The sequence below is a fragment of the Akebia trifoliata genome, chromosome 3 (assembly GCF_017979445.1).
Source record: "Akebia trifoliata isolate Shusen 1 chromosome 3, ASM1797944v1, whole genome shotgun sequence".
Classification (NCBI taxonomy): domain Eukaryota; kingdom Viridiplantae; phylum Streptophyta; class Magnoliopsida; order Ranunculales; family Lardizabalaceae; genus Akebia; species Akebia trifoliata.
The window spans coordinates 43,972,556-44,044,644 of NC_141377.1; the positions used below are offsets into that span (position 1 = coordinate 43,972,556).

General features: G+C 35.6%; 2 protein-coding genes across 4 annotated transcripts; both read left to right on the plus strand.

Annotated features, from left to right (window-relative positions):
* The first annotated feature begins 6,889 nt into the window (after positions 1-6,889).
* On the plus strand, positions 6,890-58,118 carry SAB (HYPERSENSITIVE TO PI STARVATION 4). Of its 3 annotated transcripts, XM_086435650.1 has the most exons (23): positions 6,893-7,320; positions 10,358-10,469; positions 13,910-14,170; positions 15,979-16,232; positions 17,322-17,541; positions 20,719-20,889; positions 21,005-21,082; positions 24,169-24,420; positions 33,556-35,664; positions 35,921-37,844; positions 38,113-38,213; positions 42,608-42,964; positions 43,176-43,294; positions 44,313-44,568; positions 46,121-46,345; positions 47,595-47,734; positions 50,586-50,658; positions 55,026-55,123; positions 55,215-55,407; positions 55,817-56,161; positions 56,725-56,892; positions 57,030-57,411; positions 57,574-58,118. In XM_086435650.1, exons 1-23 carry the CDS (start codon positions 7,250-7,252, stop codon positions 57,681-57,683), a joined length of 8,019 nt encoding a protein of 2,672 aa, XP_086291776.1. In that variant the 5' UTR covers positions 6,893-7,249; the 3' UTR covers positions 57,684-58,118. The 3 variants fall into 3 exon arrangements, 2 of the variants coding, with proteins under 2 accessions (XP_086291776.1, XP_086291777.1); XR_015176716.1 differs by lacking the exons at positions 56,725-56,892; positions 57,030-57,411; positions 57,574-58,118 and having other exon boundaries at positions 6,890-7,320; positions 55,026-55,131; positions 55,219-55,407; positions 55,817-55,958; XM_086435651.1 differs by lacking the exons at positions 6,893-7,320; positions 10,358-10,469; positions 13,910-14,170; positions 15,979-16,232 and having other exon boundaries at positions 17,401-17,541; positions 20,724-20,889.
* Positions 58,119-68,283: 10,165 nt separating this feature from the next.
* On the plus strand, positions 68,284-71,712 carry LOC147407210 (1-deoxy-D-xylulose-5-phosphate synthase 2, chloroplastic-like). The gene is given in 11 exon segments (XM_086435652.1): positions 68,284-68,441; positions 68,635-68,799; positions 68,954-69,118; positions 69,274-69,424; positions 69,593-69,864; positions 69,964-70,237; positions 70,336-70,643; positions 70,743-71,024; positions 71,106-71,250; positions 71,253-71,389; positions 71,482-71,712. Coding segments are annotated over 11 exon segments (2,136 nt in total). The 5' UTR covers positions 68,284-68,351; the 3' UTR covers positions 71,629-71,712.
* The last annotated feature ends 377 nt before the right edge of the window (positions 71,713-72,089 follow it).

The following is a 72,089-nucleotide window of genomic DNA, read 5'->3' on the forward strand; positions in this document are numbered from 1 at the left end:
TCAGCCTCTTTTTATATAGAGTATAGATATTCTTTACAATCATTTTAAGGCACGGACTATCTACACCCACTTTTTTTGCTCACTACACCCACTTACATGTTAAATGTCAATAATGTGTAAGTATGTAAATACCATTTTTAGTTTTAATACGTTTTGTTGCATACATCCACCTACCACTCACCGAACAAACACAACTTTTCCCTCTTATCGATTGCATATTAAACCTTACCGAAAACCCTATCAAAATTCAATCAAATCCACATAACCAAACAATTGTTCTTTAGAGATTCATAAAAAGGATAGCATTTTGATCCATTTGTCGGGGACATTATTCATTAAAATCTGATTTTTTACCATTCTCTGGTATAATTATGCATTTTTATGATGGAAGTGAGTTTTTATCATTTATTTTCATCATCTTTTACTCTTGGAATCATTTTTAATTGTTTTACAAATGAAACATGTTAAAAATCAATTTTGTATTTATCATTTGTATCAAAAAAATAACTCCAAAATTTCCAATATGATCGTAAGTTAGTATCAAACTCGTCAACATCATTTTGGTAGGTACTTACCAAACACATTTTTTCATATGGGATCCCCGTGTAAAGAACTGTTTAGTGCGTACCTATTGTATGATAGTGTATTTTTTTGTTATGTATTTACCGAAAATTATTGAAAGGTTCAGTAAGTTACTATTAAGTTTTAAATAAATCGGTGGGTGAAAGTGGTAGACAATTTTTTGTTGTATACACCCACAAGTCTAATGAGTGTATGCAATAAGTGGGTGTATCGAGCTAAAAAATGGGTGTACATAGTGCACACCTTATTCTAATTTTATATTATATTACTATGAGGAACAACTAACCTCCTTTTTTATATGTTTCCCTCTTTATTGCTAAAAGAAGAAGTCGTTCTATTATTATGTAAATACATACCTTCTATCAAATTCTATTGACAACATCAATGTAGTGATTGCCCGATAAAATACTACAAATAGCAAGATATTGCGTTGGGTGATTAACATATTGCACACTTACTTTTATCATTTAATATATTATAAAGGTCTTTTGTAATTTAAAATTTTAATTAAAGTAATTTTATACATAACATAATAAAAATGATATTTCTATACTTCTAGAAAATTAAAAATGAGTTATGTGAATCTAGGAGAAGAAGGATTTTTATTTTTTATTTTTTAATTTTTCCCACCCATAACCTCAGTAATAATAAGTCTAATGTAGGTGTATTTCTGAACTTCCAAATTTTGGTGTCCAATTACTCTACCATGCTTTCTCTCATTTCAATAGTAATGATTAATTGTATGAGCATAAATCTATATTCTAGGATGACCATCATATTGATCTCGAATCCTATCAACCTGATGGTCATCCTTATTAGCTTAGGAAGAAGTGCAAATGACCAGAAAAACGAGCCTCGAGATATAGATTTTGTACTAAAAATCGTAAAAATTCCAAAGCACGAGATAAGATCTCAAATATTATGAAAAATATCAATATTTGACTCGATCGGGAAACAATTCACCATGGAGTTCAATCAAGAAAACAAATCAAAGAAATGTGCCAAAAACATACAAGGATGTCTAAAGGTATGAATAGAGGTAAATATCTTAATTTTAAGCTTGATTGATTCTAATTGAAATTTCTTTGTAAATCTAACTTATGCACTGAACTTTTTTTGGCGTATACAACATTGGTACTTGGATCATAGTGATATGAATCTCGAGGCGTAGGTGTGTATGTATATATATGTGTGTGTACTTAAGAAACTATATATTTCCTTATTGTAAGTTGGATTAGTATATGCTTAATCAAGTGATCATTTTTTTATATAAAACAATTAGATCATATTTGTATAATATTTTTCGAGCTCATTGATCTTCGAGATTCATGTTTTAATTAATGTTTTACTCTGATCATCTTCTCCGATAACCTTTCTCAATGTTCGACCGTCTTCTCCATCGATCTCCACCTAAAAAGACAATGGTGTGGTGCTAGTAAAAAAGCTTCCAATGATCAAGTTAGTATTTGATAATAAAAAATGCAAATCTAAGAGAAAAGTTTAAGTAAAAAGCTTTTTTGTGTGTGGCTTGTGCCCTAGGGCTTGAGTGGGAGTAGTCTCCTATTTGTAAAACTACCTTATTAGTAAAAGACATTTAATTGAGTTGTAACCACCTCCACGTTGTCCAGCGTCTATTTCATTAAAGACCCACGATGTATTGATGTTCTTAAAAACTCACTTCTAGTGATTATTGTAACTTATGTGAGGAGTGACATTTATTTCGTAACTGTTTCAACTTTGTGACTAGTCAGTTCATTAGGTTGACTCGGTCAAGTTATGCATCCGTAACTCTTTCAGGTGTGATTTTTGTTTTACTTTGGCGACTAAATTCATTATTGTGATACGTGCTACTTGAGTAGCTTTATTTGGGATGAAAAGTAGTAGTATTTTATTATATTTCAACCTGGGTAACCTTGCATTTCTTTTCCTTAATATACTATTAATATGTGTGTTATAAATTTAATCGAAAGATAGGGAATGATGAGTAAGTTGAACCATATGAAATGATGCATAGGGGATCGGCTCCCAAGTGGTGGCCGAACCCTTAAGAACTTTTGGAAGAGGGTCGGTTGCTAAGAGGTAGCCGAACTACCTAAAGATTCATAGTGGTAAGGTTTCAGTTGCCACATAGGGCTAAACCACCTAAAGATTGGCAAGGGAAGGGGTTGACTTTCTCGTAAGGCCGAACCACCTAATAGAGGTGCAAGGGGGGGATATTAACTGCTTCATGGGGCTGAACAACATAAAGGAGGTGCAAGGGGAGGGGTCGACTGTCTCATAGAGCCAAACCCCTTGGATTTTATGCACTAAGGGTCGAGTCCTACGAGGGACCGAACCCTTTGGTTCGTTGCTCACTTCGGTGTCGACTCAAATGAATGGGTCGAACCTCCTTAAGTCCCTCTCGTCATATTGGATTGCATTAATTTACTTTCTTTTCTAATCCCAATGAGCACAATTTTGTTGTTATAATAATATCAATTATGATAAATTGCCCCACCAACTTTTGCTAACGCTTCCTCGAGATGTGTGCTATTCGTTGGTAATTTGCATTTGAATCGGGGGTGGTGTGGGTGTTTTTTCGGATCTCCCACTACTCGAGATACATGTTATAATAAATACAAATAATGATCAACTCTGGTCTTATTCTCCGGTGAAGTTCCTAAGTTTTGATTTCCTTTTTTGGTGAAGTTTCATTATTTTCTTCGACGATACTTCTAAGTTTTCGGTTGTAATCCTTTGTTGTCTTAACCTGAAAAGACATCGATGTGTTGTCGATTAATGAGTCTCCGACGATTAAGTTAGAACTTGGTAAATATTACAAAGGAAATAAAATATAGTGGAAGACAATTATTTCTATGTTCCTTAGGGTTTATAGGTCTCCATATTTACAGATTTGACTCATTAAATGAGCCAGTAATACTCAGTTGTAACCACTCTCCCATATTGTCTATCATTTATGGAAATTAATGCCCATAATGCATCGATGACAATGAAAACCTATAATTTATGACTCTTGATGGTTCTTGTTAACTTACATGAGGAGTAATTTTATATGTGTAATTGTCTTAACTTAGTAGCTACTCAGTTATTGAGTTGACTCAGTCAAGTTATGTAGTTGTGGTTCATTCAGGCACTATGTGCAATTTGTGTTATTTGAGTAGCTTGGCATAAGGTCGTCTTTTTTGTTACTGCGTGGATTTCTCTTTGGCCTAGTTGGTTGTTCCATTAAGTGTAAAGTAACACGTTGAGAATATGGGTCAACCTTGGTGATTGAACCTTCTAGTGTTTGAGGAACTGGTTAAAGGGATGGGTCAGCTTTGGTGGTCGAACCACTTTGTGCGAGGGAACTCGTTGGCTGAGCCACTTAGCACGAAGGAGCTTGTTGATGGGATAGGTTAACCTTGTTGGTCAAACCACCCTGGGACATGTTGGTTGAACCACTTAGTGTAAAAGGGGACATTAAGACGAGGGGTTGGCCTAGTTGGCTGAACCACCTATCATTGAGCTACAAATTAATTGGATTGGCTTAGAGGTTTTTCCATTAAATATTTGACCCGACTTGTAATGGTTCGGGTTGAATCAGATCCCAATACATACATTTGACAATTTTACTAATCCTACGGAGTGTGTTTTTTTGGTTCCTACATGCGACGTTAGCAAAAGTTGGTGTAGTAATAGAATAATTCTTAAAAATTTCATGTCAAAATCGGGGGGAGGGCTACGATGACTTGGACAAGTTTTTATTAAGTTGATCTATATTTGAAAAATATGTAATCTCAAATTTCAAAGGAATCCAGATGAGGGATGATTTGTGTTGACCATTTCACCCAATTGCTTCTAAGGACAAGTAATCTCAATCAACGAGTTTGAAAATCTATTGTTGGCAGGCATGTTAAATTAAATATATGATATATTTCTAGTTGTGGGATTTAAGTATTTTTGTGTGGTGAAATGGCCCGAGTAAAATGGAGAAGAATGATCTTATTAAATGATCAAAATTACTCAAATCCAATGACTATATTCTAGAAGTCACAGTTATGTGCTAAACACAAAGAGTTAGCGTACTTTGGTCTCACTAGCTTGGATCCAACTAGTCACTAATAGCTAACTGTGCCATCTTTTCTGATGTGGATGCGTTTAATTGGACGAATAGTAAAATGATGGTCCAATAATTTGGTTTTAGTTGAAGGCGTCGTGTAGTTTAATTGGTAAAGTCTATACATAATGACACAATGGACATGGGAGTTACTCTCTCATTGAAAATGGCCTTGTCAATAAAAAATATCTTAATTCAATTGCAAATCTTTTTAATTTGAGAACAACGACTTACAATTTTTTGGTTTTTCCCTAGCAAATTTCCACAATTTTGTGTAGGATGCTAAGATCCCGTTTGGATAGAAAGTTGAAAGTGGTTTCATTTTACTTTTTAAAGAGTAAGGATTTTTTTACTTTTTAAAAGTAGTTTTCTAAAATAAAACCAAATATATATTTTGACTTTCAAAAGTCAAAAAGTTATTATTTGTGTGTGTATCCAAATGGGCTCTAAGTTGTTCTCATTGCTGCATAACATCACCAAGTTTTATTTGCTCTCACAAATTCTTTCGAGAAATGATATGCACTTTCACAAAATTTATTCCAAAAAACCAAGATGTCTCGGGTTGAATTTCTCTGAGTCATGCTGGAGTGATCTCAAGCTGGAGTCTTATATCGTACTTCATGACGTGAAAGTAGATAGGAACCTTAAATGCTTTTCATCTTATACGATATTAGGTTCCAACTTGAGGTCACTTCAGCATTATTTTTTTATATCTTTACCATTATAAGGAGAGAAGGTGGAGTAGAAGTGATTCGACACAAACAATAGGAATTTCACAATTGCCCTCATCTTTATATTTATTTTTATAAAAAACCAATAAAATTGCAATCCCACACTCCCTACAATCACATTAGCTTATTTTTTTGAAAATTTCTAAAGTACATTCGTTAAATATTATCTTCATAATCCCTTTAATTAATATTTTAAATTACAATCTCTTATAGTACATGTACCTCTGCACATGCCACCTACTAGTATATTTTTGAGTTGTGATAAAATAATTTCCTCACGAGGCATACTCAATCGACTTCCTTAATGTGACACGCACTAGAATCATAGATTTGTACTCTTAAGGATACACAACTGCACATCCCTGTAAGTATGTATAATTGTGTATCCCAAGAAATATAGATCTACGATTCTAGCACATGCCACGTCAGGAGAATCAATCAAGTATGCCATGTTGTGGAGTCATTTAATCATTACTCCATTTTTATCGTAATTTATGAGTGAAAGTTTTGAAAAAATATTCATTGTCAAGAAATTTTCGTATAAATTTATTGCATGAAATGAGAAACAAAGTGATATCTAAGCAACATCGATCCTTTTTTAGGTACCCAAGGAGCTAGCACATTAACCGGGCCATTTGTTTCACTTTTGCATCAATGCGATAGAAATCAAAAAGCTTTTCGGTACCTTGCGCGCAGGTATGCCAACACGACGGACCCACGGACCCACATGTTTACAATCAGAGAGAAATTTATACTGGAAAAATTAGTATCCACCGTAGTTGGACAATATCTATCCAACGAACTGATGAGATGGGAAGAGATACTACAGGTAGTTCCAGGGCTATTAGTGGATCAGGTCTGGATCAATTCCGATCAATTTGGTAATAATCCAATAAGAATTAAATCATATCCAGACCTAATTAAACACGAATCAGATTGGAATTTTATTTGATATAAATATGGGAATCCAAACCCGATCCAACAACATTGGATTCAAGACAAACTCAGTTTACTATACGAAATCTAAATAAATTCTATATATTTAATAAGAGATATATAATAAAATTAGTATACTTTCTCACATTTATTAGATTAGGATCTAATTGATCTAGAACCAATCCAATAAGATATTGGATCAGATCTTTATTCAAATCCATATCCTCCATTTGGATCCAAAGTTATTGAACTAAAAGGATCACATTTCAGGTATGATCTGAGCCATGGTTCAGAACCAATCCAATAAGATATTGGATCGGATCTTTATCAAAATTCAAATCCATAGTTCAGACCCAAAATTATCGAATCGGAACGGATCGCATTTTAAGTATGATCCGATCCATTGACAGTCCTACTAGGTACTGAATGAGGACTGATCTCTGAAAAATCCGTATTTCTATTTTTATATCAGCCGTTGGAGCGAAAAAAAGTTCTGTTTAAAACGCGATCTCCCGACCCGGGAAATATTACTAAGACAGCGACTTATCATGCACGTTCTCCAAGACCGAAATACGAACGCGTAATACTTCTGTACTCCTACATGATGGAATCAAGAGAAACGATTGCTCTCCATGACTCCCATCTCACTGTGAGCAGATCAGATCACGGATCGAACTCAATTGCACATGAATAATACCTTCGATTTTTATATGTTTCTGCGACGGATTCCGGAGATTCGTCTGCAATTTGGTTCCAGAAACACCGAATTTGGAGAGCGTGAGAAGGAATTTAGGGTTTTTTGATGTGAAGTGATGTTGTGGAGGAATTGGACTTGATTTGATTTGTTTTTTGTTTCTTTGAATTCGGTTGAATCGATTGTAGAAGAAATTAGTATCTGGTGGAAATGGCGTCATCGCCCGTCAAGTTCCTGTTCGTTTTCTTGCTTCTTTCGATTATCGGATGGATCGTGTTTCTGTAAGGCCTTGATTTTCCTAAAATTTTAAAATTTATGTTTTTCTTTAACATCAATAAAAAAGTTTTGGTTTTTTGTACTAAAATCACTGTTTTTAACGCTTGAAATTATCTGTCTGTGATGCAGAATTGATTTAAATTTCTAATGATTTTATTATAATCTTTTATCTGTTCCCTCTTTTGTTTAAAGTGTAGATTAAGACACCTAATTGTATCGAGACCTTATAATTTCAGTCTAATTACTTGTAATGGATAGCTTGTCTTGGCTGTATTCAGTCTGAACTATAGAACTGGTTGATATGGTTTTGTCTAAAGCAAATGGAATCGAATTTTGCTAGAATGATGCCAATTGGGTTATCAGAACTTAGACTACAAAATGAGCTCTAAGTTTCATTTTAGCACCTTTTTTTTTAATATTCTGAACTGTAACAGATGGGGAATTATTCCACCTCGAATAGCGCAAAAAAAAAAAAAAATGCATATTTGTTGTTGTAGTGGTCATAAAAAATGGTTAGAGCAAAGTGAAGGGAATTTAGAATATTTTTGCTAGAAATTTGTATAAGAATTCAGCTTATAAAAAAACTGGAATTGAAGTACAGCTTGGATCAGTCCATGGAAGAAATATTTCGTGTGCATAAATCATTTAACCAGATTAATTGAGTGATATTATCATTTGACATTAATATCTAAATATGTCTCCCAACAGTTCATAATATCGCAAAAGACGAGTATTTGTTTACTTCTCAAAAAAGAAAAAAGAAAATATAAATGTTGGTTTCAGTTCTAAGTCTCAGAAATTCTGGATTAACTGCGAGAATATGCTACCCAAGTTGTTTAATTCTTATGCACTTGAATATAGAGTATTCTATGGCCATTGAATTTTCAACTTTTATTTCCCTTTAGGACAATAAAGAAAAATGGTCATTTAGATTTTATTAGATAAAAAAAATTCCAAAATCATTTTGATTCATGGTCCTTGCAATCATATTTTTCTTATGATCAACAATTGTTGATTTTCTTTATGACGTTTGGATTTCATAGTCAATTTCATAAAAGTGATTCCCCCCCCACCCAAAAAAAAAACTTCTGATTTTGTAAAATCTGTTAGATGGATCCTCTTAATACATGTTGTGCATAAGGGATTGGTGAGCTGCATCTAAACCACTTTTTCTTAGAAGCAAGATGTGTTCCTCCTTATCACTCTCTATGAGATTTCTGGAGAAAATTGGACACTGCACAATCTCATTATTCCTTATATTGAAACACCGATTAACTGTAATACCATCGGTAAGAGCTAGTTTGTAACGTCGAGGTCAAAATCGAAGATTCCCCACACTACTTACTTGAGCTTGCTAGGTTCATGCCTATCAATCTTCTCAAGCCAATGCTACCAAACTTTTTAGGTTTGCACATAGAATCTAATCGACAAATGGTATCGCTTTCTAGGCTATTTCCCATTCAACAGTAAATTTCTTTTCTCCAAGTGCTTGGCAATTGGTGTTGGCATCCTTAACAACAACATATAACGTACGGAACATTGGATATTATACTAAAATATTCTCGATCAATGTTATACTATCTCTCCCGAAATGTTAGGTAATTATTCTTCCAATCAACCAATCTTCTCTCCGTTCTTCATATCATAGGGTCCCCTATTATTTACTGTGTGGAGTAGTTCTCAATTGGAAACTCCATATTAAAAAGGATGTCCCGGGGGGTGAGAACAAATATTTTGGGTTTCTCGCCAGTGGATAGAGTAGAGACGATGGGAGATGAGTGCCTTTGCCCTGGCCTTTCACTGCTTGAAGCATTGGAATCGGGTACAGGCCCAGATGGAGCTACGAAGAGAGATGCTCCACCGGGCCTGCCGGTTATTCAATCAATGGAAACTATGAGGGATCACCTGCTTTTTATTCGTATCCGGGATCCAATATGGATCGAAAGGCTACGATGCACCCGACTTGTTTGCTCAGCTTTCCATACCTACAACCTATTTGGCACCTCAAAAGTCTCACCATTGTCATTGCCTACACCACTATGAATGTTCTTCTTTAAACTAATGGAAAGACCTGAAACTGCCTGGTAATATCTCAATGCCACTCTTAGGTTATCCGCTTTCTTCCTAGAAGCATCTATAAACACAATTGTGTCATGTGCAAATTCCTGGTGTGATGCAACCAATATTTATTTTTTTCTCTAAATACAATTATTACCCCCAATTTTCGCCACCTTTTATTAATATAACATTACTTATAAAAAATAAAATAAGAACTCTTGTTGCAAGCCATGCGGTGCACCCCTAGGGCGTTAGCTCAGTAGTAAAACTAGTGATAGGGGATTGATCACTCTGATTGTGTGATCGAAAATGGGTGGCCTCTGGATTTACCCTGTTGCATGTTGGAAAACTTCCATGGGCTTGGGGCATGCGACCATAGGGACCATTCCCATCCCAAAAGGGATGTGGGTTACGCTGCTTTATTAAAAAAAGAAAAAAAAGAAAGCCAGGCAGTGCTCATGTAGTCATGTGCATACACATTTCAACATATTTCACAAAGAACTCTTTGATTTATCCAATTTTTGTGTTATCAGTTATTGTTTATAGATTGTTTAAGTAATTTTAATACAAACCCATTTATCTAAATATATTCTTTTTGTACATTTAACATGAAGTAAAGTATTTAGAAATAAATAAATAAAAAATCTCCCAGCACATGGAGTAAACTGCGTGGACATTTCGAACTTTGAATTATTAGCATTGTGGGGACTTGTGTGTCCGACACTTATTATCATTGTTGGAAACTGACACTTGCATCTGCCTTGGTTACATAAGTTGGATTTGGTGTTAGTGTGTTACAAATTGTACTTTTGCCAAGTAAGTTCGGTTAAAGTACGTTCCTTATATTTCTAGGACGGTCTAAAATGATCACAATCTCTGAAAGTGGATCTGATTGTATCATGTGGGATGCTTGTCTCTTTTGGTTTGGAAATGACTGAATTCCATTTGATATCATTCCTCTTTTGATTATGCATCTTATTTCAGATTTGCTGCAAAATTGTTGGCTTGGTTTCTAAGCCGGATAATGGGAGCTTCTGTTGTGTTTCGGGTTGCTGGATGGAACTGTTTAAGGGATGTGGTTGTGAAATTCAAGAAGGTACCTGTTTTTCTTTAGTTATTGAGCTTTATTTTGTTACCTTGTTTGGGTTCATCAATGGCATGTATACTTCTCTAATGTGTTCCATTAATATAATTAGAAAAGAATTCATCCCGCACTTTGGTCGTCGATTCTCTGCATCAGCACTCACAGACTTTATCCAACTTGGCAAGCTTGTTACCTTTAAACATGTAATTGTGTTACCCATAATTTGCAATGCCAGATTTTTTTGGGTTAAGGCTTTGATGATGAGGATAATTTGTGGCAATCCTACTTCTTGATTCATATATCTTAGAAGTTGAATCCATGATTCAACTGTAAAATAGGAAAATAAATCTTAGTAAAAATTCTTTATTTATCAAAAAAGAAAAAAATGTAAAATTGGAAAAGAAATGATATAAAAGGTATTGGAGCATTGTGGGAACATATTTTATGGAGATGGTTTGAGATTTCCATATTAAAGATTTCCTTGATTATTGTCCAGATGGTACTTTTTTTGCTCTGATTTCTACAAAGCAGGGTGTCGAAGATATGTAAGATCCGAAGCCTATTAGTTTTTTGGGGAGTTATACAAGATTGTGGTTAGACTTTTTCTTTGAGATTAAAGACTTCTCCCTTCTATCATATCTCAGGAACAAAGAGTTTTCATCAAAGATTGCCTAGGCTTAAATGGTTTACTGATAACTAATGAAATTATCGATTTAAGATTTAGATTTGGTAGGCCTGGAGTGGTTTTAACAAAAGACGTGGCTCTGTATAGAGGGGAACGGAGGAACAAGATTCATTTAGCTAACTGCAGATCCTTCGGCTATGGCTTTGATGATTAGGCCTAGAGTTCTTTATAAGATTGATAAAGAAAAATATATGAATAAGATTTTTTTCGATTGTAATAGGGATAATGCATTTTGGGATCATGTGCAAAAGATGGATTCACAAATGTGTATTTCCATTACAAATGGATATTTTTACAAGTTCAAGGAGTTTTAAGGTAAGGAGGTCCCATCTCTCTCTCTTTATTTGTGTTTTTTGATCATTGTGGAAGCATCAGGAAAGATGGTATCTAAAAGCCTTATTTTTCATTTATCGGAGGGGTAATCTTTAGAAAGGGACAGTTTAATGATTATCATTTGCATAAGATAATGAAATTCAAAGCTTAGCTGACATTTTAGGAGGTTGGATGGGTATATGTCCTTCCATTTCTTTAGGTGCTAAAGCTAGATCCATCTTTGACGTAGTAGAAGCATGTGAATCAATAGATTTGAAAGGAATTGAGAGATTATTTTAAATGGAACACACAAAACCAATTTGAATCAATAGATTCAAGCTTGGAAAAGAAGGGAAAATTAGAAAAATAAATTGAAACAAGAGAAAAAGCTAATTTGAAATTTATTAAATGAAACATTATCTCAAAATTTGTATTTGGAGCTCCTTATATAGATAACTTCATTATAACGACTTAGAAACGTTCTAATACTAAAACATAACTTTCCTAATCTATTTATAACATAATAGGAACTTTCTAAACTTATTATAACTCAATTTGGACACTTTTAATTTGGCCTAAAGAATAAAAACGAATTTAAACAAAAATAAAAACTGGATAGACAAAATAGAAACTTCTTAAAGTAAATATGAAATAAAAATTCTACTAGAATTAGAAAATAGAAATCCTATTAGAACTAGAAAATGGAAATGTATCCTACTAAATTTAGAAATTGTTTAAGACTCTAACTAGAATTGTAGATGTTCTACAACAGGCCCCCGTTCTTGAAGAGAACTTGTCCCTGAGTTCGATGCAGATAAAGAAACTCCATCGTCAGTCAAAATAGTAAGGAAAAATGTGCATGTCTTTCAGTAAGTCCTCAACATAAGCATTATTGCTAATTTTTTTGAGGATGCATAGTGGACCTATCTTCATCAAATTAGTCTTATCATAGGTGCCTGCTGAAAAATGATCCTTGCTAAGGTAGACTATCACCAAATCTTCTTCATAGATTTAGAACGCCTATGCTTATAGTCAAAGACTCACTCTACAGTAAATAACCAATCAAAGAAATCCAAAATGGAGAATGCCATTGACTTGTGGGATGTCCACTTTAAGTCGGTATTCGACTTGATGGATTCAGGTGGGTGGTGTAGTAGAGTGGGATCCAATTCATCAAGATTATCAGTATAAGAGGTTGGTTAGGTTTGGGAAGGATTTTGATTTTGAGGGGCTAGGAGTGGTGCAATATGGTTAGAAGGTTGAGGGAGGGTGGTATGAGGTGTGGGGATTGGGGAGTGGTTTATTGCAAGGGTCTTGATGGGAAGGTGTTGTAGAGGGAATTGGAGGGTTGAGGGATGCATGAAATTAGTTTTGGAGTGGTGCGATTTGGGTAAAGCCAAAATTCTGGGTAGGTTTTGAAGAAATTCGGCCTATCTATACGGGTTTCTAGGGGCTGAATTATGAGGGGAGTTGAGGGAGGGATGGTGTGAATCCTTGCGGTCTTCATCTCCAAGGGTTTTCTTACCTTTCCCCTTCCCAACGGTATTGAGAACCATGCCTTTAACAAGGGAATCCAACTTAGCCATAATTTTGTTGACGATTTTTCTTTAAACTTCTCGAATTGGGCTTCCAATTCAATTTTAGTGATGAATTCTCTTTCACCAGCCATGAATGTGGATCGTAGCAAGAGTTCTGATACTACTTGACGTAGCGGAAGCTTGCGAATCAGTAGATTCGAAAGGAATTGAGAGATTGTGTTCAATGGAACACACAAAATCAATTTAAATCAATAGATTCAAGTTTGGAAAGGAAGGAAAATTTAAAAAATTAGAAATTAGATAAAATAGAAACTTCCTAAAGTAACTACTAAATAGAAATCCTACTAGAATTAGAAAATAGAAATCCTACTAGAATTAGAAAATAGAAACAAATCCTACTAGAATTAGAAACCATTTAAGACTCTAACTAGAATTGTAGATGTCCTACATCAATCTCTGTGGGACCCGGTGTTGGAAAGCTTCCATTGTAAGTTGTCTAGTTGGAAGGCCAGATACTTTTCAAAAGGAGGAAAATTGGTTCTGATCAAAAGAGTCCCCCTAAGATTCTATTAAATGGCTTGGATGTAATTCAATGCAAAGCATAGTTTGTGCATGTACAGCAATAGTGCCCACTGTATTTGTGGTTAGTCCCAAAATTGGTTGAATGAACATTTTTTTTCACCGTGTTTGAAGACAACAAGGACTTAAATTTATGAACTATATATTTTTTTGATCATACTTTTTGAACTATATTTAAAAAAATAAAAACATTTTATTTGTTGTGATGAGTATTTTGTTTGTCCTCAATGATCTATAAATAGTGATATAGGTTTAGTTGAATGCATTTTCTTTCTGATTTCAAATTTGTGCTTTAGCAGCATCCCTATCACATAGAGTTTAATTTTAGTATTTTTCAGGGTGCTGTTGAATCAATATCTGTTGGTGAAATCAAACTCAGCCTGCGGCAGTCTCTGGTCAAGCTTGGTGTTGGTTTTATATCAAGGGATCCAAAGCTGCAGTTGTTAATATGTGACCTGGAAGTTGTAATAAGGCCTTCGAACAAAACTGTGAAAAAAACTAATTCTCGGAAATCCCGTTCTTCTGGCAGAGGGAAGTGGATGATAGTGGCAAACATGGCCAGATATCTGTCAGTTTCCGTGACAGAATTAGTTATCAAGGTATGTAGTGTCTGACCAAGCAGTGTCTAGGTGAGTAAGCTGGAAGTAAATGTCAACCATATCCTTTATTTGTATATGTTGGATCACAAATACTGATTTTATTATCAACTCCTTAGCTTATGTATTACTTGATTTCTTTGTCCCTTTATTTCAAAAATACTGGATAGCTCTTTAATGTTTGTTCACATGACGTGCAATGCTACCTATGACTCATTTATCGTGTTAGAATCAAATTAGTGGATGCTTGGTGAGGTGCCTGGGCATAATTAGTTTATGTTAATTTTATTTTAATCGGAAAATAGCTATGCTTATTTGAAAGAGGGGAACTAAATTACATAAAAAAGAAGACACTCTAAAGAAAGGGGGAGACTCTAGAGAAAGAGTACAAAAATTAGGTGTCAAAATACATCCCTCAGTACTCATTATTGATGAACTTTCAGTCCTTGAAATCCTACTGAATGGAAGACCAGTAATGAACAAGAATTTGACTTTCATTGTAACATCTTCAGGTTGTTATTGAACGAACTTTAATGCTTATGCTTCTACAATGCCAACAAATCTCAAAATGAAATAGCTTCCAAGGGATCATTCCTTTGTTAGAGAACACATCTCCGAATTACCATTCAAATATTATTTAACTATTTTTGGGAGCAGCCAACAAATTTCATGATTGAAGAAGAAATTCTTCCACACAAAATGTGCCATATTGCAATGAAAAATTATCCTACTCAAGCATGGATTAAAATTGGAGCATCTGGAGATGATTTGGACTCTAGCTTCAAAGGTTGAAAAATCTGAATACCGTTTGCACTTAGTTGTATGTTCTGATGAGGTGTAAGAGTGTCTAAATCTCATGCACGTCACATTCGTGAGATCCTGTCGACGGATTTTGGCTGAATCTTTGGAAAGAATTCCTAGAATTGGTGTGAAAGAAATTCAAATGTTATTTGAATGCAGATTTAACAACCCAAATATTCCATATAAAAACATTTTCCAATAAACTTGATACTTCTGTGTCGATTTAGACTTCTGTGGTGAACTCCCAGGAAACAACTTTGTCCAAGTGTTGACTCCAAAATTGTTGTTTTCTTTCCCATACGCATCTTATAATCCCGGTCTCTTAAACCTATGCATCTCCTTATCTCCTCTCCATACTGATCTCCAAAGAAGAATCTGTGACCTTCAACAAGAGGACTTGGTATCTGTGCATGTGCAACCCTTACTTGATCTCTTTTATTTGGGGGGCTCTGGTAATGATACAAGGCCTTTGCTTTGGTTATAGTTCAAACTGGTAATCATGACTAGCAATGATGAAAGGGTGGATCGCAGATGTGATTAATTTGTAAAATAAAGTTAAAGAACCATTTTTTGTTGATTGGCTGTATGACCTCAAGCTTAAGCTACATATCACCTGCCAATTGAGCCGTGTGTTGACCCTATCTTTTAATAGCATGATCTACGTAATGACATGGTTGCATATCTTCTTATTGGTCAAGCACATTGTGTTGCATATCACCACTTTATACTTAGACTATTAGGATAGAGACCATATGATATGAGACTCATGGATATCTTATAGTGTCCAATCAGTCTGCTGCTATAATTGAACTGGTCTTAAAGCTGTTGTACTACAGTACCTATGGTCTTAAACTCTGAACTAAAGTTGGCATAATCCACGTTCTTAAAATTGTTTCTTTTTTGTCACTTGAAAACACTTATATCGTTCAGCTTTTGTTAGCTGTTTTATTTGTAGTCACCCTTAGTACATGATAAGGATTGATGATTGTTGGATTCTTTAAATGTTGCAGATGTCAAAAGCTACTATTGAAGTTAAAGATCTGAGAGTGGACATATCTAAAGATGGTGGATCGAAGCCTACTTTGTTTGTCAGGCTGCACCTTATACCTTTTCTTGTTCACATAGGTGAATCACGACTTAGTTACGATCAGTCATCCAGTCTTAACCAAGGAGACGACCGAGCATCTTTAACTATGATGGAAAGGGCTTCTGATCCTTTTATCTGCGAGGAATTATCACTCTTGTGTGAATTTGGTCATGATAGGTAAGATTTGTTTGTTTGAATTTTTTGAGATTCTTGTTTTTTAGGCACAATCCTGATGCAAACCCAACTTTGTTTGCTAACTATCAGGGGGGTGGTGATAATGCTGAATGCTTGAATAGAATAGAGTTTTAACTCCTTACGGTTGTGCAAATGGAACCATAAATTATTTTGGAGGAATCTTACTTCAATGACTGGTCTAGCCATTCTCATTAGGGATATCTTGAGCATTCCCATGCGTCCTTCAGATCAGGTTATTCAATTGTGGAAGAGTAGCTGGGACAGTTCCTTTTTAGTTATAGATCACTCTATCAGTCACTTGTCTAATCTTGTCTTTTCGGTATTTTGGTCTCCGTTATTTGGGGAATTGGAGTTCCCTCCAATTTTTTTTTTTCCTTTTGGTTTGCCCATCCACTCTTGATAAAATCTTGACTGTTGATTACTTAATCAACCATAGCATCATCTTAATTGTTTTTGTTCTTTATGCAAAGCTAGTGGCAAATTTGTTAGTCACATTCTCATTCTTTGTGTTTTTGCTAAATCTGTATGGTCCTATTTTTTCAATTTCTTTGGCAGTAATTGGATCCTACCTTGTTCTGTTTATTTTTATTCCAAAGTTGGCAGTCATTGCCTTTCTAATCTAAAGGGAGAATCATCTGGAACTTGATTCCTCTCGCCGTCTATTGGGGCCTCTAGGAAGAAAGGAACAAAAGTATTTTCATGGGGAGGAGCACTTTTCTCGTGGTGTCATTATAAGCTCGAAGGCTTTCCTTTCTTTTTGTTTAAAGCATCCAATTAATTTAGTGGGTTTTTTGTGAGTTCTTATTTTTATTTTTTAAGCTAGGAGCAAGTAATTCTTTGTGGTTACTATATTTTTGTGTTGCTTTTCCATTTGTGCGTTTCTTCTTTGTTTTTCTTATTTTCCTTTCTAGGTATGTTTTTCTTGATCTGCTTCTGTACCTTTTTGTTGAGTTTTAAATATAGTTTTTATACTTAACAAAAAAAAAAAAAAAAAACTACTTTGATTCTGACAGACTGACACAGTGTTTGTTTATGAACTGATTGTGCTGTAATTAATTCTTTTGGCCGCAGGGAAGCAGGTGTTGTTATCAGAAATGTGGATGTTACAAGTGGAGTAGTCACTTGTAACCTCAATGAGGATCTGTTTCTCAAAAACATGACTGAATCAGAAAACTTTATTCAAGCACACACAGTCGGAGGCATTGCTTTGGACTCCGGAGAGGCAAGATCGCAAAAGAAACAAAATGCACTTCTGTCTATAAAAAATTACTCTTCTTTGTTTCCGGAAAAGGTAAGCTTTAATATGGAATTAAGATGGCATAATATGCATTATTTCTCGTCTCAGTATTTTTACTCAAGTTGAAATATTCCTTTTCTTGAGTTGTTTCTCAATAATTATACCTTGCTTTGTTACACGTCGTGATGCTAGAAGTTATCATGCATGCCTCATTTATGGAAAATTTACTAGTAGAACTACTGCTTTTTTACATGTTTTCCACCTGTACAACTTGATCTTCTCACTCTGGCAAAGGCTTAATGTATGTGGACATGGAGATCAACGGGAAAAGGACGTAGGCAATGGTGGACACCGGAGCTACACATAGCTTCATTGCCCCCACAGAGGCAAAGCGCCTCAATCTAAGGCTCGAGAGAGATTCTAGCCGTATGAAGGCCGTTAACTCACAGGCCACTCCTATTCAAGGGTCGGCCAAGGCAGTGCCTATTAAGGTAGGTACATGGAGGGGTAAGATTGACTTGCTCGCAGTTCCCCTCGATGAATTCAAGGTCATCATCGGTATGGACTAAGGTTTTCTTATAGATTAAATGTCACGCCCCAAAAACTCAACCCGAAACCCCATGATACCCAAGTTGGATCCAGAGGTAAGATATTTAACCCATAACATGATAATCATATATAAGACATAAATGATACTTAAATATCATTATAAAAATCATGCCTGATTATTGTTCAACAAAACACAGAAGTATTCTCAAACCTCGACCCACTTAGACATATTTACATATCAGAGTAATGACACGTATTGTGTCATAGATACAAGAGAAAATAACATCGGAAGACTTTTAAACCCAACGCTAGTTCAATAACTCAATAATAATACCCATAATCCTCCCCCAGAAGTTTGGACTAATCATCTATGTAGCTCTAGACCTGAGCTTTTTCTAAAGATCATATAAATCAGGTGTGTCTGAAATTTGTGTTGTCATAGGGGTGAGTAACAGGGAAGTTACCCAATAGGTGAATCTTATAATTCTAAATAATAACATCCTACATGCAATTTAAACATTCTAGAAATTCGTAAATTATGCATGTTTGATATTCAACACATAATTGAAATTATTTTTTTTTGATCGATAAAGATAATTTGTTGAAAGAAAAGAGAAGGGGGTCGAGATGACCAACCCAAAAAACAGGACAAGACTAACAGGAAAAGAACAACAAAAACTAAAAAGAAAGAAAGGCCTCCAAACTAGTCTCACTGAAGCGCACACACCCTGTCCCACCGCACGACAAAGTCTTCAAAGAAAATCCCATTGAACTCTTTATAAAGTTTGCTCCAAGAAAACAAGAGTTCCAAAACAGAAATAACTAATCTTTCTATCGTTGAAACTTTTCCTTCAAAGATGCAAAGATTCCGATGGTTCCATATACCCCAAGAGATAGCAAAAGGCACCAAAAACCAAAGAATCCTTTTCGAAGACGAGAAAGAAACTCCCCACGCCAACCAACAGTCATAATTGAAAATAATTGAGCACCGATATCATAAAACCTAGTACGAAATTGAAACACAATTAAAAATATGAAAAAACAACTATTCATAATATAACATCAAATAATAAAGTATTATAATAGAGAGTTGAGGGTCATGACTAATATGAACATCTCAGTCAAGATACGATTATTCCAATACTTCACCAGTGTGGAACCTCACCGTTAGTTCCTGATTCTATGACCAGCTTTTGCCACATTTGGATAACTATTTTCTGACTCAAGTTGGCAATTGACCAAGGCTTTAAGCAATGGGCCAAATCAAGTAAGTCATTCTTTCTTGACTACTTTAGACTATTAATGATCATTAACTAGTTATCTTCATCTATGCCAATCTGGCGTGCATGTGATCAATTATACAACTACCTATATCTTGTTCTTTATTAAATATAGAAAGGAAATTCACGCTACTGTTATCCTAAAATAACGCATCGTTCTGGAAATGTCACAACACGTTATTCTTTATAGGTTTTCACAATCTTTTTAATAAATCACTAAAATACTACATATAGGCACTTGTTTTCTTTTCAAAATGTATTGAAAGTAAGACATACACTTGTCTTAAACACCTAGTCTATTCTTAAATGTAAAATCTTATCTCTCTTTTCCTTTTTTTTTTTTTTTCTTTCTTTCGTGTCTTACACGACCACCAACCGAAATATCTCTCCTTCGTGCCTTATACGACATACGCCGAAGCATCTCTCATCGTGACTTATACAGTCTATGACTGAAGAATCTCCCATCTTCGTGTCTTACACGACAATTAGTCAAAGCATCTCACCAACTGGGTATTTGAAAAACACGACAATCAATTGACAACTCGTTCTCATATTTTATTTTAAATAAAATACTTTTCTTCTTCCCATAAACACCAAAATCGAAATTTAATGCCTTGATGATGCCTTTGCATGCATTACTTGATACATTCTTAATTGATTTAGGGCATATTCTTTTAGTACAGTTTTGTGGAAAATTGAAACTTCTACGACTTTTTTGGTATTTCTATATTAAGAAGTATTCCTTTTCCTGCTTGACTAAAATAGACACCGAAATCGAAATTTGATACCTTGATGATGGCTTCACGTGCATCCCTTCACACATTCCTAACTGATTTTGGGTATTCTTTTAGTTCAATTTTGTGGACAACTGCAACTTCTTTGACATTTTTGGTATCTCTATATTAAGAGGTACCATTGATGATGGAGTTGGAGAATGTGCCCATGTCTTTTGGTCAGCCAGTTTAAATTCTGTAGGAGTTTTGTGTTCTTACCATTTTGTTTTTAAAATGCATAAGAGACATATTTCAATCACCTTGCTGGATTATTGGTGCTAACAGTGAGGTACATGCTTTTTTTTTTTTTTCTTTTTCTTGCGTGTGGATAACATAGGGTATCCCACATCCCTTTTTCAGGATGTGGACTAGTCCCTACGGCTGCACGTCCCGACCCCATATAGATTTCCCAACATACAACAGGGTAAATGATAAGGTCACCCAGTTTCGAACACATGACCAGTGGGAGTAAATCCCCGTTGCTAGTCGTACATCCTTTATTTCATCTTTCATCAATGCATTAGCCTGGGGTTCCTTGCTTTTAGGCTTGTAGCCGCTCTATTCCATGCTGTTTCTAGGCTTTTACTGGTCTAATATCAATTAACAAAAGTTCAATTTTTCTCTGGAAGGTTAGCTTCAGTTTACCAAAATTGGATGTGAGGTTTGTTCACCTGGGGCAAGATCTTATTGTTGAGAATAACGTGATGGGTATTCATCTTAGAAGCAACAAATCACAGTCCAATGACGACATGGGGGAGAGTACTCGCTTCGATATTCAATTGGATTTCAGTGAAATTCATGTAAGCAGTTGGTTATCTTTAAAAGTTCTTATCGTTACTAGTGAGCACTGATTTACTGTTAATCTTTTCTTTTTGGTGATTTTGATGGTTTCTTCATTCGTTTTTTTCCCCCCAGTTTTTTAGTGGAAGTGGCACTTCTGTTTTGGAAATACTGAAACTTGCCGTAATTTTGTCGGTTTACATTCCAGTACAAGTAAGTCTTATATATCGTGCCTATTACAGTATCATGGTTTATGCTGTGGAGCATATTTATTTATCAAATCAAATTGGTAGCAGTATAGTATGCACTGATTCTTATCATATGCACATATTTTTGTGTGGCAATGGTAAATACTTTCACATATGCTGGATATTTTGTTTATTCTCTGTACCAATTTTCAACTCATATATTTTATGCTCGGTTCATTTTAGCAGCTGGTCTATGTTATATACGAATTAAGTGAACATAATGCTGTTATCTTATAACTGATTTCCTGTCAACACATCACTATTTTTTCAGCGTCATGATAGGAGGCTTTCACATGCACACACAAATTATGATGGGAGACATGGTGGGCAAAGTGTAAAGATTCAAGAGGGAAAATTCACGAATTTCTTTTGATCAATATACTAATATTCCTATTGATTGATCAGGGAAATTGTTCACCCATTGAATGCTTGAAAATTGCCATTGAATTTTGCATTCCTTCACAACTACCACTCATCTATAGTATGAATGTTAGATAAGAAGATAAGCATAGGATAATGACATGGCATTGCTGTACTGAGAAGCTAGGATTAAGTTCCAAGTTCTCTCAAAAATGTGTTCCGGTTGAATATATTATAAATCAGATATAGCGAGCCAAATGGACTGGTTCAAGTAGTTTAAACTTGGACAAATTGTTTGAATCAGCCAAGTTAGACGTAAATTGACCTGGTCAAGTATCGTCAAAGTCATCAATGCTGGTTACTTTGGTTGGTGCTTGGTAAGACCGTGTTATGAGAAAAGCCTGATAAGATTTTTGAGGAGGAGGGCGAGAAGGAGTTCTAATTGGAAGTGTACCTTTAAAGATGTTCATGTGTGGCCCGAGTTGGAGGATGCCAGAGTTTGGAAAGGGAGCCACGAAGGTTTATTCTTGGTAAGATCGTATTATCTTTCTTTGGTGCGGGTGTCCCCCCAACTCTTTCCTGTTGTGGTTATCTGGGGCTGGGGCCCAAAGGTGCCCTGCGAGGTTGTATTCTTCATTTGGGAAGCGGCGCTTGGAAGGATTCTCTCTATGGATTTGGTCATTTGGAGAGGTTTCAGGCCCCCGAATTGGTGTCTATTGTGTATGGCTGAAGGTGAATCAACAAACCATACCCTTGCTCATTTTGCACGGAAAGTTTGGGACCACTTCTTGGATCTGTTTGGTATTGTTGGTTGTATGTCATCCTCTGTGGAGTCGTTAGTTTCCTCTTTACTCTTCTGGTGTTTTGCGTTTGGAGATCCCAAAAGATTGCTGTGTAGAGTGATGCCTTTTGTTGTGTGCTGGAGGATTTGGAAGGAGAGCAATCATCAGGTGTTTGATGGCTTGAGTGAGTCAGTTCAGGAGGTCATTATCTCAATTCTGAGCCTTTTGTTTTTCTGGTGCAAAGTTTTTAGGGAGTTTTGAAGGGTTTTTTTTATTATAAAGATTTCTTGGTAATATGGGATAGGGTGTCTGACATGTTGGCCAGCATTTTTGGACACATGTTGAATTTTACTACCTAAGTGTGACAAAAGTGGTGATGCTAATGTTTATGCTTGTTGATTTCCTTTGAAATATTCTAAAATAGAGGTTGATCGGTGGAGACACTTGGATGATTTGCTTTTTTGATTGATTTCCTTTCCTCTGTTGTTCTCTAGTTATCTATTTCTCTCTTTCAATTGTTCTTCAAGTTAATAAAACTACAGTTTTACTTGTTTTTTCTTCATCTTGATAGCTTTGCTTTCTAACCATCCTATTGAATCTAATTCATCAATAAATTGGTAATGCACGGATGTGACTGCTTAGAATTTGCAATTGCACACACACACACACACACACACACATATAGATATAGATATATTGGTCAGGGTCGGCAGCCAAATGTTAGGGAGCCAACATTGGGAGACAAAATATGTCCTATATGGGGTAAAAGTTTGAATTGGGCTGATTTTTGTGAGGATGATCACCATGGCGAGGAGATCATCCTCACAAAGACCACTTCTAACCCCATCAAAAGTGGTTTACAAATTAACGGTCCACAATTCTTCAACTTGTAAACCACTTTTGAAGGGGTTAGAAGTTTCAGATTGGGCTGATTTTTTGTGAGGATGATCATCCTTACAACAACAATAACAACAAAAGCCCAATCCAAAACTTTTAACCCATGTGGGACAAATTTTGGCTCCCTAACATTGGCTGCCGAATGGGACCCCCCCCCCCCCCCCCCCCACACACACACAGATATATATATATATCTGCACTTTAATGTGATAACATGATGTGGCCTCTTTTACACTAGCCCATGTTATTCCCAAATGCAGAAGCAATTTGGTTATCTGCTGTATTATGTTGTTTTTAAGTAAGTAAAGATGAGGATGAGTGGTATAACTAAGAAAGAGAAAACCAGAAATGAGTGATGAGTGCATTAAAGGGAATCTCCTAGGAAATAAGATGAAGGAAAGCCGATTGAGATGATTTGGGCATGTAAAACAAAAGCGAGTATTGGATGCAAGATGGAAGTTCTAAAGGGTGAGAGGAAGGCCAAAATTGACATATATGATTGATATAGGTGATACGTTCCATAATGGCCCATGTTATTCCTCAATTCAGAAGAAATCTAGTACCATGTTATCTTAAATTCCTTGTTTTTAGTGAATAATTAATAATTAAAGATAAGGATGCAAAGATTTATGAGTGGTACAAATAGGCAAGAGAAAATCAGAAATGAGTACAATTTCAGATAAAGGAAAGCCAATTGATATGATTTTTGCATGTCCACATGTACCATGAAATGGCACTTTGATGCAAGTCGAAGGCTCTGAAAGGGTGAGGGGAAGGCCAGACATTAATGGATGTAGTAAGAAATGATATAATGAGATGTATAATTTGTTACATTTTACTGCTTCTCATATTTGTCTACCATATTTTCTCATGTTATGTTCCCCTCTTATTTATTTTATACACTGTCTTATGTTTTTTTAATTTATTTTAAAGATGTTACACTCTGGTTATGTCAGAAGTATATATATCAAGTTAGCATGCCTCTCTTTATTTACAACGCCTTCTATTTCAGTTGGCAGTACCTATTAGGGCCGATATTGATGTCAAGCTTGGTGGTACTCAGTTCAATATCATCATGAGCAAATTAAAGCCATGGATGCACCTTTACTTGTCAAAGAAGAAGAGAATGGTACTTCGTGCTGAAAACTCTAACACTGAAAGATCACAGACAACTGATGTTATACCTGTCATGTGGACATGTACAGTATCAGCCCCCGAGATGACTGTTGTGCTCTATAGTCTCAGTGGTTCACCACTATACCATGTAAGTTCATACTTGTGTATCTATTGTTCTTATTGTTGTCTGCTAGCTTACAAGGAAAAGACGCTTTTGTGGGGGACTGCAATTGTATATATTACAATTTTTCGACATGTAGTCAGCATATGCTTTTCTCCACCTTTGGATGTTCTTTAGTTTCTGTAATCTCTCTCTCTATAATGGGGCATGCATGGATGATTTCTCATTTTTCATCAATTCTCTTTTGCGTTAGATGAGAACAACCTTAATCAATCGCTAACTGCTTCTTAATCTGTAATGAATACAAGGCATGGGATTTCATTGGTTGATTTGGTTCTGAAGTTCGCATTTCATATGCTTTGGCCTTTTCTTTTCTCTGGGCCTGGTTTTAGTTTGCACTAGCATAGGAACTGCACGTTGCTTGAAAGTTCATGTAAATCATGCAGTCATTTAAGCTACTCTTAAACTTACAAGAAATTTTTTAGTTTGTCAATTTTTTTTTTTGACAAGTAATAGAACAGGGTGATTACGTGGTAAAGTTTTTATGTTTTGCATGTGCTTGTAGCCTTGTATCCTTTTTATGTTTACCTTAGCTATCAATAGTGAGACAATTTGTCATGTATTGGATCAGTTGAATAAGACTGATTGTCCAAATTCTTGCCAATAAAATTACTCTGTGAAATCTGTCTGTGATCACGCTAGAATTTTTTTTTTTCGCAGTGTTGACTCAGAAACTAAAAAAATGAAAATATAACACCTTTTTTTGTGATGTTTCAGTGCCAGTATGGTCTAACCTTATAATGTGAAGATCAATGAAGACAATTTAGATCGATAATTGGACGTTTTTCAGTGGACTAAAAAATAGTTTATCAGTGACAAATATGAATAAGCTATATGCTGTGAAATATTTCTGGGATGAAATAAAAATTCTGGAGTAAAAAAATAGATAAAATTCTAATCTAGAAAACTCCTGAAAATACAGACTGGGGTTGGTAACCAGAATTGTTGGGTATCCCTCCTCATTATGAGGTGGCTCCCACAATTGTTGAGAAGAGAGAATGTCTGTTTCTCCATCTCCCCAATGTCTCTCTACTTGTAGTGGTGTCAAGTAAGAGTCTCTTTATAGTGGAAGTTTAGGGTCTATTTTTTATAGAAGTCAGCTCCAGTTGCAGAAGGTGGTCTCTAGAAGAAGCAGAAGCTTAGAGCCTGGAAAGCCACATCCATCAGAAGCTTGTTCGTTACAGAAGCACATAAGCCAGAAATTGATGTTCGTTTAACAGCTTTTTATTGCTGGATTCTGGTAAAATGATTAGAATACCCTTAATGTTGATAATGCACCTAGAATGCACCAAAAATGAGCAGAATACCTTAATAAATATATAATTACTCTAAATATATATATAAAATAAATTTATATTAAAAAATTATGAAAATAATTATTTTCAATTTGAATAAATTTATAAATTTTATAATTCTATCGAAATTTCCGTAGCACCTCTTCTTAAAAATGAACATATGATAAAGAAAATACCTGCATAATACACAATTCAACATCCACATAAAGATGAAGGGTGTTTTGATAATAAAGTAGTGATGATGAATTGCTTTTGGTCTTAGTAGTAAAGATGAAGGGTATTTTGATAATTCATTTTTATTTTTTAAGGTTAAGTTTGATTGAAAATTTGATTAAAGACGAAGGGTATTTTGGTAATTTTTATTTTTTAAAGTTAAGTTTGGTTGAAAATTTGATTAAAGATGAAGGGTATTTTGGTAATTCTCTTTTATTTTTTAAGGTTAAGTTTGGTTGGAAATTTGATTAAGGATGAAGGGTATTTTAGTAATTTTTTTTATTTTTTAAGGTTAAGTTTGGTTGAAAATTTGATTAAAGATGAAGGGTATTTTGATAAAAATGAAGGGTATTTTGGAAGATGAAGGGTATTTTGGTAAAGATGAAGGGTATTTTGGTAATTCACTTTTGTTTTAAGGTTAAGTTTGGTCGGAAATTTGATTAAAGATGAAGGGTATTTTGGTAATTCCTTTTTGTTTTTTTAAGGTTAAGTTTGGTTGAAAATTTGATTAAAGATAAATGGTATTTTAGTAAAGATGAAGGGTATTTTTGTAATTGGTAAAGATGAAGGTATTTTGGTAATTCCCTTTTGTTTTTTAAGGTTAAGTTTGATTGAAAATTTGATTAAAGATGAAGGGTATTTTGGTACACTTGAACTGTTTTACATTTTTGGCTTTCTACAAAAGCCATTTGAAGAAGTCCCTCTTGGGCAACTTCTTTTAGGAGCTACTTTCGGACCTCAATTGAAATCTACGGGAGTCAAAAAAGCCCAAACGAAAATCATTTATCTGGCTTTTTTGGCATAAAAGCTAAAAAAGCTGGCTTTTGAAGCTCAAAAGAATAGGGCCTTAATGTCTGGACTAGGTCCCGTGGGTTTTCCCTTCTATTTGAATGGTTTTCTACGTCAAAATTTTGCTTTTGTGTGGTTTATTGTGTTACTCAAGGTTCCAATTTGTTTAATTCTGCTTTTTTTGTTTGTTATGTGGGTAAATTTCCATTGGTTTGTACATAGAGGGGAAGCTGATTAGTTTCCCAACATAAGCATGGCTAGTCTGATCTTTGAGCCATGGATTGATTTTAAATTAAAATCTCAGACTCATGTGTTGACTTGTGAAACATGATATCTTAAGGGTGTTTATGGCAGGGCTGCCTGACTGCCATTCATGGTGGTTAAGGTTTGATATATAAGGAAGGAGATGTGATTGGTTTAGACAGATTTTCACTGAATTATAAAGGTCGAAGACAGGGATGGAGCCAGGGGGACTAGAGGGGGCGATTGTCCCTCCTCAATTTTTTTTAGTAGCACTCCACAGCTTGTTCAATGTTAGATATACCCCTTATTTTTTCTGATGCCCCCAATTTTTTTTAGAGTACCCCCTCCATGGTTTGAACAATATTAGACATAGCCCTTGTTTTCCCCTCCTCACTTTTTCTCATTTTTTTGGGATATCCCTCCTCGATTTGCTCAATATTAGAGATGCATGTGTTTCCAAATGATGATGTGCCTCCCCTTTTCCCTCACCTAGGTTTTGTACAAGTTGCTAACATAAATGACTAAATGCCCTCATCTTCAATGTTTTGCCAAAATCCCATGATTTTCCTCCCAAAAAATCTTTCATCTTCAAACTGTTAATTTCTAGTGTAAACTATTTCTAACTGATTCAATTTCTTCCTCAATCCATCATATGCAATGTCTCGTAGAGAACTTTTGGTTTTTCTGTCCAAAACTCCATCATTCTACTTCCCCAAAAATCCTTTAGTGGATTTGAAAGTTGAAGGAGATAAAATCTTAAGATTGAAGATAAGTTTCTTCAAGAAACCTGTCATCTTCAAGTCGCCAACCACCAAGGTAAATTGTTTCTAATACTGAAAAGAAAAGTGTGTTAAAGAAATTATTGGCACTATTAATTGACTATAGTTTGCCCCCATATGAGAAAATCCTGATTCTGCCCCTGGTCGAAGAAAAAACACCAATTGCCCCAAGTGGGCTTGTCTCTGGTGACATACAAATCTTTGTCACATTAAACTCCGACCACATCCAACCTCTCTTTACTACAATCATGGTATTAAGCCCTTTTAAAAAAAAAGTTATGACCCTACGAAATGAATTGGTAACATTCGATTTCCTACTACTCCTATATGAAACTTTGAAGTAGATGAGAATTCTTTGAAAACATTTCTATCCCCACGTTTTCCACACTAGCTATGTTTTAGGAGGTTGGCCAGTTGAAAATAATCACTAACATATCAGAAAAAAGGATCACATTATTAGGAGTTTTTGACTCCATAACAACTTATAGGGCTTGAAGTCAATATTAATCTTTCTTCATATTGCGTATTGTCAAGTTCTTGGTAAGAGGTCAAATTTTTCTTTAACATCAGTTTTTGAAACTTTATGCTACATTAATATCACAAGTATTACTAAGCAACTCGTGTTTGAAATCAATGACGTGTTTACGAAATTGCAAGCTTTTTGATTTTAGGAGACAACTAAAATTTGGGGAAACCTTACCTTCATTTCTTTTCCCCCCTTTCCAAGCACGTTCATGGTTATTGGTCAATTTTATGATGAAAAATTAATGACACAAATTTATGATACATTTACACAAGATTTTCTTGTTATCTTTTGGTTTTTTGTGATAAGAATACCATTTTTTTTTTTTTTGATGTCGTCCTGAACGTTATTGACCAATTTTGGTATAAAAAAACGTCGGCACTATCTTTTACAATAAAATGTAAATTTTTCCTCAGATTTCAACATTTAAAAGCTATTCTTTGTTTTATTGTTTAATGTAGCATTATTTTCTTCTTGACATTTGGGCAATAAATCTCCACAATTTTCCAAACAGGAAATTTTTTTTTTTGATCGTTAAAGATGATTTTATTGAGAAGAAAACAAGGGGGTCGAGAAGACCCACCCAATACAAAGAAAAGAAAAGAAATGAAGAAAGCAAGGCAAGAAAACAAACAGGAAATTTATAACAAAAATTTTCCATGTTGAATCAAACCTTCTTTTGTTAATATTGAATTTTAACAGAGGTTAGTTTGGAGAGAATTTGAAGTTTAACCTTGCATGCAGTTTCGTGTTGGGGTTCATTATGTACGTCATCCAATTTTGGATTTCGGTTGTTGATCTTTATTTTGTACTCTGTTAAGGTTTAATATTTCATTTCTTTTCTTGTGAGATAAAAACACATCTTGACTTTGAATTTTTGTACCTTGGGTACTTCAAAGCCTTTTTAAGTCTGGACTAGGTGACCCTTTGTCCCCACTATTTATTGTGGTTTTGGAGGCTCTCAATTGGTCGACTAAAGGTAGAGGGAGGAGGGGCCTTGGAATGGTCTGAGTTGGGACATTAGTCATCTCTTACCCCTATTTTTTTTTTTTTTGTTGATAAATATCTATATCCCCTAATTTGTGGACTGGCAGTTTTCTTCACCAAGGCATCACATGGACAGCTGAGGCATTTGCTTGTGGCATGTGTTGGATTTTATGAGGTGGCATTGGCATCTATTTTGTTATTGATCAATCAAAATGTGAGGTGTTTGGAATGAGGGATATGGTAAACTCAAGATATAGCTGGGCGCTTGGGGTGCAAAGTGGGATGTGTCTAGATTCTTTTTTTTTTTTTTGTGATAAATATGTGTCTAGATTCTTCATACCTTGGTCTTCGTCTTGGGGCAAGTTAAAGTCCATCTGGTATATGGTCAATAGCAGATTCGAAAGAAGATGTGCCTCATTAAAGAAACATGTTTCCTAAAGTGGCAACTAGCAAGGCTACACTTATGGAACAACCCTTTTTTTCCCCCCGTTTTCCCATTTTGCCTGTTTCTCCTTTGAGTATGCCTATGGTAGTCACAAAGTCGGAGTACAGGTTTATATCGGCGAGGGAAAACTTTGAAAAAATGGGGAAAACGGGAAAAAAAGCGATGAAACATAAAAATAAAAAAAAATATATATAATTTTTAATAAAAAAAAATGACATTATTTTTTAAAAATTTATTTTATGTTTTCAATATAACATGTGCTCAAGTATAATTATATATGTTATGATGCTAAAAAAAAGTTTACTCATCAACATATTTTTTTAATCAAAATAACACACTATTGAAAAAAATTAAAAACTTTAGTTTTTGAAAAAAAAATGTGTTTAAAACATAAAAAAAAAAGACTTTATATATAAAAAAATGTGACTTTTTTTTAATCATTTTAATTGCCAGAGGTATAAGACGTGTTTTAAACGCATTTTTTTCCTGAAAAAAATGACGTTTTTTGTTACTATGAATGGTAGGAAGCTTTATAAGCCTTTCTAGTATATTCCTTTGTGTTACTCAGTATATCTATTGTCCTTTAAACAACAACTTGCGTCTCCTTGTTTTATGAAATCTTGGTTTCTCAAAAATATGGGTTACAATTGGTATCTTCTTTCATCCAACTATAGTGACCAACTTTATTGCTTTCCTTCTCTACCCCTTGAACTTTATTGTCTTTACTCTCCTCCTCCCTAACACCCTTCCCTTTTTCAATAATGCCCCTCTTAACTTTACCATCTTTCTTCTTTTACTCTGTCATCTTCAAAGATTTTTTTTTAATAATACCCCTCTAATATTATTATTTTTCCTCTTTTATTGTTTAGAACCTTAACCCTAGAGAGGATGCACGTGTCATAGTGTCACGGCCGTATTCTTTCAAAGTGAGGTTGTGTGGCGTAAGGGGTGCTAATTCATAAGCAAGCGTATAAAAATAATATCCATACACACAATACGTAGCTAGCAAGCAAGAGAACGGGGGCAACACGAGGCAAAATCGAGAGGCAACTTTGTTGATATATATGCAAATTACACGGTGTAACATGTTACAAAAGCAAATAGGTGTGTTACAAGCAACTGATGATCTATGACATGCGGGACTCCACGTAGCTTGGCGCCAGGGCTTGAAGTCAATATGGGTGTAGGCCGGGGATTGGGACAAGGCACCCTTCCTACAAAGAGTATGCTAAGTTTTTACTCGGTTTCCAGAAGGAAACATCAATAGTAGAGGCCAGTCATACTCCCTTATTACATAAATGCCACTAAGCTAACAGATATGCCCTAGCACGGGGTTGATATGGCTTCATATGTGAGCCTTACATAGATTACATGGGTGCTCCCGGGTAACTCTGGGGTAAGCTACACCTAACTATAGGTGTCAAAGTACATGGCCTTCACATGTAGGCACTACGAACTCTAGTATATATATATTTCATATGGAATGATAACATTGTTGTTCTTGCTAAGATGGTAGTATGTAGGTTTTGATACCATGACCTGGGTTCAAAACCAGCCTTCACCTAGTAATTCTTAAACTCTGATCTGTTTGTTTATTTATTTTTATTTTTTATTTAAAAAAAAAAAAGGAAAAGAAAAGAAAATGTTAGGTCACGTTTGTATTGGCACAAGATTCGATGTTGATACATTGGAATATCTTCTTTTAGTGAGCCAAAACCCACCCTTTTCTTGAAGAATGGAAGAAAAAGTCCCTTTGTTAGGAATTTGAAAAGTTCTGTTATGAAAATGCTATCAAAACAAAAAGGGCTAGAATCAACACTATTTGATTCTTTTTTTTTTTTCCACAATGTTTTTTGCTATATGCATTTTTTTTTTCTTTTTCTATTCGGTTGGTGATGGGGTATTGGTAGAGAAAATACATCCCTATTAAAATAGTGTTGGCAATATTTTGGAATTATTGTGGTTATACACAAAATTGAGGCACAAGGTGGGCATTGTTCAAGAACATGGAATTGAAATAGAGTTGATGCAGGTACTAGGGATGGGAAGTTCACGGTTAAGTCTTTGTACGAGGGTATTACCCCAACTAGTGGTACAAATTTCCCTCATTCTTTTGTATGGGGTGGTAAGACACCTCCTAAGATATCTTTTTTCCTATGGTTGGCGGCATTAGGGAGACTTGCAATGTTGGATCAGTTAATCAAAAAAGGTTTTATTTCCCCGAATCAGTGTTGTATGTGTGGTTCTCAGGCGGAAACAATGGATCATCTCTTCATTCATTATCGGGTGGCTCACCACATTTTGTCACACTTCTTATCCTTATTCGGTATAATGGGGTGTTTTCTTCGCTCTGTCAAATCAGTCTTGAAAGCTTGGTTGTTGTGGGGAGGTTCATTCTCGTATTCTAAGCGGATTCTTTGGTTCTTGGCGCCTTTTGCAATCTGTTGGGGTATTTGGAAAGAGCGCAACCGGTGCATCTTTGAAGGGAAAGTCTCGACGTTGGAAGGACTTGTTCTTTCTATTTTGGAGTTCATGTTCTCTTGGAGCAAACTTTACGAGGAATTCTAGGGGGTCTTCTTTGAAGACTTTGTTGTGCGTTGGGATAGGGTGTGCTCTTTGTCGTGAGAGTTTATTGTTGTTTGTGCTTAGTTTGGTTGCTTTGTCTTGTTGTGTTTTTATTCTTTCTCTTTGTTTTGGGTGGGTCCTCTCGACCCCCCTTTGTTTTTCTTCTTCCAATAAAATTATCTTTAGCTATAAAAAAAAATAAAAAAATAGAGTTGATGCAGATTCTAAAGTTACACCATCTATTTTTTGGGCATCCTTTCAAATGGACCCTATTAGTTTTGATCTAACAGTAACTTACCTTGATGCTTGCTAGGGGTGACTGGCTCATTATTGAACCTTGGTGGATTCCCTGCCGTTACAAATGTTTGATGGGAACACCTTTGCGAATATGCACTAGTTATTTCATTATAAATTGTGGTTTTTCTCCTTAGTAATATGATAGAACTAGCAAGTTAACGAGTGGTAACGGTTTGGCGGAGAAGCATCTCGTCAAAGGTTCTGGTCTTTATGTGGTTTGCTACGTTTGGAAGGTTGACGACCATTGACATCTTGAGAAGGAAAGGGTTTTACTTAACAAATTTTTGTTGTCTTTGTGAATCAAATGGAGAATCAACAAATCATTTGCTATTGCATTGCTCCTTAACTTGGAAGGTTTGGAACCATTTCCTTCAATTATTTGGGTTGGTGGGGTGTTTGCCAAATTCGGTAAAAGACTTAGTGGAGAGTTGGCTATAGTGGGGGAGGCATTTCACCAAGTCAAAGTGGACCTTTTGGGATCTAGTTCCTTTTGCAGTGTGTTGGACGATTTGGAAGGAAAGAAATCATCGAGTGTTCGAGAATATAGGAAATGATGTACATCATGTGATTTTGGAGGTCTTAGCTTTGTTATTTTTTGGTTTAACATGTTTAAAGAGTTTAGGAGTATTTTTTTCAAAGACTTTTATTTCTTTTTTGGCGGCTTGCTTGCCTTTGGTAGGTTTGTATTTCTTTCTTTCGGTTGGTCCACTCGACCACCGGTTCTGATTAATGAAATTATCTTTACCCATCAAAAAAATATATTTGAAGATGTTCATATGTAAGTTCAAAATGGAGTTACTATTGGAAACAAATGCAACTGCATGTATGGCCTTGTGGAGAGTATTTTAAGAAAATGAAATCACTAATACTTTTCCTTGTTGATTGGCCTTTTTTTATTCGATTTACTTGTTGACTGTTATATCACATTTATTTTCTTTTTAATTTAGTAACTCCTTGATGTTGTAGGGATGCTCACAATCTTCACGTGTATTTGCACATAATATCGCGAGTACAGGAATTATGGTGCACATGGAACTTGGTGAACTACATTTACACATGGCTGATGAATATCAAGAATGTTTGAAGGAAGGCCTGTTCGGCATGGAGGCAAATTCAGGTTCCTTAATGCATATTGCAAAAGTGAGTTTAGATTGGGGGAAGAAAGAAAAATCACTTGAGGAAAATGGTTCTAGTAGGTGTAAATTGGTTCTCTCTGTTGATGTGACTGGTATGAGCTTATACTTTAGCTTCCAGCGCATTGAATCAATTATATCGACTGCATTATCATTTCAAGCACTCTTAACAAGTCTATCTGCTTCCAGAAAAAGAACTACGCAAAATAGGAGTGTGCATTCACCAAAACCGTCTGGACAAGGGACCCGGTTCTTGAAATTAAATCTTGAACGGTGTTCTATGAATTTCTGTGGTGATGTGGGCGTGGAAGATGCAGTTGTTGCAGACCCCAAACGTGTGAATTATGGATCACAGGGTGGTCATGTTGTAGTCAGTGCTCTTGCAGACGGTACAACACGCAGAGCGAACATAACATCTACTATTTCTAATGGACGCAAACATCTGAATTACTCTGTATCACTTGACATATTCCATTTCAGTCTTTCCTTTAACAAGGATAAACAGTCTACAAAGATGGTGCTTGAGAGAGCTAGATCCATCTACCAGGAATATATGGAGGATCATAGGCCTGAAACGAAGGTGATTTTATTTGACATGCAGAATGCGAAGTTTGTACGGCGTTCCGGTGGTGTTAATGAGATTGCTGTTTGCTCTCTTTTCAGTGCAACTAATATTTCGGTCAGGTGGGAGCCCGATGTCCATTTATCACTATTTGAGCTCATGCTGCGCTTGAAGTTACTGGTACATAATCTAAGACTTCAGGGCCTTGATAATGAAATTAAGAAAGAAGTTTCTAGTGGGATAAATGTAGAACAAGATAAAGAATTTACTTCAGATACAATACGCTCTGATAAGCAACACAAAAAACGAGAATCTATTTTTGCTATTGATGTGGAAATATTGACTATATCTGCTGAGGTTGGAGATGGTGTAGATGCTATGGTTCAGGTTCAGTCAATTTTTTCTGAAAATGCCCAGATAGGAGTACTACTTGAAGGACTTATGCTTAGTTTTAACGAAGCCAGAGTTTTCAAAAGTAGCAGGATGCAAATTTCCCGTATTCCTAATGATTCTAGTTCAAATAGTTCATTGGGTGTAAAAGGGATTGCATGGGATTGGGTTATTCAAGGCCTCGATGTTCATATTTGCATGCCATACAGGTTGCAGTTGCGTGCCATTGAGGATGCCATCGAGGATATGCTGCGAAGTTTGAAGCTTATCACTACTGCTAAAACCAGTCTTATATTTCCGAAAAAAGAAAGCTTGAAACCAAAAACTCCTAGTTCTACAAAATTGGGGTGTGTCAAGTTCTGCATACGTAAGCTCACAGCTGATATTGAGGAAGAGCCGTTGCAGGGTTGGCTTGATGAACATTATCAACTGATGAAGAATGAAGCCTGTGAATTAGCAGTTAGGTTGAGGTTTCTTGATGACTTTGTTTCTGAAGCCTGTCGGTGTTCTGGAGATGCTGAACCAAACGAACCTTGTTCTCGAAAAAAGTTTTACCATAATGGACTTGAGATTGATATGCATGATACTTCAGCTGTTCAAAAGGTGGTAGAAGAAATTCATAAACAGTCATTTCACTCCTATTACAAGGCATGTCAGAATCTGATGTCTTCAGAGGGGTCGGGTGCCTGCAAGAATGGTTTCCAGGCTGGTTTTAAGCCCAGTACTGCAAGAACTTCTCTTCTCTCCATTTGTGCTACAGAGTTGGATGTAACTTTGACAAAAATTGAAGGCGGTGATACTGGGACGATAGAAATTATAAGGAAGCTTGACTTTGTCTGTCTAGAAAATGAAATACCATTTTCACGACTGTTTGGTAGAAATATTGTTTTGCATACAGGCTCATTTGTGGTACAGTTAAGAAATTACACATTCCCAATTTTCTGTGGAACTGCTGGTAAATGTGAAGGTCGTGTTATTCTAGCACAACAGGTCAGGTTCAGTGCTTTTATTTTTTGTTTTGCATACCATTTTTTGTTTTTTTCATTCTTCAATATTTTATGATTATCTTTCTTGACGATTTGTATACTGCATTCAAGTAACATTAATATTTTATCTGAGTACATGGATCTGTTTAATAATGTTTTCTTTGACTTTCATGACTTCCGTTGCTTTGTATTGCATAAAATTACAACTTCTGGTTGTCTGTTCTTTTCTGCCATTCTGACTAGCCCTCTCATGACCGCAGGCAACATGTTTCCAACCGCAAATTCAACAAGATGTCTTCATTGGTAGGTGGAGGAAGGTGCAGATGATGCGTTCAATGAGTGGTACAACCCCACCACTGAAAACATACTCGGATTTGCCAATTCATTTTCGGAAAGCGGAGATTTGCTTTGGAGTGGGTTTCGAACCAGCTTTTGCCGACGTAAGCTATGCTTTTACAGTGGCTCTTCGCAGGGCTAATCTTAGTGTTAGGAATGGAGTTTCCAATCTCAAGAATCCTAATGCTTCAGATTCTTCACAAATTGGTAACCTCAATCTTCCAGAAATGCTGCTGCCTAAAAAGGAGCGCAGCTTACCTTGGTGGGATGAAATGAGGAACTACATACACGGAAAGATTACCTTATATTTTGGTGAGTCCAGATGGAATGTTCTTGGGACTGCTGACCCTTATGAAAGACGTGACAAACTTCAAATTATTTCTGCTTACATGGAGATCCAGCAATCGGATGGTCGTGTTTTTGTTTCTGCTAAAGATTTCAAGATTTTGTTAAGCAGTTTGGAGAGCTTAGTAAATAATTGCAGTTTAAAACTTCCTACTGGTGTGTCTCGTGCTTTCATTGAAGCCCCTGCATTCAGTCTTGAAGTTACCATGGGCTGGGATTGTGATTCTGGCAATCCCCTTAACCATTATTTATATGCACTTCCCAGTGAAGGGAAACCTCGTAAAAAAGTTTATGATCCCTTCAGGTCAACTTCCCTTTCCCTTCGATGGAACTTTTGCCTTAGACCCTTTCTTCCTCCATCTGTGGAAGAATTCCCATCCTCCATAATGGCAGAGAAAGCAGTCTTGGATGGAAATGTCTATGGTTCTCTATACCAACCAGAGTATGCTTCAAATGATTCCCCCACCATGAATGTTGGTGCTCATGATTTAGCTTGGGTAATGAAGTTTTGGTACATGAACTATAATCCTCCTCATAAATTGCGTTCCTTTTCTCGGTGGCCCCGGTTTGGAGTCCCAAGAGTTGCCAGATCAGGAAACTTGTCTCTTGACAAGGTGATGACGGAATTCATGCTCCGCCTCGATGCAATGCCAACTTGTATTAAACATATGCCTTTACAGGATGACGATCCTGCCAGGGGATTGACATTTATCATGACAAGGTTGAAATATGAACTCTGCTATAGCCGTGGTAGGCAAAAATATACTTTTGATTGCAAGCGTGATCCTCTGGATCTTGTTTACCAGGGTCTTGACCTTTACATGCTAAAAGCATATTTAATTAAAGATGATTGCACATGTGTTGCAAAAGAAGTTCAGATGACAAGGAAAAGTTCACAATCCACATCAATCGATAGAGTTGACCCTAAAAAATGTACCTGTATGGGTAATTGCACAGAGAAGCATCGTGATGATGGATTTCTTTTATCTTCTGACTATTTTACTATCAGAAGGCAAGCTCCGAAGGCAGATCCCACAAGATTATTAGCATGGCAAGAAGCTGGAAGAAGAAATCTTGAGATGACATATGTTCGGTCTGAGTTCGAAAATGGGAGTGAGAGTGACGATCATACACGATCTGACCCAAGTGATGACGATGGATTTAATGTAGTAATAGCTGACAATTGTCAGCGTGTGTTTGTTTATGGACTTAAGCTTTTGTGGACCATTGAGAATAGAGATGCTGTTTGGTCTTGGGTTGGTGGGATATCCAAAGCATTTGAGCCTCCAAAGCCTTCTCCTTCTCGGCAGTATGCACAAAGGAAATTGCATGAGGATAACCAGATGCATGATGGAGGTGAAATTGTCCAAGATGATGCTTCCAAGTCTTCACCTTCTATTACCCAAGATACAAGTTCCCCTTCTCATCATGTGGATACTATAGGGTTGCTGTCTTCTCCATCGCATCCGGCTAAAGCAGAAAGTTCATCCTCTGGTGCAGTTGGTAAGTGTTAATCATACCTTAGATTTTTGTTTAGGTAATGTTAATTTCGAGATTTATATTGATTTATGGAACTTGCAATGCTCCATAAATATTACCTCATCTAATGGTCCGTTACATGTGTATTAGTGCTGCTATAGAGTTCACGTGCCCATCTATGGACAAATATCTCTTTTAGTTGTGTAACATTCATCCTCAGTCCTGATAAACATGATTAGGTTTTTATTACCCTGAATTTTAGCTAAGAAGCATTTGTTTTGATTTTAACCAGCAAAGAATGGAAACATGGACGACTTAGAGGAAGAGGGTAAACGCCATTTTATGGTGAATGTCATTCAACCTCAATTCAATCTACATTCAGAAGAAGCTAATGTGAGTCCGCTGGGTCTATTTGTACCTTCTGCATTGGAACTTTGAATTTTTCCCTTGATATCTATCTTTAATTTGATTAAAAAAACCTTTCTATCGTTATGATTCTTTTGGTGGTTTATTATCACATAAATTTATGACTATCTAGACCTCTTATTGGTCAAAATTCTGATTGTGAGTGAAGTTGAATAATATTCTTCCTTCTTCCGTTCTGCGCAGCAGTTTTTCTGCTAACTAAAATATAAGTGCATTTAAGGGGCAAATTTTCCACTGTACAAAGAGGAGAATACAATCTACCACTGAGTTAAAAACTCATTAGTAAAAATAGCTACACATTTCAAATCCAGAAATTTAAGCAATCTATGGAAGCATAGCTGTGTCCAACATAAAACGGAAATCTTTGGCCTCAATTCTGTGGAATTCTTTGAGGATAGTCGACTAATGGAATAAAACAACACCTTGATCTTCTCCACCACAGACGTAAGTGCCACATTTATTCTCGCAGGGTGTGTATGGAAGTCTACACTGGATGCAACCCCTTTTATTAAGCTTTCTAACCGATAACCCCTGAAGAAACTCTATCATATTCGTGGCTATCATCCTGTTCATTCTGTAAATCAGAAAATATTTATACCACACTCCACAAGAGAAGCTACAAAGGGATGAGCAAGTGATCCATTGCCATCTCCACTTGCTTTTCAAAAGAAGCACATGTTTTAAGTGAACTTGGACCTACCTCCATTAATCAAATAATCCACTCTTAAGTTTTGTTCAAAGACGCTATCTGGAGAAGAATGCTACTTTAGGTGTAGGGCTTGTCCACAAAAATATTTCTGGATAAGATGCAGGCACAAAATGAGTTAACTCTGAAATTAATGATGTTACTGGAAGTTCACCGTTATGGTCCCATCACTGTAAATGCATTTCAGCAATAACCCAATGCTTGCAAAAGCTGGCAATTTCATCCTAGGAAAGGGAAATGTACCTGAACCATTTTATACGAAGTTATGCTCAATTTGTTATTTGCTAGCACAATATTGAATTTTGACATGTTTCAATGGAATATACCAAAATATTTCCATTTCCGCAAGGTTTGACAGGAAATTTAACCAACTGAAGTAAATATTAGCAAAATATTTTGGTGAACAGTAAATTTTGACTGAAGTAATCAAATTTCGGCTAAACAATTCAAGATTCCAAGAATTGTTTTGATAATGCTAAAATTCAACAATATTTTTTTTAAATCATTCTAAAATATTGGTAAAATTTATAAAAACAAGAAGAATATATATACTTGTAGACAAGGCTTGTAAAATTCATAAACTACTCATTCATTAGTAGAATGAATTATGATTAGTTGGTTATTTTATACTCAATGATATATTTATTTTGATATATTCTAAGCGTATTAACGTGTTTATGACTCGAGGATTCTGTGGAGCCTGACCCCTTTTTTTGAGGGATTTGGTAAGAGAGGAATAGGCATGTCTTTGATGGAAAGGAACAATTTGTGCAGGATATCATAATTTTAATTTGGGTTTTGGGTTTCTTTGGTGCCAACTCTTTAAGGAGTTTAAGGGGCTGTTCTTTGAGGATTTCTTAGGTGATGGGAGTGGGTTGCTGTATTTGTAGTGTGCGATGGGTATGTTTTGGTTGTTGTAATTCCCACTGGTCATCTCGACCGACCTTTTAATATAAATTTTACTCAAAAAAATATTTGCACGCTCATACAATCCTCCATTATCTAATATATCAACACTCTGTTCAGATATGTATATTAAAATTAAAAATATGATAGTTTTTTTTATTTAATTAACTCTTTTACATAAGGTATCAATAGTTAATCTAGCATTATTATTCTTATTTCTGTGTAGAATGTTGTTGTTTTCAGCTATCAGACTCTTAGATAATTGCATCAACACATAGCGGAACACTACCAATCTTCATTTTCCCACTTCATATGATTGTTTATTGTAGTTTGATGCTTTCTGAGTTGTTTTCGTGTTTGTTTTATCATATCACCATCATTATCATCGATGCCTTGTCCTTAAGATTTGGGTCAACTAAATGAATCCTGTTCCTTCATTCAATTTAGTCTAGAGCCATGTCTACCTGCTTTCACTATCTCAAACCACGTTCTTTTTTGTTTGTGTTCCTCCCTCTCTTTCTCTTTCTTTTAAATCTTTCGACTTGCATATTCCTTCTAACTTGGGCTGCATTCAGTCTTCTTTGAATGTGCCCAAACCATCTCAATTGGCTTTCATTTAATCTATCACCTCTACATTTTCTTGAATGTATTCTTTACTAATTTTAGTATTTGTGTTTTTCCATTCATCCATCTCAACATCCTCATCTCTGCCACGTTCAATTTATTAATGTGATACTTTTTGACCATCCATCAATTAGCTCCATGAAGCATAACCTGTCTTACTGTCATTTCAGAAAGTTTTACTTTTAATTTGATTGTTCTGCGTCAATCACATAACATTCCAGAAGCGCACCTCCACTTTAATCATCCGGCTCTAATTCTATGGGCAATGTCTTCCTCAATCTCTCCATCCTTGTGATAGACCTGAAGTGACAACAATGGTCGTTTTGGGATATTCCATCAATTTTTACTGGACATTCCTCTTCATGGATGTTAGTTCTAAATTTACACTCCACATATGCTGTCTTGGTTCTACTTATTCCGAATCTCTTGAACATTGACACTACTTTGTTTTTTATCGATAAAGATAAATTTATTGAGAAGATAAAACGAGGGGGGTCGAGGAAACCCACCCAATACAAAGAGAAAAAACAAAACAAAAAGGCACGACACGACAAAAAACAATGACGCACGACCAAGAAGATGTTCTCACAACAAAGAACACACCTTATCCCATCGCACGACAAAATCTTCAAAGAAAATCCCCTTGAATTCCTTATTAAGTTTGTACCAAGAGAACATAAACTCCAAAATAGAAAGAACTAATCCTTCCACCGTGGAAACTTTCCCTTCAAAAATGCACCGGTTACGTTCTTTCCAAATACCCCAACAGATTGCAAATAGAGCCAAGAACCAAAGAATCCGCTTCGATAACGAAAATGAACCTCCCCAAGACATCCAAGCTTCCAAAATCGAACGTTGACACTACTCTCCATAATTCTAGTTTTGCGTTAGCTCTATTTCTATTCTTATCAACTAATACTACATTATTTGCAAATACCATGCAGTATGATATATGCTCTTTAATATGAGCGATTACTTCATCTATAACTAGAACAAACAAATACATATATCGCAACATTTACACAATATTAAATCTAGTTTGATATTTAATATGGAGTATGATACATGCTCTTTAATATAGTTTTTCCTCAACATTTCCATCATTTCACAATATTTCCCTGAAAATTTGTAGTAAGCTCAAGTTATCCCATTTATAATAACAAGAACTTGGGTATATGAACAACCAAAGAGAAAAGATAAATGGATTCATATGAAATAACAATTGTATACATTGAAATATTTTAAAGCATTTCCCAAGGTAACTAAAGAACTAGGGCTGAACTTCTTCCTCAATTTAAAGAAAGAGTTCTAAAGCTTACAAGATTTTCATTGCATGATTGATGCCAAGCCATATACCGTCCCTTTTACTTTTATAGGCAAAGCTACATAAAAGGGACACTCTCCCAACACAAAAGTGCACAAACCGATACATAATTTTCCGAAGTAATGACATGCTACCTAAAAACTACTCCCAGTGCATGGAGACTCAATCTTAATGAAAGATGAGCTTTTCTAGTGTAACTAACTCACCTAGGAAGAGTACCAATGCAATTAATCTACCGACAGAAAGTACGATGCACCTAACCCACCTAGGAAAAGTTGCACTAAAGACTTAAATTGACTCCAAAATTCAAAGTAAATTTCCATGTCTCTCTTCCCAGGAAAACTAGCATTCCTTACTTTTCCCTTTTATGATCTTTTCTGTTTTGCCCACACTTAGTTGTAACTTGCTGAAATAACTTCCTCTTTTTTGCAAAGTTGTCGTTCATCCACATCTTCTTGTATGCATGCTGCTACGACAATATTGTATTAATTTCCACTCTAATAGAAATATTTCTTTTTTCAGGCTGACTGAAACAGAAACAGATTCCAAAATTTATACCTTGCTTGTTAGTAGCTAAAGACAAGTAATAAAATAACCATTTTAACAGAGTATCCTTAGTTAAACTGTTAAACCATTGAGTTTTTCACATGTTTTGGTCTTTTAAGTGAACTACAGGAAGAGGTCAGATTGCAACGTTTAGGGGACAGACCATTTGACAATTTTGTACACTTATTTGTCTACTTTGATTACTCGCCAAGAAGCTGAACTCATTATTTAATCAACTGTTTCTTTCTCAAACAGGGAAGATTTCTGCTTGCTGCAGCCAGCGGCCGTGTCTTAGCTCGCTCATTTCATTCGGTTGTTCATGTTGGTTATGAGATGATCAAACAGGCACTTGGCACTGGGAGTGTACATATTCCTGAGTCTGAACCTGAAATGACATGGAAACGTGTGGAGTTCTCTGTGATGCTGGAGGATGTGCAAGCTCATGTTGCACCAACTGATGTTGATCCAGGGGCAGGACTGCAGTGGTTGCCAAAAATCCTTAGGAGTTCTCCTAAAGTAAAGCGTACAGGTGCTTTACTTGAAAGAGTGTTTATGCCTTGTACAATGTACTTCCGATACACCAGGCACAAAGGTGGAACTGCAGATTTGAAGGTTGGATATGGCTAGTCTAATTTTTTTGGTTAAAATTATGTCACAAATAATTCTAAGTCATAGATACCTGTACTTAGTAAATTCATTGTGCACAATCTACTTTAACTTCCAATGTTTATATTCTGTTTAGTAATTTGAGAAGTGATTTAATACAAGAGCTCGTGATTTTCCATGAAACCTTTACTGGTTATTTTTGCTTTCATTGCTGCAGGTGAAGCCATTAAAGGAGCTAACTTTCAATTCTCCTAATATAACTGCAACGATGACATCACGCCAGTTTCAGGTTATGCTGGATGTATTGAGCAATCTTCTCTTTGCACGGCTTCCCAAGTGAGTATATGAATTGTTTAATTTTTTTCTCCTAGTAACTATCGTTGTGTTTTTGGAATCTTTTCTCTTCAGTTTTAGTATGATATTTTTTGATAATGTGTATTAGCATTATTATTTTGCATCACCATATTACTCATCAAATATCATTCAGGGATGTTCTTTATGAAGTGATAGGTTGTGGTTTGTTTTTGTTTTTGATTAGTTAAATTCTTGGTGTTGCCACCGAGTAAGCCTGTTTTTTAAGGAATAGTTACATGGTGATGGCAGGAATTGAAACGAGGTTTATGGTACATCACCATAGACTTCACCAACTCAGCTAGCTGGCACCTTCTTTTTCCCTAATGAAAGATAGATTTTATAATAATAGTCTTCAAGATATCAGGATGCCATTTTCCTAGGATGTTATGTACAAGCAATTATTAAATTGTACAATTTCTTTTAGATATTGCAAAAGCCGTGTGGTGACCACTACAAATTTATGGGCATTTAAGCACACAATCATATTGGGCTTAAAGGTTGTTATGAACAATACGAAACCATGTTAAAGAAAAGTGTCAACTGTTTCTGTTAGGCTGCATATAATAACTTAGGTTTGAAGGGTAAAAGAGCTAAAGCTTTTTTGCAATAGTTTTTTTTTCCCTAGCATCATTGAAGAAGAAACATGTATACATTTTCTATTAGGTTCAGAAGGAACATGTAACAATTCCCATTAAAAGTATGGAGATGCAACCTATTCACCTGCTTTTTCTTTCAAATATGCTAGGCCACTGCACCCATAAGGTTTTAGCCATGTTTTAGGGTTTCAAATAAGTCTTCCTATATAGTTATGGTTCTGTTTTAGTCCTTAACACTTCATTACATCTTTTTCGTCTTTGTTTCATTTTTTTATCTTGCATCTTTTGCTATAATCCTTTTTAATTGTCAATCAAGTAACAAAATGATATTAGCTTTGTCCGAAATTTCATTCTTCAGGATCCAATCATTTGCTTACTCTTGATATTTTTGAATTGTTGTTCAGGCCCCGAAAAAGTAGTCTTTCATACCCTGCCGTAGATGATGAAGATGTTGAAGAAGAGGCGGATGAGGTGGTTCCTGATGGTGTTGAGGAGGTAGAACTTGCAAGAATCAAACTTGAAGAGACAGAACGAGAGCGAAAGTTGCTTCTCGATGACATTAGGAACCTGTCCATTTGTAGTGATAGTTCGAGAGACCCGTGCCTATCTCCCGAAAAGGATGTTGAATTGTGGATGATAACTGGTGGAAGATCAACACTGGTGAGTGATCAATTCTATTATGTGGTATTAGGAAATGCAAAGGGCTATATATTTTTAGTGTAAAAAGGTGAAAAATGTTTTGTTGAATTGTGTTATGTTGGGTCCCCATGGAAACAGAAATATTTGTGTGTAGATCTTGTGCGAATATGTTGAAATTTAGTTCCGTGTCATAATGTGTTTCCTTAAAATCTATTCTATTGAAAAGGCCATGTTATTATTATTATTATTATTTTAAATATAAATTAGCCAAAGACTAATAGGTAAAATTTGGGTTTTCTTAATAGACTTTCTGGGGAAAGAAGTTTTGAAATTGAAATATGTTGATTCCTAAATTTCTGAAACAAGAAGCTTTGCCTTTCATCAATTTCAACTAAGTTTTAACTGATAAGGTGATGCTATTCATACTTTTTTGTATTTTTATTTTTACAATAATCAAATGACTAATGTCAAGATGCAGAAACTTCATTGGAGAAACATTTTTTTGAAAAAAAAACAGTAATGTAGTACATTTCATATGTACCAACATGCATCATGAAACATGCAGATTATGTATTGATATAACATGAAACATATTGAAACTTACTGATACATTCCAGATTTCGAAATATAATGTAATGTCCCACTTGAGTCAGGAGAGAAATGGGCGCACGTTTGATGGGAAAGAAAGCTCATTGCATGAACTTACTTTCAATATTCTCAGTTTGTTGTTTGTTTGGCATAAGCAGTTTAGAGGGTTCTTTTTGAAGATTTCTTGTTTAGGTGGGATATTGTTAGTGGCGAAAGATAATTGTTTGTACTTTTTTCCGAGGACTTCTTGTCCTCGCAACAATACAATTTAACTTATCAATTTTTTTGTTTTGGAATCCTGCTTTCAAGGAACTGTATCACAGGATATGGTTAATATGATAGCCTAAGCATCGTGTCAAACATCTTATGGACCCTAGACTTTTCCGAATGCCTTTACCATTGATCCTATTCTTTGTTGTAGCACAATGCCCTGGAGAACCCTTGTTTTCAAGTTTTTAGGATCTGTTTGGTTTCCTCTTGTTTCATGAATTACTTGTTCTAATCATTGTGCAAGACAGATTATGGACCTAGACTTGACTTTTATTAGGAGTTTGTTACTATCTATCCCATCCTTTCAAGGTTTTTTTTTTTTTTTTTTTCGTTTTTTGAATAATGTCCCAAAGAAAGCCTTTCTGGTTTCCAGTTGTTGGATGCATTACTTAAAGCGTCGGGCCGGTCTGACTAACATAGTCAGCTTAGAATTTTTTTGATTACTTAAATTTACAACAGGAATTATAGCCAGAATAATTATTTGAACGTCTTATCGAAAGGAGAAAAATAGTCTTGAGGAATGTATGCATTTGGATCAGTATGTTTGTTGATCTCTTTGTTGTCATATTTTGTTATTTATGATTATTATAAAACATCTGGTCAAATATTTATCAAGTAAATTGACCCTCTCCAGTACCTTATCTTCTTGAATTATGCCCGAGCTAGTGCTGTTACCTGTAGTTGTAGATTCACAGCCTTACGAAATCCTTTTCAGGTGCAAGGACTGAAGAAAGAATTGGCAAACACACAAAAATCTAGAAAGGCTGCATCTGTATCGTTAAGGGTGGCTCTGCAGAAAGCTGCACAACTACGGCTTATGGAGAAGGAGAAGAACAAAAGCCCTTCCTATGCTATGCGTATTTCTATGAGAATTGACAAAGTAGTATGGAGCATGCTTGCAGATGGTAATTCTTTTGCTGAAGCTGAGATTAATAACATGGTGAGTATCTAGAGGTGAACAAAAAATAGCTCATTGCATTTTCTTTGTTCTCTATATAGTAGGCTTATTAATAGTGTCATGCTAGGGGAAGTAGTATTTAATATTCAATTAGGTTACTAGTTTATTTCTTATGCCGCATTATTTAATAGTCATAGATAAATGTTGTATGTCTAGGAATCTGGTCCTAGTTCTTATCACAACGTGTTTGCATATTAAAGGTTACCTATTTATTGATGTCCGAAATCCTTGTAGCTTTTATGATCTCAATGATTTGTACAGGGATTTCAGCTCTTCAGACATGCATATGTTTGCTCTTTATGTACCTAGCACTTTTTTCGGTGTTTCCTTTCTCTCTCTCTCTACTTTTTTTTTTTTCCTTTTCTATTTTTGATAACTAAAGATTGTATATATAGATTAAAAAAAAAGAAGACCGGGAGGGCTGGGGATTAAAAACCCCTTTGTACAAAGAAAGAGAAGGGATCTTCAAAGCTGGAAGCTACCAAGAAGAAGAAACGGCTCCTAAAAAAATATATGGATTATAACTCCCCCATAACAATTGCTTTTCTATTGTGCGTTCCTTATGTTCTAATAAATGGGAAAAAAATGGAGCATCTTCTCTACCAAACAGCCTTGAGATTGGGATACCTATCATAAATCTGAGGCATGACCCATAGAACTTTCGAAGGCACATAGAATTTATTCCTTGCCTCTCTTATGAAGCAGCAATGCAACTGTGGATGATCAACAGATGCCTCCCTATTTACCAGGGAAACTCATATTCGGCATCATATTGTGCTTTCCTACTTTATTACTGTAGCTTGTATTTTTTTTAATGAAAAACTTGTACTTCATCATCATCATCATCATCCATATCTGCCGTATCCCAAATATTGGGGTCTGCAACATGAATCCTATTTCACTGTTTAACTCAAGCTTAAGCTTAGTAACTAAAATTTTAAGCTACAAAATATCCTAGCTTGTAATTTGCACCAGTTAAAGCTCGAAAGTAGTACTGATATCCTGGCATGATTGAGGGTGCAAGATGTAGATCTTTATATCACAGGTCAGATCATGCGTTATTATCTTCCATAGCATTTCAGCTACTAGAAATTCCTTCCTTGAATTATGAGTAGCTATGAAAATATTATCCTTGGCATTGCAATTTACAGAGCAGTTAATCTGGATGTAACCTTCTTCTAGCTTGCATTACTATTTCTTGGCTAGTCCATCTGATACAGTCTTTTGGCAGATTTATGATTTTGATCGTGATTACAAAGACGTTGGTATATCTCAGTTTACAACCAAGTTCTTTGTTGTGAGAAACTGCTTACTTAATGCCAAATCTGATATGCTGTTATCAGCATGGAATCCTCGTGCTGAGTGGGGAAAGTACGTATTTTTTTCTTGTTTCTTGCATTTATTTGTAGTTTATTCTTCTTGTGAATATAAAGCATTGTTTTCATAGAAGATACAAGGGGTAGATGCTGGTGCAATCTTTGTATGTTTCTTGTCTGCATTATATCCATTACATCATTATATTTATGTTTTTTCCATTTGTCTTCTTTCAAATTCCAGCATTTACTGATTCATTAACAATTCTAATTTTATTTTTGTGATTTTTCTTTATTTTGAAGTTCTATTTGACTACTGGGATATGTTACAAAGACGTGGACATAACATTTATCTTATATGATATACATTAAAATCATATAAATGACAATTAATAACTGATAACAAAAAAAAAAGTGAATAATTTGAATGTTTCATTGATGTGTTAGCCTGTCTGAGCGTGGGCATGGCACGATGTTTGCCATGGAAATTCTTAGAATTAGGGTTGTCGTTACGTTACATAGCCTACCAGAGAGCATCCCATTGATGCTGTACCTGATTTCTCTTCTGCACCACAATAACCTTTGGTTGTTAATAAGCCCAATGTGTTATGGCGGACCTTTCCAAAAACCAGAAATTTTCAAACTCTCTTTCTGCTTATGTGTGCTGGCCATCATAAAAGCTCAGCCCATCCCTGTGCCTCTTTATACTACTCAACATTCTTCCCTACCTATATCTTGTTCCAAGTGTTCAGTGTAAACATCTACACTGCTACCTGCTCTGCTGGTATCTTACAATATCTTATCCTGATCGAACAAAGACTGGCTGTTATTTTGTAATGTGATGGAGATACGGTTGTTGCCAATTATTCTCCCAATGTGTTGCATGACTTCGTCAGACATTCATCGATTGGACCAGAATACATATTCGGGTTTACCTTAAATGGCATGCAACAATTATTTTTATTATCTCAACATCCATATCTCATTCACCATGTTTTGAAATTATCGATGTTGATGTCCAACTCATGAAAAAATCATTGTTGGATAATTTATGTATATATATATATATATATATATATGGGAGCGGTTCAGCAACCCTAAAGTTTGCCAAACGTTTTTCAAAACATGGGTTAGAAGCTTTGGAATGAGCTGATTTTTTGTGAGGATGATTTCTATGATGAGGAGATCATCCTCACCAAAAATCAGCCTATTCCAAAACTTCTAACCCCATCAAAAGTGATTTACAAAAATTGGATGGTCCACGATTCTTCAATTTGTAAACTAGGGTTAGAAATTTCAAAATAAGCTGATTTTTGGAGAGGATGATCTCTTCACCATAGAGATCATCCTCACAAAAAATCAGCTCATTCCAAAGCTTCTAACCCATGTTTTGAAAAATGTTTGGCAAACTTTAGGGCTGCTGAACTGCTCCCTATATATATATGGGTTGGGATCTGTAGACTCATGGAACAAGAACTCATTTGGTCAGACAATCTCTACTGTGTAAATGAGAAATCCAGCATTTGAGGTGAAAGTTGTGTCTCAAGATTATATTATGCAGCTCTAAGATAAATCCTAACCATTAGATTTTGCATTTACATGATCGGGGTTGTGTGTGAACATACGAGTTCATTTTAATGAGTCTACGGATTCCAACCCTATATATAGGGAGTGGTTCAACGGCCCTAAAGTTTGCCAAACATTGTGCCAAACATTTTTCAAAACATGGGTCAGAAGCTTTGGAATGAGCTGATTTTTTGTGAGGATGATCTCTACAGTGAAGAGATCATCCTCTCCAAAAATCAGCTCATTTTGAAATTTCTAATCCTAGTTTACAAATTGAAGAATCGTGGACCGTCCAATTTTTGTAAATTACTTTTGATGGGGTTAGAAGTTTTGGAATAGGCTGATTTTTGGTGAGGATGATCTCCTCATCATAGAGATCATCCTCACAAAAAATCAGCTCATTCCAAAACTTCTAACCCATGTTTTGAAAAATCTTTGGCAAACTTTAGGGCTACTGAACCGCTCCCATATATATATATATATAGTAGAGTTCTCGCATTGTCTTTTAAGGTTAAGGGGGGTAAAAATTGGAAAAATAATAAAGTTGGAGTATTATTAAAAAATCTTCGAGGTTAAGAGCGTAAAAGAAGAAAATAATAAAGTTGGAGAGGTACTATTAAGAAAAGGGGAGATGAGAAAAGATAATAAAGTGGGTTAAAGATGAAAGATAGTAAAGTTAGAGGGGAATTGTTGAAAATTGAGTAAAAGAGGAAAGATAATAAAATTAGAGGGATATTATTGGAAAAAGGGAGGGAGGAGGAGAGGAAAGACAATAAAGTTGAAGGGGGTGAAAAGGCAAGGCAATAAAGTGAGTAGGGTGGAACCCACAAAACTGTAGCTGAGTGGGACGTTTATCCCCCCATAAAACATTTGCAAAGTGGGCTCTACAACTGTGTTTTATTTTATGGGTAGCGTTCAAGGGCAAACTTTTTGGCAAAACATTTTTCAAAACATGGGTTAGAGGTTTCGGAATGGGCTGATTTTTGGTGAGGATGATCTCTACGGTGAGGAGATCATCCTCACCAAAAATCAGCCCATTCCAAAACTTCTAACTCATGTTTTGAAAAGTGTTTTGCCAAAAAGTTTGCTAAAAAGTTTGCCATTGAACGCCCCCCTTATTTTATATATATATATTATATTCTTTCATCAATATCATGTATACGTGTTGTTTAAAGTTATACATGAAGGTATTTATAAAAAAAAAACGTTATATGTGAAGGATGGTTTTTTTTTTTTCAGGAGTTATTGTTACTTCTAATATGATACATATGGTTCTAAATATAGAAAAAGGATCACATATTTTATCATCAAAATGACCTTAACTTTTACTGTTTTGGCTGCAGAAATGTTATGCTTCGTGTAGATGCAAAACAAGGTGCCCCAAAGGATGGGAATTCACCTCTTGAACTTTTCCAGGTCATTAGTCTTCTTGTGCTTTATTTTATCAGGCTTTTAATATTTTGCAAGATGTTATTAATAGTGATTTGTTAAGTAGAATTTTCAACAACACATTGTGCTTTGTATAATCTTAAATCTTTATTTGGGTGCAGCCATAGATAAGAAGGAATTTGTTTTGATCAGTAAAATTGAAATGTAAAAAAGAGGGCAAACAATGGACCCTAAGAAATAAAGAAAGAGAGAAATGTGAAGAGACGAGTGAGAGAAAGCCTAAGAAGGCCTCAACACACGGATTAGAAATAGAGTCTACTTATAACCTCCTACTATAAAGACAGAAGATCGTGAAATCAGCTTCCCCTGAAATCACCGAAGATGGATCATCGAACACTAATCTAAGGTCCACCTAATCCAAAGAGGAGTCTCTTGTGCTTCCCAATTCATCCACAATGACAAAAGAAGCTTTCACAAATTTTCCTCTGTGAGAAAGCCTTGTTTGAAGTGCTAATGTATACCAAATTGTTGGATGTAGGGAAAGGGACAATGGATTATGAGATGATTAACCTACTCATCCATCACTTTACACATTAACACATCTTTGGGATTTGAAAGCCCCTGTCAATTAAGGTATTTACTAAGGATTTTATCCAAAATTATGGCGCCCAAATGACACAAATTAACCTTTGAAGGAACCAGGGATATCCAAAGAATCTTCTTAGGGAATGAAGTGTCAAATTTTCTGGAGCCTTTCGGTTCCTAGCCATTTTTTGGATCTCTAGCGACCTAATTAAGAGCTCGTTCGATTGCTCCTTAAGTAGGTTCCATTCCATTCACATAAGTTATCTGCTTGTGCAAGTGTCCTGTTTAATTGTTTTCTGTTGATGTCAAGAAGGCTTAATTTCTATATGTTTCCCTATATAAGACATGCCAAGGACCAGACCATCACCATCATCATTAAAGCCTTATCCCAAAAAATTGGATCGACTGAAACAATCATGTTCATACATTCAATTTTATCCGAAGCCATGTCATAGGACCAAAGCAAAGGACACTAATCTAGAGATATACATTTCAACCATACCTGCCTTTTTCAGACTCTTATTTGGTAAATATTTGCATCAGGGCTTTTGTTTCACTTAGGGTCTGCATCTGGATATGTTGGTCGGCTGATCAAGGAAAATGTTCATCTAACTATGGAAATCGACATTTCTCAAAAGGTGAATCCTCCCATGTGGAAGGTGTTGAAATCATTTTGTGTGGGTGGGTTGGAGGGGGGGACCCTTTACACAATCTTTGGAACAAATGAACATTTCATCAGTATTTACGAATTTCTCTTTGCATTGGGGTTCTGTTTTTTCATTGTCCTCATCTTTCGAAGGTGTGTTATCCTCCCTGGGCATAATAGCATCAGAACCTGCATTCCTTCCTCATGACTCAATTTAAGGTCAATTGCTTCTCCCTTCAAACTACCCACCAACTCTATTATCCGAGCCTTCGCGAGAAGAGTGCAAGAGTGCTTATGTTTATTAACATAATAGTGGTCAGTAGATATATCTTTTCAGTTTGAACAGGTGGTACTCAATGACTCTCTCTTTCATGGTAGGACTAATAAAACCAGCTCTTTCTTCACGCGTGTACTTTAGATGTGAGCTATCGCTTTCTATGAGTGTAATGAAGGCTTCATGACAACACTAATGCTCTAAGAGGCAGTTTTCAAAAAAGGAAAGAATGGGCTTCACTTCTTAGCTATCTATAGTATGAAAGCTAAGGTTGGTTAGTTAGAGATTTTCCATAAGTGTTCCACCCTCATGCACTTGGTCTACGGTCATGAAGAAACCCACAATCCCCAAAATTATTGGCAGTCCCTTTTCTTCATCACCATGTTATTGAACTTCGTTATCACACGAGAATGAGGAACGGTAACCTTTTATATACATTCTAGCATCTCCCTCCAAGAGTTTTTTATTTTTATTTTTGATAAGTGTAATATATTGAAGAAAGCAAGGGGAACAAAGTACAAGGAGGCCTCTCAAAGATTTACAAAACAAAGAAAAGCTAAAACATTAACAATTACAACAAGAGTTCCATCTAAAAATAAAGTCTTCAAAAGTAATCCCTGCAAACTCTAAGTTTTGTTTAGACCGAAGGTACAACAATCCCAAGATCTCCAAGAACCCTTAGTGAGAACTTCTCATCTTACTATTGAACACCCTATTATTCCTCTCGTTCTACACCCCCCAAGCAATAGTCGAGGTAAGTAAAGCCCAAAGGAATCTTTTTCTGGAATTGAGATCATTACTGGTCCACTCGACCAACAACGCAGAGAACTTATGAGGGAAGACCCAAACAACACGAAATAGACTAAGGAATTTGACCAAATAATATGTGAATAAGAGCAATGAATTAAAATATGGTCAACAGATTCTCCATCCTTCATGCAAAGGAGACAACAATTGAGTACGATCCAACCCCCCAACAATCAGGTTATCCATCGTAAGAATCCTCCCAAGGGAGGCCAACCAAACAAAAAATGAGACTTTGGAAGGAATATACTTAGACCATATGATGAACCCCAAGAGGGATCGATCGACAAAAGGGGTTAACCACTTAAAAAAAGACTTAACAGAGAATCTCAAGTCCTTGGCCCTCATCCATTCCCGTCTATCCTCTTCACTTCCATTGAGATGAATTGAATGCAGGAGATTAAGGAAATATGTCACTTATGTTAGCTCCCAATCATTAAAGTTTCTCCTGAACCCCAAATCCAAGTAGAGCAGGAATTGTTGCGAATCAGGCACTGCTGGATTGAATAGTTCTTTTTCAGAGAACAGACGTACAAAGATGGAAATTGGATTGGTAGAGATGAGGTGCCGCACCAAATATCCTCCCAGAATCTGATCTTGTCACCCTTCTCCGCTTTGAATCGAATCCCTTTCTCGAACTCCTCACTCACATTAAGGATACCCTTCCAAACACTACATCCATACGTGCCTCTAGCCTCTTTGCTATGCCATCCTAACCTTTTTTCCCCATACTTAGCCGTCATGACCCTCCTTTACAACCTACCATTCTCTTCATCGAATCTCCAAAGTCATTTCCCTAAAAGCGCTCTATTTGCTAATCTAAGACCCCTAATCCCCAGCCCCCCCATTCTTCTTAGGCCTACAAATAGCCTTCCATTTGACCAGATATTTTTGCCTACCATTCCTGTCATTCCACAAAAAGTTTCTCATAAGCCTTTCCAATCTGATTTCAACGGCCCTAGGAATCGTGAACAAGGAGAGAAAGTAAACCGGGATACTCGTCAATGTGCTTTTTATCAAGGTTACTTTCTCTCCTTTAGACAGATAATTGGCCTTCCACATGCTCAACCTTTTCTCCAATCTCCCAATCACTCCTTTCCAAATTTTACTATTGTAGGGTGCTCCCAACAGTAAGCTCAGGTAAGACGTGGGTAGAATATCATGCCTACATCCTAAGATTGCGGCCATCAAATGAATATCGTTCACATTCCCTACCACAAACAACTTACTCTTTTGCAAATTGATATGTTCCCTCCAAGATTTTTGAGCCTGCCCTCATTCATCCCATCTGACTTCAGTCCTTGTTCTATGAGAGCCATTGTTGCATTGACATTATGTTTAGTTGTCAACGTTCTTTGATGCCACTTACTATTGCTATTACTTCCTTTGGACTATCTTTCTTCTTCCTCTCTAACCTTCTCTTAAAGCCAAGGAGACTTTCAATCTTTACCACCTAATGCATCACTGACTTTAGGAGACTCGCAATTCTTTAGAGGCCCTCCTAATGTAAGAATTTCCACCTTTTCTGTCCATACATTTAATTTGATTCCCAACCAAACCTTTACACTCCAGCCAAGTGGACCCCTTGTGGACACATGTTTCTTGTGAATACCCTGCTTTCTAGGGGTAGATGGTCTCCACACTATAGTCCTTCCATTCTGTGGGTACGTAAAATAGATGAAGATCGTTTTTTTTGTTTTTTTTTTTTTTCAAATTAGAGTGGGCCCTTTTTAACATTGAGTAGGGCACAGTTTTCTATTCTTCCTTCCACATCGTGTATCTTGGAGTGTGCGGTCCTTTTATGAGGACTTCACTTTTGGTGGATTAGTGCTAAAATCTCATTGGACCGTAATTTAGAATTCAGTAAACAATTTTGGTTACTCATATTTTTATTAACCCTTTTTTTTTTTTTTTTGAGAAGCAACCGGGTTAATGATTATGAATTAGTAGGTAAAGGTGGATTTTGAACAGAGGTCATGGCATCAACAGACTTCAACTAACTTAGCAAGTTGACACCTTCGGCAATATTTGATTACTCGCCAATTTTTTACATGCTATAATGTCATCTATCCGTTCATTCTGTAGGTAGAGATCTACCCGTTGAAGATACATTTGACAGAAACAATGTACAGAATGATGTGGGATTACTTTTTCCCAGAAGAAGAACAAGATTCTCAGCGGCGGCAGGCAAGTGCATGCAATTTATGTTCCTATGTGCTGGGACTTGCACTTAGTTGGACAATTTGTATTAATTGTGTGTCACCTTGTGAAAAGGCAGGAGGTTTGGAAGGTTTCAACCACTGCTGGTTCAAAGCGTGCAAAGAAGGGCACATCAGTCCCTGAAGCAGCTAGTTCAAGCACTCACTTGACTAAAGAATCTGAAGTTCCCTCCAAATTGAGTGTCCCTGCAGCATCTTTGATTACGACTGGAGTTGGTCATTCTTCTGTTCATGGTGATGCTTCGCAAGTGAGTTTCCCAAAGCTCTTATGCTAAATATTTTTTATTTTAAGCTCAGATCCTGAATTCATATGACATTCAGGAAGAAGTAATATGTGTGTACACACACACACACACACACACACACATTGGTCCATACAAATACGAAATGGTCCAGATGGTAAGGACCATCCAACGGGGTCGACCTTTTGTCTAGCCTGTATAGAAGATACGGGTAATACACATCAAAACGTTGGTTCTTCCATCCCAGATGTGCTTGAAGTATGCTGCTATGTCATTGTAGTCTATCCTTGCATTGTCCTTTAGATACCCTTAAATTCACTCAACCAGTACAAATAAGCCTCCAGTTTAATGTTTTTGTAATCTTTTGTTTCAAGTACTGTAATACAAATATTTAATCATAGCTCAACCAATGCAGGTATCAAAATTGCAAAACCTAAAAGCAAACATTGTCTGTGGTTCAACGTCAGAGCTCAGACGAACATCTTCATTTGACAGAACATGGGAAGAGAATGTGGATGAATCTGTGGCTAATGAACTTGTGTTACACGTTCACTCTTCAAGCATATCTTCCTCAAAAAGTGGGCCCCTTAGTTCAACACTGGAGCATCAAGACGAGTCCTTAAGAAATAAATTGAAGGACTCCAAGCCAGTTAAATCAGGCCGTCCTTCCCATGAAGAAAAGAAGCTTGGGAAGGCACATGATGAGAAAAGAGCTAGGGCTCGGAAGATGATGGAATTTCACAATATCAAGATTAGTCAGGTTGGTTTGATTCAGCCATAGATAGTAAACCCCGTATAAAGTTCAAAATCAGTGTGTTATCAAAACATCGGAGAAAAAAAACATGAAATATTCAAACAATAAACAGTGTCATCAATTGCATTCCCTAAAATCTATCACTAATAAAACTCACTTTTCTTTAAAAAATTAATGGTAAGGGAGGCAATACCACCATAAAAGGCTTTTTTATATTTTTCAAGTTCACTAAGTGCATTGTAGGGTATTTTAGTCACCTCCCCACTCCTTTACGATAGTGGTTACTTGTTTTGTGCTATAAGTACATTTTTTGGAGGAAAAAAAAAATCCTGTATGTGTGGTTACCTTGACAAGAGACAAGTTTCTGAAACCATGAGATCTGCTTATTACTAAACCTTTTTTCTATTGCTGAACTTGAGAATATTTTTACTTTGTTCACTCGCTGCATTTTTGGCATTCTCATATTATTTTAACTGTTATTTTGTGTCGAAATGGTATTTGTTTTTTCCTTTACTCAGTTACTATGGGGTCTAGTCTGCAACACTTTTTATTTCATAATGATCTTGTAGGTCGAATTATTGGTTACTTACGAGGGGTCAAGATTTGCGGTCAGTGATTTAAGATTGCTAATGGATACATTTCATCGTGTTGACTTCACTGGCACCTGGAGAAGACTATTTTCGCGAGTCAAGAAGCATATTATCTGGGGAGTCCTGAAGTCTGTAACGGGAATGCAGGCAAGCACATTAAAAGAACAAGAAGTTTCACTTTTTCATTTCAAAACTTTCAAATACTTGCACTGTCATTGATAAAATTGTATTCCCCAGTCAAAGCTACTCAAACTTCTTTGCTTATTATCTCACTGTTTTTGTAGGGTAAGAAGTTCAAAGACAAGGCCCGTAGCCAAAGGGGAGAACCCAGTGGATCCGGTGTTCCTGACAGTGATCTTAATTTCAGCGACAGCGATGGAGGTCAAGGAGGGAAACCTGATCAGTACCCCATATCTTGGCTGAAGCGGCCAAGTGATGGGGCTGGTGATGGATTTGTTACCTCCATAAGGGGACTCTTCAATTCACAGCGCCGCAAGGCTAAGGAATTTGTTAGGCGAACTATGAGGGGTGAAGCAGATAACGAACTCCTTCTTGAGTGGAGTGAAAGTGATGTCGAGTTTCCTCTTGCAAGGCAACTGACCATGACGAAAGCTAGGAGGCTTATTAGACGGCATACCAAGAAGTTCCGCTCAAGAGGACAAAAAGGTTTGCTTTCTAAGTTATAAACTCAAATCTCTTCATTAGGACCGACAGAATGGTATATCATATCCCCATGAACGCCACTTTTACTGCCATACCACCATTTATAGTGTTTTAGTTTCTTTTCCTCTTCTTCACAGTTTTTTTTTTTTTTTTGTTCTGTTTCAGGTGCAGCTTCTCAACAGAGAGAGATGCTTCCGTCATCTCCGAGGGAGACCCCATTATATGAAAGCGACTCCTCAAGTGGATTTTCACCTTACGAGGACTTCCATGAGTAGATAAACTAAATATATATGGCACCAAAAGAGGAGTGTCCAAAGGTTTGTGGTGTCCAATGACTGCAAACATTAGAGATGTGAAATTATTGTGATTTATTTCACTCAGTGATGACCTTGGAGGAAGATCAAGATTTCATCTGAGTAATCTTTGAATAAAAGCAAGCCGAGGAGATCGTCTTGCAGCAAAGATGATGATTATGTGCTTTCCTGGTAATTGATGGAAGCTTTTCAGTTAGGCCCTTCTTCACGATTATGAATGATGTACATTGGAGAAGTTGTTGACCTTTTTTTTTTTCTTTTTCTTTTCTCAAATGAATGTATTTTATTTGTAGGCTCTGGCTGGAAGGAGTTTCTGGGTCACAGGAATTCCATATTTTTTGTAAGTAAAATTTTTTGTGTTTGGAAGTAAATAAAGGCCATTGGAAGATCAGCAAATCTCTCTCTCTCTCTCTCTCTCTCTCTCTCTCTCTGTGTCTCACACACACACATGCACACACACAGCCCGCACGGTACGCCTACACACACAAAAGTGAATAAATCAAGATATGGACAGTTCGTTTAGTGCTAAAAGCAGGCTTTGTAAATAAGAGTATAACAAGTTTTCTTTTTGAATAATGATTTCCTGAGATGCATCAGACAAGATTTAAAACCCATGCTCATTTTTCTCATTGTTGAGCTAGATGTCTCAAATGTATCGTCAAAACGAGTTTTAAAACCATGCTAATTACTTATCATGTGTATCCAAGGTAAAATAAAAATAAAAAAATCAACCAAATAATTAAAGTTCCACGACATAATTATTATAACAGTGTAGAGGTGCCAATAAGAAAAGTTGTGGGGGCCATAAACGTCATGATATGCATGTAGGGTAAGTACACACGTTAGAAAACCAAAATTATGCATATTTTAATGGGCCTACAACATATTTATTTATAATATACGGCCCACCACCATATAGAACAATGGTATATGAGTTGCCCCACTCCTCAATGATGCATTCTCTCGATAGTAAAGTCCATTTTATCTACATGGGTGATCACCGACACCTTTTGTTGTGTTAATTGATTGATCGATAAATCGTTTGGTGGATTTGTTTAGAAAGTTTCTTGATGCATTCTTAGTTTATTGGTTTGAGTGTGATTTATGTATATAATATTTGCATAATGTTCAAATTTTTGAGAAAAATCTAACTCAGATTTTCAACAATTTGTGAACTTTTGTATTTGACTAAACAATTCACTTGGGATTCAAATATTTCCGGATCCTTAGTAAGTAATCATACAAAATTATAAAATCTTATTTATTTATCAAATTGTTCAAAAAAATTATCATAGTTTCAAACAATTTTTAAATGAAAAACACTCCTATACGAAAATGAAAAACCTTTGGCTCCCTCTTTGCCTCGAAGGATTTGGTTTGCTAAAACACTTGATCTGACGAGAAACTATTTTTTAATTTATTGGATCGGTTTTGGATTCTCAATCTGATAAAGTATTTGAAATATATAAATGGTGTATTTTTATCTTAGATATATGACAATATATTACATTGAATTGTGTTGGATTAAGATTGATCATTGAATTGGATTAGAAATAAAATATATGATAGCAGATCAGGTCCAGACTTAAAAAGATGAATGATCGATCCTCTTTGGATTGGCACCAATGTGATTCGAACCATTGACAGCCCTACCAAACAACGTTGACTCAAGAAATGTGACTTAGGAAATGACACAAGAACTTGATCATATAAACACAAAATTCAACGGTTGAGATTTTATACCTATCTCAACAAAATACATTTCTTGATGATACACATCTGCATGATAATTTTCAACCATAGGATTCTACATTTACACAATCAAGATCTTTTGTTATTTCTTGAGTCAATGGAACCCAACCCTTTTTTTAATTATATCTAATTTGACCTTTAAATAGGTTCTCCATAGAGCACATAATTTAAGGTAATATTTATATGTTATCCCCAAAATTTGAAATATTTTTCTTTAAACGTAACTTGTTCACCTTTGTTACAAATTATCTCTTCAACAAATCATTTATTTTTAAACAAAAAGAAATTATGGATTACTAGATAGAGAAGAATCAAATCAAGTAAGGCTCTACAGTTTCTAAGTTTTGGATGTTCTCGAGAGAGGTACAAGTAGAAATTCTGGGTTGTAATTTGTTGCTCAGATTCAATGAATTGCTCTCATCTCATAAGTGATTGCAACAGCTAGTGTTGCCGGGATGCACCAACTCTTACGTCTTTCATGTCTTCTTAAGTGGGATTTGGTGCTAATGACTTTTGACTTATAATAATAATAAAATCCCCTTAATAGTGATTACTCGGAAAGAAAGAATCCATCAATCATTGGGCCTTAACTTTATGTTACTACTTTCAATTGATGCCGGTTATTGGCTAAAGAATTTTATATTGGGTTCTATTTGATTTAAAAAGAATAATCGAACAGGGATCGTGGTCATGGTTGCAATTTGATGCTACAACATAATAAGCCTCTCACACGTTAATTTAGAGAGTTACTATTGACACACCAACTTCTACTAATGCCACACCAATTCCTATATAAATCATCAAAGGATTGCGCACAATTGGTGAGGCGTTAGTAAAAGTTGGTGTGTCAATAACAACTCTCTTAATTTGTTATTTTGAATAAGACATTTTTCACTGTTTATATTTTGTAATACATGTTACAATTGATGTCCCCCGTTGAGATCACTCCAGCTCGACTCATCGAAATAATATATATTATAAGATTAAAAGAATATGTGGGGGAAATTCTTAAATTTGGACACATGGCATGATGTTAAGCTCGGAAGTGTGAGTCCGAGACTCGGGTGGCCTGATCTGCAGGCCTAGTTGATTGGATTCTTCAGGAGCGCGAATGACTAGCTCGGACCTGAATCGCCAATTGAACGGGTGGCAGGGGATAACGACAAGATAGGTCGGAAGAACGGTTCTGACAAACGTGCCATTGATTGACGGTACTGACAACCCACATCATGTCAGATCAGCCCTAATCATCCTAAAAGTGGCAGGGCAGTTGCAACAACTCCAGTAACTGACATGTCAGGGAGTGAGTTAACTACCCTTAGCGACCTAACTGCCTTGGGTCATTTCAAAGGATGACACAAAAAACGATCAAGTGGAACACCTATAAAAGGAAGAAGACTATGGGTAAGAGGGATTGGATTTTTTCTTCTCTCAAAAAATTAAATTACACTGATCAATTTGTCTAACTTGATTGTCGAAGTGGACTGGTTTGCAGGTCCGCCCGAGCTAAGAGAGAAGAAAAGTGTAGAGCAATTTTTTGCATCTACAAAATATATCTTTTAAATTTCAAGAACAAAACAAGAGCCCACATGATATTGAGGAATCATTACCTTCGCAACTCATGCCCCTTCCTTAAAAATCATTTTCTATGAGTATGGATAGGAATCTTGTTTAGAGAATCTACCATTAAGGGTTTTGTTACTATAAAATGAACGAGTTTTGAAGATTTGATTTCTATGGTGAAATTAAATTAATGTACTTTATTTTTGCAATCTTAATTAAATAATGTTGGATGAAGATATGTGCACATTAAACTTATGCAATTATTTATTTGGTCATAACTTTGGATTGTGCCACAAGTACGTACGAAACTTCATTTTCTAGGAAAATTATGCTTCACCCTACCAACCTACCAACCAACCAACCAACCCACTACCATCCAAGACCCATTGTGACAGGTTCGAAGTGTGGCCCACATATTATTACTTTGCCACAAATCATTAGTGATATTAGAGAGTCATAATAATATGACTCGCCCACGTGACATACTCAATCGAATCCCCTGACATGGGGTGTGCCAGAACAATAGATTTTATATCTCAGGATACAAAATCACACATCACCATATGCACAACTTCACAGATTTATGGGGATGTGTGGTTGTATGTCCCAAGTCATAAAGTCTATGGTTCTGGCACACCCTACTTCAGAGGAGTTGATTAAGTGTGACACATGGGAGGAGTCATATTATCACCACTCGATATTAAATGGGTTACGGTATTAGCACACCATAAAAATAGGAGTCGTGATAATCTGACTACCCCAGTTGGCATATTCAATCGGCTACCTTATATGGTTCCCTCAAGATACATTTTTTTATGGGGAAGTGCAACAATGTATCCCAAGGAGTGCAGATCTACGCTTCCCAAATATTTCACGTCAGGATAGTCGATTGAATTTACCACGTGAGATAGTCAAATTATCAAGATTCTAAAAGTAGGACAGTGATATCACGTCATCATTATATTATGAATAAACACCATAAATGATTTTATTATATGCCCTGATTCTACCAAAAAATCACTTTTGATACTCATTCAAAAGATAATAGTGTTGTGTCCGATCTTAAAAGTCAAACAAGGACACAAATAACTGAGAGAGCTTTACTTCAATCTTTAAAAAACAAATTTAGATAGATTGTAGAAAACTAAGAAGTACTTGTGCGTGACAGGGTGACGATTGCCTTTGATATATAGAGTTAGCAAGTTAGAACTCTAAAGTTCATTCCTGTCATGGAAGCTAGAGTTTGTATAGGTGCCACTCTCCTAATTGGTATGAAAACTCTCAACCCATATATAATAATTGCAAATCTCTATTAAATGGTCAAATATGGCATTCTAATCATACATTCAATGAACTTGGTTAATTGTTCAACCCAAATTAAAATTTCGTGTACATGTGAAGTGATATGGATGTTCTTCTTTTTCAATTTGATAAAATAATATGTAATATTTCCTAATAGGTAAAAGCATCCCTACAAACCAAATTAATAATTGAAGTCCGTAAGGAAGTTATAAGAGCATCTTTAACAATGCCCTTTAAAGTAAAGAGCATCTTTTATCAAAAAATGACAAATATTATTTTAGAAAGCCTAAAATTTGTTGATTGCTCCAAGAGACTAAATAAAATTTTCTTTACTCTTAATATTTTATATTTGCTAAAATCTAATTAAATCCTATTGTTGTAAGCTCGCATCTTGGCACCTAAAAATATTATTCGATGTCATATGCTTGTAGAGAAGGAAATTCTAAGAATTTTTTAAAAAATTAATAATTAAAAGATACATTATTTTCATCGTTAAATTTTAATTTTAAGTTTGAGAGTTCCGTAGTCATCCATTTCCAACACCTTGGATCAAGTTAAAATACTTTTTTTTTTTTTTATTATAAAAAAAGTACAATTAAATTTTGATATGAGTTTTTTCATGAATTCTAGAAAGATGTTGTGCTAGATTGCCATTGTGGTAATCCATGTGGGCCTAACGATCTTTAGTTAAAATTTGAAATCTTACTAAATTAATAAAATAAGTGTTTTTCATTTATTAACATTAAAATAACTAATCTTGAAAGCTCTCTTACATAACCCTCCTCTCTATTTTAATATTTACTTTTAAAGAGTTTGTTAGAATTATTTTTTTCACCTTTCACTCTTTAAAATAAAATACATGTAATGATTCATGTTCTAAATATAAAAATAATAACTAATTATTAAATTTTTTTTATTGCAGATTGAAATAATAAGAGGAAACTTAAACTACACGTTTTGCCAAGTTTAAGTGTCATATTAATCAAATTACAACCATTGAATATTTTTATGGCAAAAAAATATATGTTTATTTGGTGTTGACTAGAAGATAATGAAAATATCAAATAGGCCCTTCATCGATGATGACTTGCTCTAAGAGAAGCTAATTTATGTGGAGATTAAACATGGCTATAATGAGAATGAAAATATATAGATGCATAATCTCTCTCTTTAATCCATTTTTTTTTTTTTTTCATTTTTTCTCCATTTTGAATGGGTAAGCAGGACTTGAATCCACAACCTTAAAATTGTTTTGCAATATGTCAAACCTATTGAACAATGTGTCTACACCTTCTTTTTTATATATAGGAGATAAAGTTGAACGAATTTTTCAAACAAATATATTCAACCTTAACATTTTGACTCACACAAATATTGTATTGAGGTCATCGAATGGATTGGATTAACAAACTCATTCACGAACTCAAAACTAACCTTGGGAGGTATTTTTTATGATCAATCATCTGCAGCATGTGTCGCCTTGAGATTAATGACAAAATGGAAATACCAAGGGCCCATTTATTATAGATTCCAACTTCTACTTCAAGATTCCGTGTCTAGGAAAAGTAAAAACTCAAAATATGGGAAACTACTTTCAAGAGAATCTTATTTGTTTCAGAAGTTGACGAAAAAGTAGTAGAGAGAGGTCAAATTGATTTTATTGTTTAATCGATGAGTTAAGAAGAATGAGAGGGTAAAATCATCATTTCAATCCCATACAATTTTCGTTGTTAATTTCTATCAGTGGCTCTAGCACAAAAACAACCCCAAAAAGACTTCTCAAAAACGTAGTTTTGAACTTCTCGCAAAAATTATTGAAGTAGAAGTCATTACCAACAAACGTGCAATCTTAACTTTCAAAAACCCAAAAAATCACCGAAAAAAGACGTAACGAGCAGACTCTAAGCCATTTTATCTGATATTTGCGTTGAATAAAATATCATATTTTTCCTCAAAATCTAATTGATTTATGCCAGATATCAATATTTGTGAGTTTGACATAATTTTTTGATGTTAAATTCTTACATCAAACTTAAACTGATATAATAGTGGGAGACAGAACAAGGTGATGAGAAATGTAGAGAAACAAGTGAGAGGCGATAGAGGACAAAAGGTTTCTTGTACAAGGCCTACAGGCATCTGGGTATGGTGGCCGGCACTCTGATGCTCACGCCATAAGAGTATAAAACAACATCTCCTCTCTACTCTTCAAAATTATTACTGCACTCTTTGTTCTATTTGGACGCTTAAGATTCTCTCCCCTATAACCCACTAACCAAACCGCATCAAACTATTTCCACGTCACACCCATTTTATCGTACTAGAAATGAGAATTTCAATTTCTCAAATTTTCCCTAAATTGAGCTGTTGGCTTCGAAACGTGGTGAGGGTCCCAACATTCTTTCTACTCATGAAAGGTGTATGAGTTTGGATTTCGATTAAATTAATCTGAAAGTGTGACGTAGATAGCACATATAAATTACAAACTCTATGGAAAATAATTTATTAAGGAAAATTAGAATTTAACTCTTTTTTTTTTTTTTTAATTGTACGACTTTTATGAATTTTTATAAAACTCAGTGGAAATTTTTGTTACTATTTGTTGTATATTGTAAAGTGTAAATTTGTAAGTTGTGACATGTAACACAAATCGACATTGACACGGTCATGCTTCAAAATTTTGGAGGAATCTATCTTTTTACGTGACAAATATCATTTTTATTTAAAAAATAAAATAATGACATGGCCCTCAATATTTATTTGAGATTACACCTTTATTTTTCACATTGATGATTTGTCCTTTGACATTGTTTTTTTTTTTTTTTCCAAATTGATAACCTCAATGTCCTCGTAAGCACCACCATCATTATTATCAGTCTTTTCATAATCACCATTAACATCACCATCACTATCATATGTCTGAATTTTTTATTTTTTGAAATGAAACAAACAATACAAGTATGAAACATATGCTACATATTTTTCATTTATCGAATTTTAGATCGAATTTTTGCAATCCAAAATCAAATCGGATTTGAATTTTTCACGATTCAAAATTTTGTCGTATTTCGAATTGCTAACAAGGGTCAAGGGTTGGTAAGGCTACATTAAATATTAACCCAAACTTGGACAGGCCATGCCCGAAGCACTCACTTAAGACTTACAATGTGTCACATACAGTTTGGATATGAGTATGACCATATTCGAATTTTTTATTCGGATTTATATTTGGAGCCAACTCGGATCCTAATAACCAAAACCATATCTGAACCATTTTACTTTTGTCAAATTCATATCCGAATCCGATTTGCTCAAATTAATTGATTCGGCTCGGAAAATGTCAAACCATTTAAGATTAGTTTAAATAAAATTATTAAAATATAGTCAAATGGTAACTTAAACTCTAGACCTCTCCATCTTAAAAAGAAGGCTTGACCAATATATTTAACTATTATTGGTTGATGAAAGATAATTTAAAAAGTATAAAAATACAACTTGTAAAGTAATATATCATTCGGATTTTGATGGATATAGGAATGAATCTGTATCTGACCTGGATCCGACTTGGATCAAGGAACATCAACCCATATTTTAATTTAGATATACTTGATGAGACCAAACCCGTTAAATTTGGATTCGGTACACTCGTATTTCAGATAAAATTCGTCACATTTTAAGCCCTATACTCACTTGAAAATAAATTTTTGGATTACCAGAAACTTAGTCTCTTTTAATGTAAAATGTGCACATACTACACAATGTATTTGGATCATATTATACAGTTCTTTGTATAGTCCAAACTTTTTCACTGTTGCACAAATTTCATAATATACAAGTGGCAAATGTAATGGGGTGAATGTTTGCCAGTTCAACCTCTACACAATGACCCAACTATGCACATTGTAAAGGGGGGATCAGCTCTTCTGTAGCAAATTTCCCTTGCAGCTCTTCTTTTACAATCCATAGAACATTGCATTGAAGAAAAATAACAACACATCCCTTTTGAATTCATGGTTTAGATCAAATTTGAAAGAAAAAATAATATTTTTTTTGCCTTGATCAAATATTTGAAAATGAATGGCCACTGAACTCCTATATTTAAACGATTGGATGCAATCATCTTGATGATATGGCACACCCTCAAATGTTGATATGAGTTATAGAGGCCTACATGAGAATCACGATACAATGGATCTGCTCGCATGCTTTTGGGGTTAAAAGAGGAAAGCCAATAAAGTTTGAGGGGTATTATTTAAGGAAAAAAAAGATGTAAAGTAATATAAAAAAGTTGGAATGGTATTTTTGGAAAGGGATATCTCCTTTTCTAATAATATCCTATAATTTTATTGTCTTTTCTTTTTTTCCTTTTTTTTTATAATATCCCCATTAACTTTATTGTCTTTTATCTTTTACTCTCTTAACCCCAAAAGAGGAAAGACAATAAAGTTATAAACATTCTTAACGTCTCGGATTAAATCCTAACATTTGGATAGAGGAATAAGGTCCATAGTTGTGTTTCATTATATAAATTTGCAAAGAGTAAGTCTAGTCTTACTAACTTGGTAAGATTTTAGCCTACTCAGTAAGATTAAAATTTACTAATTTAGAAGGTTACGATGTTGGATTGCCAATTTGGTAATCCATTCAAATTCAATAAGTCTTAGTAAGGAAAGTATTTCTGTAAATCTTAACATTTATTTACCTTGGGATAAAGATAGTGAGATCCACGGTTAGCTAAATGGATTCACAAAGTGAAACATTTTCCTTACTAACTTAGTAAGATTTTAAGCCTTACTAAGAATCATTTTGCTCAAATGCATTACCACATTAGCAATCCAACACCACAACCCTCTTAAGTTTCTTCGAAAAACTTAGATTAAAAAAAATAGAAAAATTCAAAAAATAATTTCTTTTGAACTTGATCAAAGTTCTGAAAAAGACAACTATTGAACTTCCACATAACTCTTAAATTAAAAATTGAAATTCAATGGTGAAAAATAACATGTATATATATATATATTTTTTCATAGTTCACATAATTGTGTCCTCTACAAGCCTGAACCATCAAATATTATTTTTGGATGTCACAAGATGAGTCTAAGGACCCTTAGTGAGAGTGAAATCCTTACTAACTTAGTCAGACTTACCAACAAACTAACTCTAATTTATAATTTTAGAGAGATTTACCAACAAACCCAACCATTGTCTTTTATTACAAAAGCTCCCTTGGAGTTCTGATAACTCCAAGGGAACTTTACTTTATGAAGTTTGTTACCCACCAAACGTCAAAACCCTAGAGTGGGGATACATGTCATAAAATTCAAATTTATATAGTTAATTTGTTACTTAACATACCTTAGAGTGGATTCTAACCACATCAATTTGTGGCATCCAAATACATAATCGAATGTCTCTTGGTTATAAAGGACAAATCCTAAGAACTTTTAAAATAAAGATACTTTTCTCCGGTGAATTTTACTTTTAAATTTGGGAATTTGGCGGTCATCCATGTCAACACCTACAATCAATCTCAAGAAGATTTTTTTGTTTTTTTTGAGTTTTTTCTTTTGAATGAGTCTTTCCATGAAACCAATAAGGCTATGTTGTTGGATTGCTAATTTGATAACCCATGTGGGCCAACGATCATTAGTAAGATTTGAAATCTTTCCAAGTTAGTCACGGTAGCATGATTGTTTGTCCAAGTAAGCCATCTTGAAAAAGTAAAGGGTGTTTTTGTAATAAAATTGCAACAGAAGGTCTGTCCGGTAAATCACTCGAGGGTCCAGAATCCAGAAAACCTTTTCCACGTTTACGAAAAGTGAGAGAGATGTCCAGTTCTCCGTACACTTTTTTCTTGTTTCATTTTCTCTGATGCGATTAATATCTCGTGATAAATTGGCAAAAAACAGTCCTCACTCTCTTTATAAACCTCTTCCCTCCTCGCCTCTTCCCAACCCACGAATCCTCTCTCTCGCTCTCTCTCTTTCTCTATCTCTCTCAATTTGATCCGATATGGCGGTTCATGGGTATATCATGACAGGAACTTCAACAATATCTCCATCCATGAAAGCATCTATACCAAATCTTAGTTGCAGAAGACAGGTTTATAAATTAAAATTTTCATTTATCGTCATCTTTTCTGTTTTTGTTAATCTGGGTTTTGTTTCTTTGTGATTTTTTTCATTGAGATGGTGATAAAAAACATTTATTTATTTTTTGTTGGGTTGTTTTGAGTTCTTGATTGTTGTTTCTGATGTGGGTTTCTCTCTCCTGTTCTTTTGGTGATGGCTTTCAGTTTTGTGTAAGAGCTTCTACTAGCAGTTCAGATGGTGAGGAAAGGAAGATGTTGGTAAGGAAAGAAAAGGATGGTTGGAAGATTGATTTCTCAGGAGAGAAACCAAACACACCATTGTTGGACACAATCAATTACCCAGCCCATATGAAGAATCTCTCCACACAGGTAACCAAACCATGCATGAAAATCATGATCAAATATTTTTATATGTTGACGGGTTTTTTCTTTTCTTTCACATTCTCCTTTTTTTTTTTTTGTTGAGATTAATGGGGTTGTAATAGTTTGTAGCGTTGTTTTCTTCTTTGTGGTGTTTTTATAGGAACTTGAACAGTTAGCAGCAGAGCTTAGAGCAGATATAGTGCACACCGTGTCAAAGACAGGTGGGCATCTGAGTGCAAGCCTAGGAGTGGTGGAGCTATCAGTGGCTCTGCATCATGTGTTCAGCACCCCTGAAGATAAGATCATATGGGATGTTGGACATCAGGTTAGTAAACTTGGTTTTCAAATTAAAGTCAAAGATGGGATTTAAGGACTGAAGTTTCCACCAAATATCTTTTTATTTTTTATTTTTTTGTATAACAAAAAAAAGGGTGTTTAGGAACTTTTCAATGAAATGTAAACAATTTTTAATTTTTTCAGGCATACCCACATAAAATTCTAACAGGGAGAAGGTCCAGAATGCACACAATCAGGAAGACATCAGGGCTTGCTGGGTTTCCTAAAAGGGATGAAAGCATTCATGATGCTTTTGGTGCAGGGCATAGCTCCACTAGCATCTCTGCTGGTCTTGGTATGTTTGAATTCTAACTCTCATCATCACCTTTTCTAGTTGATGTTCTTTCTTCTGGGTTAGGGTTATACAATTCAGTTTCACATAATGAATTATGTATATTTAGCTTCATAAGTAACTAAATTAGATTTATGGGGTTGGCTTTAAAAAAATGTGTATATTTGGTAGGTATGGCAGTTGCAAGAGATCTTCTAGGAAAGACCAACCATGTCATCTCTGTTATTGGAGATGGAGCCATGACTGCTGGTCAAGCTTATGAGGCCATGAACAATTCAGGGTACCTTGATTCCAACCTGATTGTCATATTAAACGATAATAAACAAGTCTCCCTACCGACCGCCACTCTCGATGGTCCCGCAACTCCCGTTGGAGCCCTCAGTCGTGCTCTCACCAAGATCCAAGCAAGCACCAAGTTCCGCAAGCTTCGTGAAGCTGCAAAAGTAAGCCTTCACTAGATTTCCTACTTTCCGTTTGATTGGTATGTTCTGGCTTCAATTTAGTTGATATCGATCTGAATTGTGTTCTCTATTATTTTAAAGAGTATGACAAAGCAGATAGGAGGGCAAACACATGAGGTTGCAGCAAAGGTGGATGAATTCGCAAGAGGGATGATTAGTGCTTCTGGGTCTACTCTGTTTGAGGAGCTCGGATTGTACTACATTGGTCCGGTGGATGGGCACAATGTCGAGGATTTGGTTACGATATTTGAAAAGGTAAAAGATATGCCTGCACCGGGGCCTGTTCTGATACATATCGTAACAGAGAAAGGAAAGGGTTATCCTCCAGCAGAGGCCGCCCCCGATAGAATGCATGGTGAGACTCTGCAACTGATATTCAATTGTAGTTATAGTCCTGCATTCTATTCTTTTTGGAAGAATTCTCAATAGAATCCAAATTCTCTATTGTTTCAGGAGTTGTTAATTTCGACCCGCAAACAGGAAAACAATTTAAATCCAAGTCATCTACCCTTTCATACACTCAGTACTTTGCAGAATCTCTTATAAAAGAAGCAGAAACAGACAAGAAGATTGTAGCCATCCATGCTGCCATGGGTGGTGGAACTGGACTTAATTTCTTCCAGAAAAGGTTCCCTGATCGTTGCTTTGATGTTGGGATTGCTGAACAACATGCCGTAACATTTGCAGCCGGTCTAGCTACTGAGGGTCTCAAACCATTCTGCGCCATCTACTCTTCGTTTCTTCAACGAGGTTATGATCAGGTGAGATACAAAACTCAAATCACAGGAAATTAAGTATATTAATCTAGGTCTTTGCGTATTGTGATTCCGAATCTGACTATTAGATTGAAATTTTTGAAGGTTGTACATGACGTTGATCTTCAAAAACTACCTGTTCGATTTGCGTTGGATAGAGCAGGATTGGTTGGAGCCGATGGGCCTACTCATTGTGGGGCATTTGATGTCACATACATGGCTTGCTTGCCAAACATGGTGGTCATGGCTCCATCTGATGAAGCTGAGCTAATGCACATGGTTGCCACAGCGGCGGCCATTGATGATAGGCCGAGCTGCTTTAGGTTCCCGAGGGGTAATGGAGTTGGAGTAGCTCTTCCTCCTAACAACAAAGGCACCCCACTTGAAGTTAGTATCTTTGGCTTTGTAATTTCAAATTGAAGAAAGGCAACAGGAAAATTTGTTTCTCATCTTCTCTGTTTTGGACAGATTGGAAAGGGAAGAATATTAATGGAAGGCAACAGAGTCGCGATTCTTGGATTTGGCTCCATAGTTCAGCAATGTATGGAAGCTGGAAACATGCTCAAATCCCGTGATATTGATGTCACAGTTGCTGATGCTCGGTTCTGCAAACCTTGGATGCAGAGCTTATCAGAAGATTAGCTAAAGAACATGAGATCCTAATAACAGTGGAGGAAGGTTCCATTGGAGGTTTTGGGTCTCATGTATCTCACTTCTTAAGCTTAAATGGTCTCCTAGATGGACCCCTAAAGGTGATTTTTTTTTTTTTCCTTCAATTTTTCAAGTTTAAAATGGCTTTTTGTTTTCTTTCTCAATTCTGATTCTATTTAGTACTTTTATGCAGTTAAGAGCAATGGTGCTTCCAGACAGATACATAGACCATGGATCACCCAAAGATCAGATTGAGGAGGCAGGGCTGTCTTCAAGGCATATTTCTGCAACAGTATTGTCTCTATTGGGGATGCCCAAAGAAGCTCTACGGTTCAAATGAGCAAAACTTTGTGAAGCAAGATCATGTCCTGGACATTGTAAAAATACATTTAAATCTTATATTATATTAGGTTTTTAATTTCTATGTAAGTGGTTTCATCTGTGAGAGAGTTACAAATACAAATTAGAAAAAAGTTTTGGAATTTTGTTCGGCTTTAAAATGCTAATGTCCAAAGCCCCTTTGGACATTCCACCCTCTCCCTATGATCAAGTAGAGGAAGAAAATCAAATCAGGGCATTGTTTTTACTCATGTAGGTTCCATGTTAGTCGTATTGATATGGCCAACATACAAGACAAAGGAAATAGTAGAGGAAGAGAGTTACATCCAAAGGAGGTTGAGGAACAAAGGTTTCCGTCTCAAAATAAAAGATCTGTTTGAGTGTATATTTTCCTCCACTCTCGGCTGTGTCATACCTATACCCTAGTTAAGCCTCAAGATCCTCTTATATTCATAGTTCTCT

Coding starts and splice junctions, on each gene's coding strand:
- SAB (XM_086435650.1), top strand. CDS start 7,250: ATGGCGTCATCGCCCGTCAAGTTCCTGTTCGTTTTCTTGCTTCTTTCG. Junction 24,421..33,555: donor GTGGTTCACCACTATACCAT/GTAAGTTCATAC, acceptor TTGATGTTGTAG/GGATGCTCACAATCTTCACG. Junction 50,659..55,025: donor CACCTCTTGAACTTTTCCAG/GTCATTAGTCTT, acceptor TTCATTCTGTAG/GTAGAGATCTACCCGTTGAA.